The 72,089-nt window shown below is 43.3% G+C and overlaps 1 protein-coding gene across 2 annotated transcripts; it reads left to right on the top strand.

Annotated features, from left to right (window-relative positions):
* The first annotated feature begins 14,292 nt into the window (after window positions 1-14,292).
* Window positions 14,293-57,461, top strand: LOC103824904 (creatine kinase S-type, mitochondrial). Of its 2 annotated transcripts, none has more exons than XM_050986407.1 (10): window positions 14,293-14,338; window positions 34,513-34,703; window positions 38,133-38,331; window positions 39,704-39,799; window positions 43,075-43,296; window positions 45,304-45,389; window positions 49,594-49,717; window positions 53,861-53,995; window positions 54,333-54,458; window positions 57,233-57,461. In XM_050986407.1, exons 2-10 carry the CDS (start codon window positions 34,552-34,554, stop codon window positions 57,350-57,352), a joined length of 1,260 nt encoding a protein of 419 aa, XP_050842364.1. In that variant the 5' UTR covers window positions 14,293-14,338; window positions 34,513-34,551; the 3' UTR covers window positions 57,353-57,461. The 2 variants fall into 2 exon arrangements, with proteins under 2 accessions (XP_050842364.1, XP_009098456.1); XM_009100208.4 differs by having other exon boundaries at window positions 14,294-14,338; window positions 34,530-34,703.
* The last annotated feature ends 14,628 nt before the right edge of the window (window positions 57,462-72,089 follow it).

Below are 72,089 nucleotides of genomic sequence, written 5' to 3'. Positions count from 1 at the left end.
TCCCAAACAACTTTACGAATTTCAGCAGGGAATAGGCCTTCTTCCCTGTCCCTAATGATTGAGGCCGCCACTGCTTGCATCCATAATTGCGCCTGTGTACACCCAAAAGCCAAAGAAATGCTCCCAGTAGCTGTGCCTAAAGTATGAATTATCAATTGAGGATCTCGCTCTTCTATATTTTCCCATTCTGGTAATATTTTGGACAATTTCCACTGGCTGGTACCTAATGCCAACAAGGAAGATTGTAAGGGTTGCTGCAATTTAACCATATCACCACCAAGTGCTGTCAATTTGCTCATTATTACTTCTGAATCCATTGTATTTAGAACCCCTAGTTCCATTCCCAATAATCCAGTAAGGTCTTTCTTCTGTCTGGACATATAAGGCATACACTTGTGCAGCCAGGTGGTCCAGTCCATAAAAGAGGTCCTTAAAAATGGAGCACACTTGGGCCAAATGGCAGAGACATTCACTTGCATTGCCATCTCTACCCGTTTTAATGACCACTTCAGATTAATTAGCAGTTTTTGAATTACAGTCTTCTTAACAGCATATGGTCCAATGTTGGTAATTATGGGAACTATGGGTTCTAAAGTGATTTGACTAGCCGTGGTTTCTCTCAGTGTTGGTGCTGGTTGAGTTATTTTAACCTTATCCATTCGGCAAACAGTACAAAATTGAATTATAGTATAATCAGTCTTAAAATCCTTGATTGCACAACCTTCTATTTTGAGTCTAAACTCTGGACAACTGGCTAAGCATTTGTCACAGCATTCAGGACCAATTCAAATAAGTTTCATGGGTTTTTGATAAAATTTATGAAACCCATCCTGGACAAACATATATTCACATCCCCGAACATTTCTTCTTTCCCACACAGTGGCATTTGTAACTTTTAGCATCTGATCCAGAGACTTATGGGAGTTCGAGTCATAAGCTTTCCCTTGACACTTATATATACCAATTATATTAAATGTAAGCGGTACTGCATTAGCTGTGGCTATAGTGATAATCACAACTGCCACAATTCTCCAGGCTACACCTACTTGATTATCCATTATAACTACAAACTTTTCTATTCTTATTCTACGCTTATCATTTCACCCACACCCTGTTTATTTTCCCGAAAAAGTTTTAATTTCAGTTTGTTGTTACCTGTTATAATTTTCCAGAGTCCCTCAGGAGCCTTCTTCTCTCGGGAATGATGGATCCAGGAACTTTGTTCCTTAATCTTGATTGCAGTAAAAGTGGTGAAGAGCACTTGGAATGGTCCCTCCCACTGCAGTTCCAGAGTCTTCTCTGCAAAAGACTTAACATATACATAAACCCCAGGCTGTGCATCATGCACTGGTCCATCTAATTCTTTGCTTTGAGCCCCAGCCACACGTTTCTCAATTTCTCTAAGTTGTTTGTTTAGGGCCACCACATATTTGTGTAGGGTTTCTTCCCCTATTTGAGTGGGTATTGTCCCTTCTTGAATTCTATATGGCCTTCCATACAGTATTTCAAAGGGGCTAAATTTTTCCTTTACTCTTGGTTTTGTCCGGATTCGTAATAATGCTAATGGAAGAGCCTGAGGCCAAGGTAACGTCGCCTCTTGTCCCAGTCTTATTATTTGCTGCTTAATCAAGCAGTTCATTTTCTCCACTTGGCCACCTGTCTGAGGATGATATGAAGTTCCCAGTCTATGCCTAAATGGTGGCTAATTTGCTGCACAATTTTTGAAATAAAATGTGGCCCTCCATCTGAAGACATTGTGGCTGGGACTCCAAAACACAGTATTATTTCTTGTAACAATGCTTTGGTTACCTCCTGCGCTTTGGCAGTTCTCATAGGGAAAGCTTATGGCCACCCTGAAAAGGTATCTGTTAACACCAATAGGTATCGGTACCCCCGTTTCCTGGGTAGTTCTGAAAAATCAATTTGCCATTGCTGCCCAGGTCCATATCCTTTTCCAATTTGCCTAAGTTTTGGTTTAGGAATATTTTTGGGATTAGTTTGGAGGCAAAGGCTACATTGGCGAGTCACCTGAATCACTGCACTTGGCAAGTTTCTGGCTAGGATTCTGTTTTTCAAGTGATTATACAAGGCATCTATTCCCCAATGTGTTTACTCATATTCATCTTTCACTAATGAGCAGAGCATATAAGAGAGGATCACAAGCCTTCCTTTCCCTTCACCTGCAACAGCCCGCCCCTCTTGATTATAACTTCTATTTTCTTTCTCAATAAGGCTTGTTTTCTTTTTACTGTACTTTGGCTTCCTTTCCATAGAAATTTGTCCATCTGGGATTGGGGCTGCCTCAACTGTCTCAACAATTACCTCAACTGTAGCTGTTTCTTTGTCCTCTCTTTCTGCCCGCTCATTCCTTTCCTCCAATTCAGATCTCACTTTTTGGTGTGCCTTGATGTGCATGATGGTTACCTTTTCAGGCAGCTGGATTGTCTCCAACAGTTTTATTATCTCTTGTGGATGTTTAATACTTTTTCCTTGTGAGTTCAACAGTCCTCTTTCCTTCCAGATAGCTCCATGTGCATGGACTACCCCAAATGCATACCTTGAGTCTGTATAAATATTGATTTTGTTTCCTTTTGCCAGCTCTAAAGCCTGGGTTAAGGCAATTATTTCAGCCTTCCTGTGCTAAGGTTTTGGTTGGTAATGATCCAGACTCTCTTACCTCTCGTCTTGTGGTAACTGCATACCCAGCATGCCTTTTTCTGCTGATGACATAGCTGCTTCCATCAGTGAACCAGGTCTCAGTGTCCTCGAGAAGGGTGTCCTTCAGATCTGGGTGACTGGAATAGGTAGCTTTGATAGTCTCCAGGCAACCATGGATCACCGGTTCTCCCATACTACCAATGAGGAAAGAAGCTGGGTTCACAATGTTAGTTACCACAATTTCTACATCATCTTGTTCCACCATTATGGCTTGGTATTTCAAGAATCTCTGTGGGGAGAGCCAATGTCCCCCCCTTTACTTCCAGCACTGCAGACACTGTGTGGGACACTAGCACAGTCATCTTCTGGCCCAGGGTGAACTTGCATGCTTCTTGGATGTTCACAGACACTGCTGCAACATCTCTGAGGCATCCTGGCCATCCCTTAGCCACTGCATCCAGCTGCTTAGAGAGGTAGGGGACTGCCCTGCGGTACGGGCTCAGATCTTGCGCTAGTATTCCCAAAGCAATTCCCTGCTATTCGTGAGAAAAAAAGAAGAATGGTTTATTCACATCTGGAAGTCCCAGGGCTCGAGCTGACATGAGGGTATTCTTCAGTTGGCCGAAGGCTCATGTTGCTTCTTTTGTCCATTAAAGATCTCTGTTTCCTTCTGTAACCAAGGCATATAGGGGTTTGACTAGCAGTCCATAATTATAAACCCACAGCCTGCACCACCCAGTCATTCCTAAAAAGGTTCTCAGTTCTTTTACTATCTGGGGCTTTGGGGTCTGGCATATTGCTTCCTTGTGATCCCGTCCTAAAGTTCTTTGTCCAGCACTAACCTCGTACCCCAAATAAACAACTGTTTGCTTCACCATTTGGGCTTTCTTCTGGGATACTCTTTTTGGGCCTCTGTAGGCCCAAAAAAGTTTGAGGCCTACTGTCCACTCCACACATGCCTCTTGAGTTTTGGTAGCTACCAGGAGGTCGTCCACATGCTGTAACAGCTGTCCTTCTTCTGATGGAGCTTCCCAGGATTCCAGATCTTTTGCTAGTTGTTCTCCAAATATCGTAGGGGAGTTCTTGAATCTTTGAGGCAGAACTGACCACGTGAGATGGGTTTTGCGGCCAGTTTTGGGGTTTTCCCACTCAAATGCAAAAAATTTCTGGCTGGCCTCATGGAGAGGAAGGCATAAGAAAGCATCCTTCAAATCCAAAACAGTAAACCATGTTAGTTCAGATGTTAAACGAGTTAACAGAGTGTAGGGGTTGGCAACCACTGGGTATAAATCCTCAGTTATTAACAGCTCTTAAATCTTGTACTATTCAGTATGATCCATCAGGCTTTTTAAGAGGTAAAATAACAGTACTGAACTCAGAATGACACTCTTTTAATAGCCCTATCTGTAAAAAGTGTTTGATTACTGGGCTAATCCCTTCTCTGTCTTCCTTTCTCAAAGGGTACTGCTTGACCCTAACTGGTTGTTTTCCTTCTTTAAGCCTAATTTGCACTGGGGGTGCATTCTTCACTCTCCCTGGTATGTTAGAAGCCCACACCCCAGGAAATACCTGATCCAGTATTTTCCTGTGAATCTCATCTTCACTTTCAACTTTAGCCTCATTGGTTATTAACATCAGGCTTAACAATTCCACATATTGCTGGTCTTTAACCTCCAAAGTAATCTCTCCATTTTTGAATATTATTTTTGCTTCTAATTGTTCTAATAAATCTCTCCCCAAAAATGCTGCTAGAGCATTTGGCATATATAAAAACTTATGAATTCCCCATTGTTTCCCAAGTTTATATTTCCATGGCCTACAAAAATAAGCTCTTTCAGATTGTCCAGTTGCCCCCTTTACCATGACATAGTCATCTGTTATTGGTATTAAAGCTTTACTTAACACCAAATATGTTGCCCCTGTGTCTATCAAAAATTCAATTTCCTTTTCTTTGTTCCCTAGTTTCATTATAACCAGAGGGTCTCCTAGGGTAAGATCATCCAGTCCACATCAGTCTTCCTTAACATGGGCAACCACCGCCCCCCCTTTTTGATTTCTTCTTCTTTGTTCATCACCTCTTCTTTGTTCTGGGCACTGGTTCTTCCAGTGTCCAACTCTCTTGCAGACTGCACATTGATGTGTTCTTAGACGAGTTGGTCCCTGCCTTAGTGGCCCTTGTCCACATTTGCCTTTTTCTTCTTCCCTTACTACTGCTAATAATTTTTTCATCCCTTCTTTGCACTTTTTTCCTGGTTATTAAATGTTATAGATACATATTATAATATTCGCTTTTCGCAAATATTGAAATGGATTTTATATGTGTGATGTTAAACTAACTCTGTTATAAAAATATAGTTTGGATTTCTACTGGTAATTAAGCTTAGACATAGTATATTAATTGAGCATATTAATTGAATTTATTATTGACAAAATCAGAGCAGGATAATGAGAAGTAATGTAAGACCTTCAAAACACCTTCCCCCTACCTCTCCTTCCTTCCCAGCTCTACCTTCTCTCCCAGCAGCACAGGGAGACAGGGAACAGGAATTATGGTCAGTTCATCACCTGTGGTTTTTCCCACTGCTCAGGGAGAGGAGTCCTTCCCCTGCTGCACCATGGGGTCCCTTCCACAGGAGACAGTTCTCTATGAACTTCTCCTGCATTAATCCATCCTGTGGGCAACAGTCCTTCCCACACTGCTGCAAGGTGGGTCACTCTCCTATGGGGTGCAGTCCTTCAAGGACAGGCTGCTCCAGCATGGGCTCCTCTCTCCACAGGTCTCCCATGGGTTCACAGACTCTTTCAGGCATCCACCTGCTCCAGCAGGGGTCTCCTCCACGGGCTGCAGGTGGATCTCTGCACCCCCGTGGTCCTCCATGGGCTGCACCTGCTTCACCATGGTCTTCCCAATGGGTTGCAGGGGAGTCTCAGCTCTAGTGCTGATGCCTTGCGAAGGCTGACCTAGAACAGAGACTAGATGGAGCTAAAGAATAAAGTACATATTTATTAGAAGGCCTCAATGGATACACCTTGGGCAGCAAAAGAGCCCAGCCAGGGCTACACCCAAGATGAACCCAAAATGGTCACAAAAATGGAAGACCGGACACGGGGTCTCACACTTTTATTAGTTTTCGTCCATTAGCATATTGGAGTTAATTGTCCAATTACAGCTCCAGCCCATGAAGCCCCGTCCTTCTTTTTTTTCTCTCTTCAGTCCACCATTGTTTGCGCTCTTGGGCCTGGGATTTAGATCATTTGTCCCCAGCTAGAGAAGTAATTGTTTTGTCTCCCTGCTCTGTGAAGAGAGCTTACCATCCCCCAGTATGAAGTCCAGAAGTACACACTAAAGCAGTACAGAATCTAAAAAAATATAAAAGGCTAAAACCTGAGCCATCAGTGCCTGGAGCACCTCCTCCCCCTCCCTCTCCACTGACCTTGGTTTCTGCAGAGTTGTGTGAGAAATGATACTCACTTTCAAATATTTAAAAGGTTTATTAAAAACTTATCGAAAATACAACAGATGACTGAATAGAGAAAATATTATGGTGCCAGGAGCAAAGGATTTTTTCCCACCATGTGCTCATCCACACAATGGAGGTTTTGCCTTTTAACCCTTTAGCCCCTCCCAAAATTCTGTCCATTGACTCCTTTGCTGTCCAGTGGTGGAGTTTACTTCCTTAAATCTTGACTGGAGGTCAGATGTTGCCATAGTAACAAGCTGACCCCCCCCCCCCCCCCCAAATGTCCTGAACCCAGGCCACCCCCTGATAACAACGCAAGGGGGGGTAAAACATAGCTATAAGTCTATAAAACTTCTCTTAACAATATGTTATCACAGAGGTGTTACCACCATTTCTAATTGGCTTAGCCTTGGCCAGCAACACATCAGTCTTTGGAGCCATCTCTGCTGGACATGGAAGAAGCTTCCGGCAGCTTCTTACAGAAGCCACCCCTATAGCTGCTACCCCTGCCTCTCCCCAAAACTTGTCCATGCAAACCCAATACATTAACTCACAGGTTGTCTCACTTGTACTCTTTCAGTTCTCTCCCCTATCCCACCCTGGGGGAAGTGAGTGAGCAGCTGTGGGCTGTTTAGTTGCCAGCTGAAGTTGATTCACAACACTCCCTCATTAATTTGAAGTCATAAACACTTTAGGGGTGGCCTCGGGTGATGTTAGGGTGCTTGTATCCCCATTCATGAGTGCTGTTTATTCTGGATATTATGTTCTGTGCCTTCAAGACTGGCTCTGAAGAGTGAAAATTTTGTTTTGGCTTCTTATCAGCCGCTCCCCCACAGCCGGAGGGACATACAGTCAGTACAGTACATAGTGCTGCCTTTGCTTTTTGCCCTGCTTTTTGCTTTGCTCTTGCTTCTGCTTTGCTTCTGCTTGCTCTTGCTTTTTGCTTCTTCTGCTTGTTAGTTTTGCTAAACAGTCCAAATTTCTTCCTGGACTGTTTCTCCTTCCCTGTTTGGACCTACTCGAACCTGCTCCGGACTGGGACCTGGAAAACACCAAGAGTTTGCACCCTGTGGCCTGCAGCAGCTGCCCCAGCACTGGAGGGACTGATAACAGAGTGACCACCCCCAAGAGAGACTTTCTGAATTTGTCGTCTTTTTCAAAATGGTGAAAGAGTGGTGTCATCTGGTATTGTTTATTTTGTGTGCTAGGGGGTGCTGTGCCTGTTAAATAAACAGGTTCTTTCCACTTCTCTCTGAGGAATTCTTCCCAAACCGGTTGGGGGGAGGGGCCGTGTGGGTTTGCTTTCTGGAGGGGGCCCCCCTTTGGGGATTCTCTCCCAAATTTGCCCTAAACCAGGACAAGGGGAGAGATACATATATTTTATATTATAAAGTTTTGCAAAGCTGAGATTTGGGTTAGGAAATTGCCAAGTGTAATTCAAGAAGTATTAAATGCAAAAAGGAAAAAAGTATTTTAAAGTCTTGGATTTTTTCGAAAGCTGTTCACCATTGGCCTCTGTTGCTCTGTCAACCTTCATAAATGTTCAGCTTCAGTGGGGGCAGCGTTTTATGAATAAAAAGGCATTTTTTTTCTTTGCGCGTTCACCCATCATGTATTATTACTTCTAGTACACTACCACTACACAGCTACAGTAAGTCTGAGTTGAAGGCTTCATATATCCTTAACAGTTGTTTTCTGTCATCACATTTTAGATTTCATGTTTCTGGACTTCTCTGCCAGAAATCTGTCAAATTTACAGTGAAATAAAAAGTAGTAAAAAGCCATATAGGCCCACTATGATTTCACCTCATTCTCCTGACAACTTAAGTCCAGTTTCCTGCTCTGACCAGCTTCCATTTGGGGTGTCACAGGTGGATTTCTCCTGCTCTTATGTGTATCTAAGGAGTAGTTTGGGCAGGCAAGGCAAACCAGCACAGAAGCTGCTCATGACCTTTCTCCTTTCCCTGTTGCCAAATAGGCCCTTGGGGTAAAGCAGTGGAGAGGCATCTCATTGCAGTTAAGCATCTGGACAATCATTTACTTATGTAATGTCTTTCCCCTTGAGAGGTCTTTAAAAGATGATGTTGCTATTACCCAGCTGTACCAAAACTGGAGGAAACAAGCACTAATGGAATCCTTCAATCTGCTTCACAAGGTGTTTGCTACAGTGAACCACGCTTGAAATGTTTCTATACCAATGAATGCAGCATGAGGAACAAACAAGAGGAGCTCAAGGCTTTGGCCCATTGTCCTGGTTTTGCATGGGAGACATTTATGGAAGTGATGCAAAGCTTTTAGCCAACAGAATGCTGTACATGCCTCTGTGAAAAAGACATGTTAAAGATGAAAGAAACCCGGGAACTTCCTTTTTCTCTTCTGGCCGGCAAAGAGGTAGCATGCCCCAGCCTCCCTGTCTCAGCCAGGCCGGGCCCCTTCCCCCAGGGCGCCCGCCAGCCCCCCCATTGGCTACCAGGCAGGCCATGGCTGCAATTTCTAACATCTTGCTGCTAGCCCGTGGCTAAGCCGAGTCCACTGGCCCCCATGAGCAGCCCCAGGTCGAGTCAGCTTAGCCAAGATTCGGCCACCGCAACCACCGGGCAGACTGGGCAGGGGGAAGGACAAGCCACACACACACACACACACACACACACACACACACACACACACACACACCCCCTCACCCCTCCTGGCGTGCTGCTGCTGAGTTCTGGCCTGGCTGATTAGATTCTAGCCACCCCCCCAGCCAAAGTTCCAAGTTCCCGCTGGCTGTCTGTAGCACCCAGCCCATCTGGGGTCAGGTTGACTATATGCAGGCCCTGGCTGAGATATTAACTCTTTCAGTGCTTCAATCCTCCCTCGAGAGAGAGAAAGGAACAAGATGCAAGCATGTAAAGGAGCAACATGAAGACACCAAGGTCAGTGAAGAAGAAGTCAAGTCCCAGATCGGAGGGATGAGGAGATGCCTTGATCTTGGGGCTGAAATCCTTTTGTAGAGCTGTGGAGAAAGACTCTGTTTCCCTGTAACACATGAAAGCCATGGAGAGATGAAGGGTTCAATTTGATATCGAGCAAAGGCCTCCATGCCAAAGTAATCACATGTTAAAGTAGCTGTGATTCTATGAGAAGTTTGAACAGAGAAGGAGAGAAGAGTGGTCCTGTGCCCCCAGGAGAAGACCACCTCTGTTCCCAGAGATTAAGATGATTTTAGAGATAGATAATGAGAACTTTTGCCTTTCAACAGCTCATCTTTAAACCAGTACACCATAAGTTGATGTGGCCCATAAACACAGCTGTGGGAAAAGCTTGTGGAAAATGGGAGGGACTTCACTATTGCAGATTTCCCTGGGTGGCTGTTATTCGTGACAAATTGAGAGCCACAAGAGAACTATTTTTTTCCTCGTGGAGAAGTCTCCATAACATTGCCAAGAGGGACTTCTCTCCCTAAGTGAACTGAAGAAAGACTGTTCTAGAGGTGGTAAACTGACTGAAATTTTAAGTTTTGTTTCTTTACATTGTCAGTGGGAAAGAAAAGGTTGTGGGGGGAGGAGAAGTGTTCTGAAGGTTTTGTTCTGATTCTTATTATTCTTTCTTTTAGTTACTGTTAATAAATTTTTCTTTATACCCTTTTAAAGTTTTGAGCCTGCTTTGCCTTTCTCCTAATCCTATCTCACAGCAGGAAGTGAGTGCATTGGTGATTGGCCAGCACTGAACCTGCCACACTCTTTGGTGCGTTGGCCAGGAAATCTCAAATTGGCGAACCAAAACCACTACAACCAGTCAAAGAGATTTAACATAATTGGCATAAGTGGAACCTGGTGGGATGAGTCCTGCCACTGGAGTGCCCTGCTGAATGGTTACAGGCTCTTCAGGAGGGATTGGCAGGGCAGAAGAGGCAGAGGGGTGGCACTGTATGTAATAGAAGTGTTAGAATATATGGAGCTCACAGTTGGCAGTGGTGCAGTTGAGACCCTCTGGATAAGAATCAAGAGGCAAAGAAATAATGCAGATGTTATCATAGGAGTCTACTATAGACCTTCTAGCCAGGATGATGAGGATGACAATGAATTATTCTTTGAGGAACTAAGGGATGCTTCCAAGTCAACTCCCTTTGTCCTTATGGGAGACTTCCAACTTGCTAGAAATTAACTGGGAGCATCACAAAGCTGGTACAACCCAGACCAGAAGATTCCTAAAAAACCTGGCTGACAACTTAATGGAACAGGTCCTAAGGAAGCCAACCCGGAAAGATGCCCTCCTCGATCTACTGCTTGTCAACAGAGCGGATCTCGTGAGCGAAGTGGAGATTGGTGGCTATCTTGGCCACAGTGACCATGAAGCGACTGAGTTTAAAATCTTTGTTTACAGGAAGAAAAGCGCCAGCAAAACCTCAACTCTGGACACGAGGAGAGCAGACTTCAGACTGCTCCAGTAACTAGCGAGTTAGGTCCCAATGGGAAATGTTTTTGCAGGTGCTGGGGTCCATCAGTGCTGATCACTTTTTAAACCTCACTTTCTAAGGGCACAGGAGCAGGCAATTCCTAAATATCAGAAGTCAAGCAGGCAGCATAGAAGGCCTACTTGGCTGAACAGGAATCTTCTCTTAGAAATAGGGCAAAAAAGGGAGGTGTGTGCCCAGTGGAAACAAGGTCAGGTTGATAGCGGGGCCCTGGAAAAATGCTAAGATAAACTCTGAAATGTTAAGCCTCATGTTTTACCTGCGTAAGTAGTAGTAATTAAAATAATTATTGTATAATCATAAGAAGAACAATGAGAAACTGTATGTTCCTAGTCTAAGGTGGCTATGCTTGGCTGAAATCTATGTATACTATAGAACAATGTAAGTTTAATAATTAACATGAAAGTTATATAACTATAGAATATAAAAGCATATCCATCCCGAACCTATGTCGGAGTCAGATTTGGGTTTGTACCCCCGATGCCCAGAGCTCTTCAATAAAAGCACCTGCATATAATCATTTCTCGTGATTATGTGTTCCTGAACACTAACAAGGTGACATGGGAAGAATAGAAACATTGCTTGCCATGATGGGGAGAAAATTCGTGTGGCCATGGTTCAACTGGAGTTGAAGCTGGCTGGAACTGTGGGGGACAATAAAAAGTCTTTTCTAAAATATGTTAATGGCAATACACAGTGTAAAAATAACATGAGCCCATCACAGGATGAGGATGGTCACCTCACAAAAAGGGACAGAGACAAGGCAGAGATGTTTAATGCATTCTTTGCCTCTGTCTTCAATATGGATGACAGACCAAGGGGGTCTCAGTGCCCTGAGGTGGAGGACCATGACTGTGAGAATGATCAACTCCCAGTCAACCTGGAAATTGTGTGGGATCTGCTGCTCCAGCTGGATCCCTACAAATCTATGAGGCCTGATAAGATTAATCCAAGAATCTTGAAGGAACTGGCTGATGTCATCAGAAAACCTCTTTCAATGATTTTTGAGCAGTCTTGGGAATCCAGGAAGGTCCCAGATGACTGGAAGTTGGTGAATGTTGTCCTGATTTTCAAGAAGGGCAAGACAGAGGACCCTGGAAACTACAGGCCTGTTAGTCTCACTTCAGCGCCTATTTAAGTTATGGAGAAGATTATTCTGGGAGGTATTGAAAAACACCTGAAGGACAATGCAGTCACTGGTCACAGACAGCATGGCTTCATGAGAGGAAAGTCCTGCTTATCAAACCTGATTTCCTTTTATGACAATGCAATCCACCTGGTCCATCAAGGGAAACCAGTTGATGTCATCTTTTTGGATTTCAGTAAAGCTTTTGATACTGTCTCTCTCAGGATCCTTCTAGACAAAATGTCCAGCCCCCAGGTGGATAAACACATCATGCGGTGGGTGAGCAACTGGCTCACGGGTGGGGCACAAAGGGTTATAGTGAATGGGGTGACATCAGACTGGCGGCCTGTCACTAGTGGGGTTCCACAGGGCTCTATCCTTGGCCCTGTGCTCTTCAACATCTTCATTAACGACCTGGACACAGGACTGGAAAGGATACTAAGCAAGTTCGCAGATGATACAAAACTGTGAGGAGCTATCAACTCCCTCAAAGGTGGGGAGGCTCTGCAGAGAGACGTCAACAATTTAGAGAGTTGGGCAATCACCAACCATATGAAGTTCAACATAGGGAAGTGCTGGACTCTGCACCTGGGACAGGGCAACCTTGAATGTACAGACAGACTAGGGACTGAGATGCTGGAAAGCACTGCCAGGGAAAGGGACCTGGGGGTCCTGGTCAACAGAAAATTGATTATGTGCCAGCAGTGTGCCCCTGCAGCTAGGAGGGTCACCCCTGTCCTGGGGTGCATTAGGCACAGCATTGCCAGCTGGTCAGGGGAGGGTGTATTGGTTTGGCATCGCCGGGTTTTTGGTAGCAGGGGGGCCACAGAGGTAGCTTCTGTGAGAAGCTGCTAGAAGCTTCCACCATGTCCAACCAAGAAAATCCTTGATGGTTCTGAAGATGGACATGCTGCTGGCCAAAACTGGGCCAATGAAAGAGGCTGGTAATGCCTCTGTGATGACATATTGAAGAAGAAAATCAAAACAAAGTCACACAGTTATTTTCTTCTAGTCAGAGGAGGAGGTGAAAACATGTGAGGGAAAACAACATGGCAACACCAAGGTCAGTGGTGAAGGAGGCGGAGGAGGTGCTCCAGGTGCTGGAGCTGAGATTCCTCTGCAGGCCGTAGTGAAGACCATGGTGAAACAGGTTGTCTCCCTGCAGCCCATGGGTCCACAGGGGATGCAGAGATCCACTCAGAGCCGGCTCACACCAAAGCAGGTGGATGCCTGGAGGAGGCTGTGATCCAGTGGGAGACCCAGTGGACAGAGGGACCCCCCACTTCCAGGCTGGAGCAGCCTGTCCCTGGAGGACTGCAGCCCATGGAGAGACCCATGTCAGAGCAGTTTTGGAAGGACTGTTTTCCCATGGGAGGGAATTCACATGGCAGCAGGTGTGGTAAGACTGATGCTTGTGTGAGTGGGCCCACACTGGAGAAGTTCACGTAGGACTGTCTCCCGTGGGAGGGACCCCATGGTCTCACAGGGGAAGGACTCCTTTCCCAGAGCAGCAGAAGAAAATCTCGGGTGATAAACTGACTCCAAAAAAAACCCTATGACCTTTCTCCCTGCACTGTTGGTGGGAAGGAGGGAGGAGATGGGGGGAAAAAGTTGTTTTAAGGGCTTATTTTACTTCTCATATTCCTCCTCTGATTCTGTTAGTAATAAATTCACTTTGTACCTTTAAGCTGAGCCTGTTTTGCCCTTGGAGTGCTTTCTTCCGATCCTTATCTCAACTCATGAACCCTTCGTTATTTTTTTTCTCTCCTCTACCCAGCTGTGGCAGGGGAGTGTGAGCAAGCAACTCTCATAGGTGCCCCGCATTTGACCAGTGTCAAACCATGACAGAAGGGATTGTCCTGCTCTGCTCTGCACTGGTGCAGCCTCACCTTGAATATTGTGTGCAGTTTTGGGCACCACAATATAATAAAGACATTAAGCTATTAGAGACCATCCAAAGGAGGGCAAAGAAGATGGTGAAGGGCCTTGAGGGGAAGCCTTAGGAGGAACAGCTGAGGTCGCTTGGTCTGTTCAGCCTGGAGAAGAAGAGACTGAGGAAAGACCTAATTGCACTCTATGACTTCCTCATGAGGGGAAGAGGAGGGGCAGACACTGATCTCTTCTCTGTGGTGCTTAGTGACAGGACCCAGGGGAATAACCTGAAGTTGTGTCAGGAGAGGTTTAGGTTGGATATTAGATAAAGGTTCTTCACCCAGAGGAGTGTTAGGCACTGGAACAGGCACCCCAGGGAGGTGGTCATGGCACCAAACCTGTCAGAGTTCAAGAAGTATTTGGACAATACTCTCAGGCACATGGTGTGACTCTTGGGGATGATCCTGTGCACAGCCAGGCATTGGACTCGATGATCCTTGTGGATCCCTTCCAACTCAGCATATTCTGTGATTCTCTTCAATGGTCCCCTTTTGCCGCATGCTATTTATGTCCTCAAGGGCACCCTTGTATGAGCAATGTCATTGACATAACTGAGGATTGGCCACTGCAGCAATTACTTTCCCTTCTGTCTCCTCCTTTCCAGTTCTCATATTACCTGGAATCCCATGAGCACACAAACTTGTTATTCCTTTTACACTCTGGGCTCACTGCATCTAGCAGGACGTGTCTACCTTCAGCTTCAAGGTCAGTTTAACTAACTCCATTTCTTATCTTATTTGAGGTAACTCAAATGGTGGTATTTCAAATACAAGGCTTAGTAAAAATTAATTGAAAGCACCACAGGATGTGGTGTAAATTTGTTATAATTTATTGATTTGGATAACTACTTAGTGTAGAAAAACCTCAGCCCACTGTGAAGCGGTTTCAAATGTCAACCCTTAAATAACAATTTAAATAAGGGGAAATATAAGTTCCTTTGCAGAGGTTCAGAGAAAGCATCTTTATTTTGGGAAGTTATTGGAGAGCTTATAACTATCAGCACTGTTAGGATTAGGTTTTTACATTGTAAAATAGTGGTTGACTTATTCAATAAGGCAAGCACTACCAACACCTTTCACTGGATTCAGCAAGAGAACTTGGGGTTCTAAATCTCACCAGGTCAAATTTAATAGACTAGATCTTTATCTGGTAGAAATCAAAAAGAGTGTTGTGACTGAAGAGTAGTTGTGTGACCTTTTAGGAATCACAGTCTTTTCCTTCTCTCCTTCTTTCATAGTAAGGAATTTTGAATTTTTTAGTTGATTCTTTTAAAAAAGAGGCTTTGATTTTTATACTGGTTCACTTACCTCTGGAATTACAAGGAGAAAAGAAAACTGAATTTTAGTTTATTTTTCCTAGAGGCATTCCATGCTATGATTAAGACATACTTAGCATGATGTCTGCTCTAACATTATTTATGCACTGTGGAGATTTTTAAATTAAACAGAGATCAGTCAGAAAGGGTCACTTCTTGCTCGGGCTGAGCTATGAGAAACTGAAAAAAACCCCACCAATATTGTTTTATGAGATTTAATGTTTTGATTTAGATCTTCTCCTCTGACCTTGTAGAGTGATATAGCAGACCAAGAGCAATGTAAACTGGTTTATAGGCATCTAAAAATGACATATCAGGCATTTAGTCATTTATGACATTTCTTGCAGATGTTTCTAAGATGCCCACAACTGCTGTAGAAGGGCAGAGAAAAATTTGCACTGGGTTCTGTGGATTCTGGATCAAGCTGAGGATGACTCAAAGGAATTATTTCTCAAATATAAAAGACCAGTGTCTTCTTACTCATTTCTCCACCACATGGAAAGTTCTGCTCAGTACAGTATCACCATTAGACAGCTAAATAGTTTAAAATTTGCAGATATGTTGTTTATGTGTCTCTGTGAACTTCAGGCATGACTCTGCTATTCCTCTAAAATGTCACTCAGGATCACATGGTGTGGTACTAAATATACCCATGACATGATTCAAATATTTAAACTAGTTCTATTTCTAGAAATGTCACCAGTCAGTCTGTAACCCTTGTACATTCTTTCCATCCTTGGCTAAAGTAACATGTGCAGTCTAATATAAAATAAAGAATAATCATCATTTATGTTCAACTACATTAATATCCACCTAAGAAAACAGAGCTGACAACTTTTTCTTTAAAATAAGTTCAAGAAAGGAAAGGGTTAATTGCAAAAAAAGTTTGTTTATATTAAAAGTAGTAGTTCTGCAAGTTCCTTAAAGGGTAAAGTAGTTGTTTGTGCATTTATGATGATTCAGTCTCTGAAATGGATGGAATGGTTTCACCTCTGTGCAGAGCACAGGATCACTGTGCAATATGACACTGCTGAAACAGTTTGAACAAGGCTGTAGGCATGAATCAAATGTCCTGAAGCTCAGTTGGTTAAAGCATGATGCTAATAACACCAAGGTCATGGGTTTGATCCCTGTATGGGTGTCAGCGTTTGAGCCTGGCGTAATGCCAGTGCCCCCACGAGATCACCTCCTTCCCTGGCACCCACTGTGAGATGTGATCAGAGACAGAGCAAAGCAGGCTCCAACTTAAGGTTAAAAGGGAAAAAACATTTATTAACCTACAATTACAAAGGAAGACACACAAAACACATAGAACACAAGATGAAAACCTTCCAAATTCTTCCTCTTCCCCCCACCAAATTTCCAATTCCATTGCCACCCTTTAGATAATCGATTCTCAGTTCCTCGAGAAGAGAGGAGTCCCTCTTGCGCCACATTCTTTCCATGTCCAGTGCTCTCACCACTGCACATGGACCAGAGCTGCTTCTAGGGTTTTTCATTTTAAGGATACTTTGTCCAGTTCCAAAGAGAGCACAGTCCTTCTCCTTTTGGGACACCTGTCCCCCCCAAATTTCACCCCCTGGGGCCGAGGGGTCTCTTGAACAGAGATCATCTTCTTCTTCTCTCTCCTTCAAAGTGGAGGGCACCACCACCACCCTCCTCACCCGTCGTCTCTGTTCACACTCCTCCACATCACTGCACTCTCCTGGCTTTGAGCCATCGCCTCCCCCTAGAATGCAGTCTCTGTGTCACAGGAACACCAGTGGTTCTGCTGTGGCTATACAAGAAAAGTCCAGCCCAAAGCCACTCCATCATCTCCTCCCACCTAGAATTCTTCTCAACATCCTCATCTCAACACTTCTCAATCTCATCAACTTCAGGAGGATCAGCATTAGCAAGGTTCCATCTTCCTCAGAGGGGTTAAAAGTCCCAGGCTCTCTGCCGGTTTACTTCAAGGACTCCTACGCTTGGCTGCCCTGCTGGGCACCCCCCCCCTTCTCCTTCACGCCGGGCCACTATCACAGGCACTGGCTCGGTCTCTCTCTCCCTCTCTCCTGGGGGGGGGGGGGGGGAATGGAGGATGGATGCCCGAAGCCCTTGGGATGTTCTCCTCCACCCTTGGGCCCAGGCCTGGCCTACCTCTCTCCGGCCACATGGCTCCCCTCCCCCCCCCTGCACAGCTCGGCCGGGCAGGGGGGTCTGCTCAGTCTCAAGCGGAACTCCCAAGAGGAAGTTCCTTTGGGAGATCACAGCTTTTAACCCCTGTGTTCTCAGAGGCGTATCCATGTCCTCAGTGGACAAACCAGGTGCCAATATTAAATCTGAACACCGATTGGCTTGCCCACACCATCACAAAAAACTTCATTTCCTCTTAAACCACGACATTGGGCTATTCCCTTAAGCCTCAAACTTGATGATCCTTGTGGGTCCCTTCTAACTCAGAATATTCTGAATGGCAAGGGGAGTTTTGGTTCAATAGAATTTTTATAAGTTATTAATCTAAAAAAGGCATCTTTTTTGAGCTGGTATGGGACCTGATCTAAAAAAAAATTATTTCTTTTGAAGCCTATATTTGCTTTAACAAAGTCTGTAATCTAGATGCATTGTGAAGACGGAAAAGTGGTTCAATGCTCTAACAGAAGCATATTTTTTTTTTCTCCCATCCTGTGATTCAGCAGCTCCACCTTAAATGATATTTGGAATCCTTTGGTTTGTTTATCAGCTAGTCCAACAATTTCTGCAGTGACATTTACTCAGTCTTGGGGCTGGATTTTGTCTCCACATTCTATGTATGGTAGGTTTTGGATATATAAATAGAATTTTAAAACATAATACACTCCTGACAGAATATTAATGCTCTAAAGGCTGGTTACAGGTAGCTGAACAAATCCTGGGGAGAGAAAAAAGGCTATGACCTCCAAGATCATGACCTTTCAGACTGCTTTTGCTAATTCACTCAAAATCATAGATTCCTGAATATTGCTCTAGAAAAGGCAAATCCAATTTGGCTCTGAATTTGCTTACTCTTTATAGTGCTGATGTGGTGGGAGATCAGTAATAAGTGTGTTCAGCTAATTTGGACTCCTGCTGGGTGCAGATTTGCCCCCGAGCAGGCTGCACGGGCCAGATAGCTCAATTCTTTAGGCAACAGACTGCCTGGATCCCCAAGCAGCTCTCAGCCGCTGGCAACCTTAGCAAGTTTAAGGGATATCAGCTCTTTTAGTGATTATCAGCTCTTTGTGATTCCAGCTCTTAGCTTGCTAAGTGCCTAGGCAGGCCGGCAGACACAAGGTGAAAGAGGAGAAGGCTGTTCTGGCGTTCTGTAGCGATGTCTTTATTGGATGTTCTGTGAAGTTCCAGCGGCGACTCTTCTACAGTACCAGGCTAAAACAGCCCATTATATAGGGTATGGGGGGATCAGAAATTGTCCAGTAGCAGCGGTTAAGGGGAAGTGACCTATGGGCTTACAGAGAGATAAGCAGGGGTCCGAAAGGCGGAAGAGAGGGGCTTCTAGCTATTCACCATGACTTGGCATTTCCTATCTTTAGGCCTCTGCCCTCCACGGGGCCCTAGTAGGCCCATGGCCTGCTGCGTTCAGCTATGAAGAAAACTTGGTTTTTGCAGACACTTAATGCTATATGTTGTATGGCTTAGTGACTTGAAGTCACCATAGCATTTAATCCCCTCATAATTAATCATTTCACACATGAAATGAACACTCTCTATAAACTTTATTCACAAGATAGCTTTTAAGGAATTAATCAAAATTGTTCACCATAGGAGTAAACCTGTTGCATGGAAATTACATAGGAGCTGTTACTGAGCCAATTGTTCTCTATTTCTTCATTCTGTAGAACAATATTTCTGCTTTCTTCAAGTTATAATGCAAGTACAAATGTCCTTTGAAATAAAACTTTAAAGGACTTATTACCAGTGACAAATTCCACTCTCAGAACTATTGAGCTGTGCTTGAGCCAAAGGAATGCATAGTCCTGGAGGGATACAAAAGATGTAGTAACTAGTTATCATGAGGCAAATCCAGTAGCCAAATTGTGAGCAGAATGACATAATAAAGGCAAAATGTATAAGGCTAGTTGTCCAAGCATTTTATAAAACTGTAAGTTAGATTCAAATCCCAGGAGTCATCAAAATGTCTTGCATCACACTTGGCCAACATGAGAATAATCCCTTCATCTGACCCACAGGAAAACCACCTGGTGCTGGATACCAGCTGATACATGTATATCTTACCCTCCACATTCAGCAATTAACAGATACACAATTGTGGGTACTGCTGAAGCTTGTATCTGCCATCTGCAATGGAAAGAAAAACAGAAATATTATAGGCTCTGGGTGACAACAGAGCACAACTGTGTGGGGTATGGGACAATCACTCCAGGCAGTGGTAAGGAAAAGCAGAATATCTAATGACTTGATTAAGACCATCACATTATGACTGGTATTCTTGCAAGCCACTTGTATTGGACAGTTGGCAAGCCAAACCCAACAGTGATGCCATGTGCAGTAAACACAGGTGTACTCTCCCAGTTGCAGCACAGACTGGTATAGCAGTGCACAAAGTACGTTTTTTTGTATCTCTGTGACCTGCTATGGTATTTGAAAAGCTCCTGCTTCTTTCTAGCTGGCATTCTCTTTCTGCTATTCTTCTCATCAGCCTGCAATAACATCAATGATGTCTTAATCTTTGGATCTGAGTTAGCATTCCAATTTATATTTCCACACTGTGAAACACCAGTTCTCATTTATTTACTCTGGACTGTTGTGTTTCCTGATGTGTTAACTTTTGCTTATCTGCATATAGAATATATACAGTGCTCTAGATTCAAGTCTTACACTGAAACAGTTCATTTTAGATAATTTCCCTGAATATTTCTAATACAGTGTGCAAAGTAGGTTAGGTGCTGAAATCCCTGACATCATACAATTAATTAAAAAAAAGCTGCGTGTAATGCTTGGGAAAAACACTCATTACTATGGGAGTATCATCTGAGTGACATACAGTTGTGGTCTCTTGCTACAATCCTAAATGTGTCCATCAAATATATAAAATAAAATTACTAAACTTTATACTTAGTAAAGATGCAGTTCAGTCCTATATGTTTTAAATAAAGTGCAAACATCTATGTAGCTTGTGGTGCATTGAAAGAACTCATTTCTACAGACTGATGCAGTTATAAACCAATTAGCAGACTGGTGGGTTAACCCTGGCCAGCAGCTAAGCACCACACAGCAGCTCATTCACTCTCCCAGACCACTGGGACAGAGGAAGGAACAGGAAGAGGAAAATGAGAAAATTAATGGGTTGAGGGTTGAGATAAAGATAGTTTAATAAGCAAAGGAAAGAGGAGGGAAAAAAAAGAGTGATGCAAAGGCAATCACTCACCCCTTTTCACAAGTAGACATGCCCAGCTAGTCTTCAGGCAATGGCTACCTTCCAAATCTCTCCTCCCCTCAGTTTTTATTGCTGAGCATGATGTTGTATGGCATGGAATATCCCTTTGGTCAGTCTTTGTCAGCTGTTCAGGTCCATATCTTTCCCATCCAGTTCTCTACATGTACTACAGGGACCTTATGTCCTTCTACAGCACATAGGAGTTTTGTTTGGGCAGGGCCAGGTCAGTTATTTGATTCTCTGGTATTAACCAGCCAAGTGGCTTCTGATAAATTTGCATCCCAATGCTTCTATGTTCCAGCACTTATTGCTTTCAGTACAGTCTTTACTAGTCCATTGTATCCTTCAGTGTTTTCAGAACCTGGTTCATGAGAGGGAATGTAGTACATACAATCCTGTTTGGCAAAATACTGGAACAGGTTGCCCAGAGAGGTGGTAGATGCCCTATCCCTGGAAAAACTCAAGGTCAGGTCAGACAGGGCTCTTAGCAACCTGATCTAGTTGAAGATGTCCTTTCCCAGTGCAGGGGGGTTGGACAAGATGACCTTTCAAGGTCCCTTCCAACCCAAACTATTCTATGAAACTATGATCATTCCCATGTTTCTTGGCCAGGTGCTCATGAAGTTGTTTTGGAAATGAGACCTCTTGTCTGACTTGATTCCTTCTGGGATGCTGTGCTGTCACAGAACGTGCTTTACAAGGATCAGGATGGTGTTTCAAGCAGTGATATTAGTTACAGAGTGTTTTGAACCCTCCTCTGATCGCCTCCACCATGGTAATCATGCAGTGCTTGCCTTGGTGGATTCATGGCAGTGTGATATAATTGATCTTCCATGGCCTCCCCATACTGATATTGTAGCCACCGTTCCCTATACCAGAGAGACTTTACTTGGCTTGCTTGATTATGGTGCATGTTTTGCTTTCATGGAAAACCTGTGTGATGTCTTCAGTGTTCATGCCCATCCCTGGATGTGTATGTTGCATTTCTTCCTAGATGTGCAGATATTGCATGGACCCACTGAACTACAAATGACTCATCCTTATACTCCCAGTCCAGGTCCATCTGAGCCACTTCAATTTTACAACCTTTTCTACCTGTTTGTTGTGTCGATGTTCTTCAGTAGCTCAGTTCTTAGGCACATGAGCATCTATACATGACGTACCTTTAAAGCAAGTTTCTCTACCTGGACAGCAATGTACTACTACAATGCATCAGCCCAGATGGGTTTGCGTCTGTGCTGCCAATTGGTCATCTTCTACTGCTGTAACCAACCTCATAGTACATTTCCTACCATCCATGAGTTAGGAGAGAGAATACTCTCCACTTTTGTTCAGTAATCTCTAGGGCCAGTTGAATGGTTTTCACTTCTGCTAACTGACTCAACTCACCTTCTCCTTTGATGGCCATTACTGAAACTTGGTGGGATGAATACCATGACTGGTGTGCTATTGCCAACTACCAATGGTGACAGGCTTTCCAGAAGGGACAGGCAAGGAAGGAGGGGTAGAGGCGTTGTCCTCTATGTCAAAAAATTGATAGATTGTGTGGAAGAGCCGAAATGAGGGATTTGGGACTCCAGGCAGCTCTCCAAAATGCAGTTTATTCCATCCACGAGGTTACAGCAGTCCAGGGTCATGGGCGACAGAGCCTGTGCCTACAGCTGTCAGCTCCAGCTGCAGGCAGGCCTGGAGACCCTTTGGTTTTGGTTACAATGCATTATATACTTTTCTTTACTTAGCATCTTAATACAGTAGAATCAATCTATACCTTAACTATTATCTATAGCCTATCATAACTACTTTAATTACCATATTCATGTTACTATTCTCCAAACACTATAAGTTAGTACATTACAGTTTAAGCTAGAAGTTGTTTTTCAGTTTTCTTGCAGTGGAAAATTCTGAGACCTTTTTTCTACTTGCCACATCAGCAGGCTTGTTTGCCTGTGCTATCTTCTTGCTTGGTAAAAACATCTTCTTGTTTGGGGTGGGTTTATCCTTTGCTATAAGTCATAAAAACCCCTTCTAACTAACCATTTGCCTCCTTGGTTATCCAGTAAGACTGGCTCAGCAATTCTTTTCTTCTATATCAAAACTTGCTTCCAACTCTATTCCTTCATCAGACTCCACATTTAAAAATCTTTCTGCTAAGCATACATATCTGTGAGACTTTCTTGTCAAACTTTCATCCTTCCCAACAATTGTGAAAAGCTCTCTTTGAAGAATAGCCATGGGCAAATTGAAAGCTTATGGGTAAGAATTAGAGACCAAAGCAACAAAGGGAACCCTATGGTTGGTGTTTACTACAGACCACCCCATCAAGGGGAGCCTATTAATGAAGCCTTCTTGCTCCAGCTACAGGAGGCATTGTGTTTGCAGGCTCTTGTCCTCCTGGGGGATTTCAACCACCCCAACATCTGTCAGAGAAGTATCACACCGAGCTGAAAGCAATCCAGGAGACTCCTGGAGTATATCAAGGATCACTTTGTAAGCCAGGTAATAGACAGACTTACCAGAGGGGATGAAATACTGGGCTTGATGGTCACCAACAAAAGTGAGCTAATTGGTAACATCAGGATTGGAGGCAGCCTGGGCTACAGTGATCATGTGCTGTTAGAGTTCGCAGTCCTGAGGTATATGGGTTAGGCAAAGAGTAAAGTCAAGACCCTTAATTTCAGGAAAGCAAACTTCCAGCTGTTCAAAGAGTTAGTCAATAGGACCTGCTGTGAAACTGTGCACACACAGAGGCATTCCAAGCATCACAAAATGTCACGACATCTTTGCCAGTCTCTGACAGCTGGTCAAACTAAAGAGCAAGAAAGAAATGCACAGGCAGTGGAAGCAGGGACAGGTATCCTTGGAAGAGTATGGGAGCTTTTCCCAGTTGTATAGGGATGGGGTCAGGATGGTCAAGGAGCAGCTGAAATTGTCAAGGGACACAAAGAATAATAAGGGCTTCTACAGGTATATCAGCCAGAAAAGGAAGGCCAAAGAAAGTGTACCCCCTCTGACAAACATGGCTTGCAAACTGGTAACAACGGACAAGGAAAAGGCTGAGGTACTCAATAAATTTTTGCCTCAGCCTTCAATGGTAATCTCTCTTCCCATACCTCTCAAGTGAATGCATCTCAAGGCAGAGACTGGGGGAATGAAGTCCCTCCAACTGTAAGAGAAGATCAAGTTTGAGACCACCTGAGAAACTTGAACACACACAAGTCCATGGCCCTCAACAAGATGCTTCCCAGAGTTCTGAGGGAACTGGCAGATGTAGTTGCAAAGACACTCTCCATGATATTTGAAAAGTCCTGGCAGTCAGGGGAAGTCCCAGGTGACTGGAAAAAGAGAAACATTTCACCCATTTTTAAAAAGGTTAAAAAAGAGGACTGGGAACTACAGACCTGTCAGCCTCACCTCTGTGCCTGGGAACATAATGCAGCAGATCTTCCTGGAAGTTAGGCTGAAGCTGTATGGAAGTCAGGAAAGTGATTAGAGACAGCCAACATAGCTTCACCATGGGCAAATCATGACTGACTCTTCTAGTACCCTTATATGATGGAGTGACTGCACCAGCAGACAAGGGAAGAGATACAGATATCAAATATCTGGACATCTGTATGGCCTTTGACACAGTCTCCTATCACATTCTTGCCTCTAAATTGGAGAGAGATGAATTTGAGGGACAGACAGATGGATTGGGGTTTAACCCCAGTAGGCAGCTAAGCTTCCTAGTGCACCTCCTCAAGTTATGTCTCTGAGGAGAAAAAGGGTAAAGGTGTAGTTGGTGACTGTGAAAAACAAGGTTCACTCTCCTGGTAAAATTTAAAAGTTTAATAAAGGACAATAGAAGACAAAGACAATAAAGCAAAGCTTTTAATGGCTGGGTGCTTGGCATTCTGCCAAGAGCACACCTGCTATTTTGGAAGCACCATTTATATACCATTTCTATTGCATCAGCCTGTTGCATATTCATAAACAATTATGCATATTTAAAGTTTTCCACAAACTAGTTTGCATGTTCCAAGAACTGTTTAGCATGGCTCCTCCTTGGTCTGCCTTTTCAGAGCATGCGTATTTCTTGGCTGTAGTTTTAGTCCATTCTTATCATCACCTTCAGTTTTGGGCTTTGGTCCATACTTTCAACTGATGGTAAGTGTTGATAGTTGGCATATCAGTAGCAGGAGTCCTCATCATATGTTAATTGGATATTATCCCAAACAAGCAGACAGTTCAATTGCCACAAGCATAACTATATCAGCTATTTCACTACTATGTCTATTTAATAACATAAATAAAAATGATACCTTTATAGCAAAGTTACTTTAACATTACACATATAGCATCCATTTTAATATTTGTGAAAAGCCAATATTATAATATGTATCTATAATGACTGTCTTCATGAGATGGTGCTTGGAGTACTGAGACAACAGTAATGTAGGACCCAAATATCAGATGAGCATAATGTCCTAGGTAACCCAAAATGTTATTGTATTCCATATCTATCTGTGTCCAAGAACTGTTACTGTTTAAGGCCCAGTGGCTCGGCCAGAACCAGAATTGTGGGGCAGCCGGGCAATGCCGGTCCCTTTAAAAGGTCAGGGCACCCAAGCTGACTTCCTCCTTTGCCTGGTGGCTTTTGAAGCCAGAGGCTCTGTCTCAGAGGGGGTTGTTTCAGGCGGGCTTCTGGGTTTGCAACAGTAGCAACTCAGAAAAACTGCATTTTGCAATGAGAAACTGTTTCAGAGTGAATTTTGCAAACCCTATTGACAGTGCAAAGCTTGAGCCAGTCCCTGGGGCCAGGCCACCCTGTGTCGGTCCCGACAGACCAGTTCTTCTCCCCCCAACACACCCCTAGCGTGTATGACAGCAGCACCAACACCGGTGCAGTCCAGCAGGTGGCAGGAGGAAGCAGCGAGAGGCAGAGCTTACCCCACATGCGCAGGCAATTCTTCATCTGCCAGTAGAACTGCTCTGTAAGGTCCTATCTTCCCGGGAGGGTGTTGTTTTATTTGTCCACCATCTTTTTCCCTTTGTCTCCCGGACCATGCGGTGGACTGCAGCCCACCATCTTGAGGGAGACAGCTGATGCCATTTTCCTGATGCTGTTTTGCTTGCTAGTAAACTGTTATGTTTTCCCTCATATCTACTTGCATTTTGTTTTTCCTTATTAGTGGAAAATTATTGGTTTCAACTTGAAACTAAGGGGAGGTACCTCATTTTATTGTCCAGCTCTTTAAATTATCTTAAACCAAGACGCATAGTTAACACTATAGCTTAACACTGCAAGATGGAACCTGGGCAGAATGGGGGAAGACTACAGAGCCCTGGGGGTGCAAGCAAAAGGTATTGGTGCCCAAGTTATCTTTTCCTCCATTTTAGGATTACAGCCAGAAATAGATGTAGAAGTAAAATCAACTTCTAGCCTTGTGGTTGGTGGCGTTGTGAAAAACAGAGTTCACTCTTTGGAATTTTTAAAAGTTTAATAAAGTATAAAAGAAGGACAAATAAGTAATCCAGCACTGGGGTGCTTTTGGCGAACGGCCAAAGAGCACAGAGGTAGCTTAAAAATCATGTTCTCTATATATAGAGAATATAGCAAATATTATATGGCCATTTTTAACACCCTTGTGAAGGTTTTGACTTTTATGATGGGACACTCTTCAATGACTATAGCCTATTTGGGAGGAATGGGATCCATCTGTCTAGCTGCCTCCCAAGATGAGAACCAGACGACCAACCACCTCCAATGTATGTATACCAATGCATGTAGCCTGGGGAACAAACAGGAGGAACTGGAGCTCTGCATCCCGTTAGAAAGTTACAATATCATAAGAATAATTGAAACATGGTGGGACGACTCACATGACTGGAGGGTCACAATGGATGGGTATAGGCTGTTTCATAAAACAGGCAGGGAAGTAGAGGAGGAGTCTTGCTCAATATCAGGGAGAACCTTGAATGTATAAAAGTAAACTACATCTGTGGAAGACTTATGGAATGCCTCTGAGTCAAGATGAGAAGAGTTGTTTCTGTAGGGGGATCTTACACTAGACATCTACTACTGACCTCCAAACCAAGATTCTAAGACCAACAGAGCAATATTTGGGTCACTTCAGCAAGCTTTGGCCCAACAGAACCTGTTTTTTATGGATGATTTCAGCTATCCTGACATTTCTTGGAAAAACAATACAGCAACTCACATGCCATCTGATGTATGGGTCTCCTTGAGCCAGATCTTATAAGCTCTTAGAGATCTACATCACACCCGAGATAGCTCAGTCACCTCAGATGGCATAAAATCAGCAGGATGGCTTCTGTGGTAGTGTTGGAAACACAAGAGTTTTAATAAAAGGCAAAATAACAAAGCTCTTTACAGAGAAAAACCGAGCCGGGACAAGATACTTTTGCTCCTGGTAAAAGACCTCACAAAAGCAATCAGTTCCTTTGTTGTCTTCTTTTTCTAGTTAATTGCTTAGGCGGGACTTTTTGGCTTCTGTCCAATTAGCTATCCTTAAGTTTGAAGTGACGTCCCCAAGGTCCTATGAGATGTCTTTTTACCTAATTGAGGAGAGAAACTTCTGGGAGACAAAGGATAATTTTGCTACTCCGTCAACAGGGGGCACATTCCTACAGCCATGCATCAAATTCCTGGAATGCATAAAGAACTGCTTCCTCATAGAAATGTTAGATGTGCCAACCAGGAATGAAGTGATAGCCTTGGCTGTAGTGATCACAGTATTATGGAGTTTGGGATCCAGCTGAGCATGCTGAAAGTTAGTACTAAGACAAAGGTTTTAGATTTTAGAAAAGCAGTCTTCAGCTCACTCAGAGCTCATTTGGGAGGGATTCTGTGGGAAGCTTCCATGGAGGATAAAGGAGCCAGCAAGTGCTCAGAGTTTTTCAGGAACGGTCTCCTGGAAGCACAAAGACAGTTAATCCCCTGTAAAGGTAAGGGAAGTAGGTGGAGCAAGAGACTCTCTTAGCTTAACTGTAAGCTTCTGAGTCTGCTCAAAACCAAAAGTGAAGGATACCAGAGATGGAAAAGCAGGCACATACACACTGAGAATTACAAGAGCATTGCCAGGGTGAGTAGAGATGCAGTTAGAATTAAAATCAGCCAGATATGTCAAAAAAACACAAGAAAGGGTTCTTCAGGTACATAACCAACAAGCAGAAACAGATGGAAAATATTGGTCCACTGTTAAAGAGATGTGAATTAATCACCAACAATTAAGAAAAAGCAGAGGTTCTCAAAACTTTCTTAATCTCTGTCTTTACTAGCACTGTGCTGCTCCAGGACTTGGTAAAAGAAGTCCAGGCTGATGCAAACACAGACCCACCATCAGTGAAGGAAGAGTTGGTGTGTGAACTATTACAGGAACTTGGTTGTGGATGCCATGGGACAGGGAGAGAGAAACAGCAAGTGTTTCTCACAGCAGCTTGTGAGAAATTTTAGGGAGCTGGAAAGATGTGATAACCGTTGACTATAAACAATTTGCAGGTGCTGTTTTTCTACTTTATTTTTCTGTTCCTCTCAAGGACAGTGCGTGAGAAAGATTTTTCTGTTAGTTAGCCAATAGAAGAGAATCTATCGTACCACTCTATAAAAACTGCACAGTTCTTTTGAATAAAGTCCTTCCTCGCCTTTGCTACTATCCTGCCTCTCGCCTGTTCCTGCCCCGACCCCAGCGCACTGTCGGAACTCAGGACATCCCTCTGGGAGTCTGGAGTTTCCTGGGACCCTTGCCAGGGGGCTCGGAGACCCTGGCACACAGCCCAGAACACCAGTGGGTTCGATTAGGAACCACGGAGCAAATTGTCACCTTCATAGAAAGAGATAAAAGCCACAATAGTGTAAATAGTGTAATAATAAAATAATTACAGAGTGTAAATGTAGGTTTTAGGATTTTTGGTATAGGGGTTTCTGGGGACAAAATGGAGGGATTTGGGCTTGTCTGGCCTTTCTTTTTCTTCTTCTCTACCCCCATCTTGACTGGTGATGTTGGCACTTTTAGATTGGTCTAGAGTAGAAACCCACAGTCTAATATAGATGATAGGTATTGGAAAATAACTGTAAACATTGTACACGTAGTTTGTAGTATATAAAGATAACACCTCCCTGGGGGTGGGCGGAGTGCCTCTGACTGTCCTGCCGAACAGATCTCGGATCTCGGCTGGACAGGGAGAAAGAATTTTATAGATAAGATGCAATAAACAACCTTGAGACTGAAGAAATGAAGAGCTCTGACTCCTTCAAGCGACGGGCTGAAAAAAGAAACTTTCGAACTTTTCTCGGGGTCACTCTGACCAGCTAGAGAGAGAGACCCCGACAGAGCACAAGTGACACTTGGTCCCTGCAAATCAATGAGCTCTGAAAATATCCACCCAAGGGTGTTAAAGATGTCTGATGCCATTGTGGGGCCACTCTTCATGATGTTTGAGAACTCATGGAGATCAGGGGATGTGTCATAAAACTAGAAGAAGGCTAATTTTTACGGTTTGGGGGTTTTCAGGGTCTGTCTGACCCCGGCTGCCGCAGGTGTCCAGATAGGGAAGTCCAGCTAAGCACAACCCGTCCAGGTCCCTCAGGCAGGCTCCCAGCTGCAGGCAATCTTAGCAAGCAGCTCAGCTCTTAAGTAAGATCAGCTCTTGGGTGAATTCAGCTCTTTAGTGATTTCAGCTCTTTGCTTACTAAGTGCCTCGGCAGACACAGAGATGAGAGAGTAGAAGAGCTGTATGAGGTTCCACAAATGTGTCTTTATTGGCAGCTTCTGCAAAGGGTGACAGTGACAGCTCTTCTGCTGAACAGAGCAGAAGTGGGTGTTTATATAGGGTATAGGGGTTTTGGGAAACAGTCCAATATAAGGGTAGAGGCGAATATGACCTATGGCCTTACAGAGAGATGACAAGGGTCCGAAGAGGGAAGAGGGGCTTCTTTGGTCCAGTCATCATGACTAGGCATTTCTTATCTTAGGCAACTGACCGCCAGGGAGACCTTGCAGGCCCTGTGGCTGCTACAGGTAATGTCACCCTCATCTACAAGAAGGGCTTAAAGGAGGATCTAGGAAATTATAGGCCCATCAGTCTTACTTCAGTCCCTGGAACAAATCCTGTTTGACAAACCTGATCATCTTCTACGACAAAGTAACCTGCTTGGTTGATATGGGATGAGCAATGGATGCCACCTATCTGGATTTCTCCAAGACTTTTTATACAGTTTCACATAGACTCTTTTTAGAGAAATTGATGCATTATGGTCTAGACAAATTGTTTGTATGGTGGATGGGGGACTGGCTGACAGACAACACCCAGAGGGTTGTGGCAAATAGTTCCTTTTCAAATTGGCAACCTGTCACAAGTGGGGTGCATCAGGAATGGATATTGGGCCCAATGCTGTTTAATATCTTCATAAGTGATTTGAATAATTATGGGATCAAGTGTTTGCCAATGATACCAAACTGAGTGGGGAAGTAGGCACCTCATAAGGGAGAGCCACCCTGTAGGAAGACCTGGATAGGCTGAAAGAGTGGACTGACAAGAACCTTATGAAGTTCAACAAGGACAAGTGTAAGGTCTTGCATGGGGGAAAACATAATCCAGGAGTGCAGCACAGGCTGGGATCTACCTAGCTGGAGAGCAGCTCTATGGAAAAGGACCTAAGGATCCTGGTGGACTAAAAGCTCAATATGAGTGAACAGTGTGCTGCTGTGGCAGAGAAAGTCAACAGAATTCTGGCTTGAATCAACCAGTAGAGATGACGAAGTCATTATCCCAGTCTTCTGAGTACCATGCCAGGAATACTGTGTCCAGTTTTGGTCCCTGCTACACAAAAGATGTGGACAAGACAGAGAGAGTCCACAAAAGGGACAAAAAGATGATCAAATGAGTGGGAAATCTGCCATATGAGGAAAGGCTGAGAACTGGGTTGGTTCAGCCCTGAGAAGGCTTAGGGGACACCTTATTACCATGTTCCAGTATTTAAAGGGTGGCTACAAAGAAGATGGAGACTCTTTTTACAAAGAGTCACATGTAAAAGACAAGGGGTAATGGATACAAGTTACTCCTGGAGAGATTCTGATTGGACACAAGAAGAAATTTGTACACAGTAAGAACATTCAGCTCTTGGAAGAATTTCCCCCGGGAAGTGGTGGATTCTCCAACATTGGATACTTTTACAATTTAGCTGGGCAGGGTGCTGGGCCATCTGGTCTAGACCTTGCTTTTTCCAAGAAAAGTTGGACCAGAAGATCCTTGACATACCTAGTATTATACAATTCTATGAAATCTGAAACACATCTCCTATGTTTCTCATCTGCCATATGTGACTGAAGTACAAAGTAGATATTGCTTTGCAAGTCAGATTCTGAGGAAGAAAAAAATGCATTCTCTTTTGAGGAAGAAAAAAATATGCATTCTTTTCTTCAGTCTTTTATAGAATGGGCCATTTTCTCTGTTAGACGCTGAGATCTCCTGTACTCTAGACATAATCTCAAAACCATAGCTGCACCGGGAACATACTGCTGGGAATAATTAACAGACCATGCAAATTCCTGATAAGTATCTTCCTGGATTATCTTCCCAGAGCAATGTTGCCCACCATGACTTCCTCACTCTAATCAGCTATCTCTTTTCTTCCCTAGCTCAATGAAAATACATACTACAGGAATTTTATAGGATCATGTCATGAGGCAAGCTCTACACATTTTCATCTTTAAAAGAGCCTTCCCTCCACCACCCTACTCCTCAAACTAAGAAAATTATTGAATTGCAGCAAGGCCTCTAAATTTGAAATCGTGTATGTTCATTCTTATTTTAAAGTTTTGTGCAGTACGTAGTACATGCAGTATAAATGCAAAAGAGATTCTCTCTTTGTCTTGAAGAATGAAAGATCACCATTTCTTGAGAGACAAACATAATCCTAGTTTTGTACTTCAAGACTGATTGTCATATGAAAAAGGGAGATTTCCCCAACCCTTAGTGTTGGGAGATTTACTTGATCATTAAAATTTAGTGTCTGTCTATTGTATTTGCTGGGACCCCCATGGAAGGGAGGAAGGAGTGATGAATCTGACTCCATTTTCTCTGAAGGCTAATTTATTATTTTATGATACTAAATTGTATAAAAGAATGCTATACTAAACCGTACTAATGAATACAGAAAGGATACTTCCAGAATGCTAAAAAGATAATGAAAACTCGTGACTGATTGGCCATTGGGTCAAAACACTCACACTAAAAACCCAATGAAACAGTCACCTGTGGTAAACAATCTCCAAACACATTCCACATGAGCAAAACAGAGGAGAAGCAAATGAGATAAAATTGTTTTCCTTTTTCTCTGAGGCTTCTCAGCTTCCCAGGAGAAAAATCCTGGGCAAAGGGATTTTTCAGAAAATGTGAATGTGACATCTGTCAGTGCCCCAGGAAAGCCGAGACCCTTGTGCCTGACCAGTCTGTCAGCATCCCCTTATGGGGACCCTTCACTGAGCAGTCCTGCTGGATTGGAGGGCAGTTCAACTGATTTATTCAGGGAAATATGCCAACAGGATAAGGGAGACCCCTTAGCATGTCTTCCCAATTTATGACCCTTCAGTGGGCCTTCCATTGTATTCAAGTATATTCCCTGCTGCCGGTGATTGCCAGCGCCCATGAAGGACTCACACTAACAGTTCACAGAATAACACTCTTTATTAATATAAAATTGTGACAGGTTAAGGTTCAAGGATTGCCAGTGATAGTTTCTAACTGCAAAAACATATTCAAAGCAACATACAGACAAGCTCAAATCCCCAGTAAAAGTATTCAGTGCACATAGAATATGGTTCTTACCCAACAGGCATCCTTATGGGAGAAAACACAGGTTCAGCCCATTGACTGATCCCAGCAGTTATGATGGAGTCTTCCTTAACTTCCCCCCCATTCTTGACTTACTTTTATGCTATTTCTTTGTGTTTAGGTGGAGCTTGAGTGACTCTAGTCATGCATACCTTTGTTACTGATTGGTGTAAAATTCTCACACTTCACTTTTAAAGATACAGTCAAAAAAATATAGAGCACATTTCCAGTGAGGAGTGGTTGTACCTTGGAGGTGGGTAACTTTGTGATGGAGGTGCGTTCTAACATTATAAGTAGGCTATAATTGACCAAGTTCATCTGAGGAGAACGATTTTACCACAGTTGTTGGCTTGGCAGCAAGACATCTTCTGTCTCCCTTGGTTGACAAGTGCCATGTGGTTTATCAGCTGCAAAGTATAATTGAGTTCCCCTCACTGCAAGGATTTCAATGGAGCCTGGCTGCAGTGTTTCCACTCCAGCCTCTGTTCCATCACCCTTAGCAGGTGCTATGGTTGCAGATTGTGGGTATGGGGAATTATTGTGGAATGGGTCTTGAGCATGTCAACCACATTCCACCAAGGGAGCAGCAACTGTATATTACCCTATAATTTCTGTACTACCTTCTGTTAGGATGTGAATATAGCTTCTCAGTTTCCTCTAATATTACACCCAGCCATCTTTCCACACTGATCCAGAAAATGCTACTTATAATGTGCCTCTGCTAAGTGACACCTTGTGGCTTGAAGATGTCATCTTACTTTGCTTTCTTTAGTCATATTTGTTGTTCTGAAAGATGATTGTATACTTCCTGTTTTCATGTGTCTGTTTAAAGCCCACAATGCATTTCTTCCATGTACTTGTTCAGTCTCCTGTTGAACCTATGTGAATGTCTTGCATATACGGTATCCTTTGAGAAGAGGAGAGTGTCCAAAGGAGGGCAACAAAGATGGTGAAGGGTCTTGAGGGGAAGCCTTAGGAGGAACAGCTGAGGCTGCTTGGTCTGTTCAGCCTGGAGAAGAAGAGACTGAGGAAAGATCTAACTGCACTCTATGACTTCCTCATGAGGGGAAGAGGAGGGGCAGACACTGATCTCTTCTCTGTGGTGCTTAGTGACAGGACCCAAGGAAATGGCTTGAAGTTGTGTCAGGAGAGGTTTAGGTTAGATATTAAAGGTTCTTCACCCAGAGGAGTGTTGGGCACTGGAACAGGCACCCCAGGGAGGTGGTCACAGCATCAAGTGTGACAGAGTTCAAGAAGCATTTGGGCAATGCTCTCAAGCACATGGTGTGTGACTCTTGGGGATGATCCTGTGCACAGCCAGGATTTGGAGTCGATGACCCTTGTGGGTCCCTTCCAACTCAGCATATTCTGTGATTCTGTGAGATTGCATAAAGAGTCACCTACCTTTGTTTTGAATGTTTGTCCCACTAATTGCCTTTATTGGACTGTATTCTTATATTGGAAAAGGCAATGAAGAGTTGATCTCTATCCATGTTTCCCATGCCACTCAGGATTCTTAGGTCCTTACCCCATTCCTCCTCCAAACTGTCTCTTTTTCAGGCTGATGAGTTCTGGCCTACTTCAACTTTGTTCATATGGAAAAAAAGCACAGTGTTTAACAGGTCAGGCTAGTATGAAAAGGCACGTGAGTTTCTGTAGGTGATAGCACTGAAACTTAGCACCTACCTAATGCCATATCCTGCCACATCTGACCTTTTTGACTGGACAGCCACTTAGAGTTACCTGGAAACATTTTCAATAAAAATATAGAACTCATACTTCTGACTTTGCAGGATGCCTTCCCCACTCCATGCCATAAATTCATGCAAACTACAATCAGCATTAGAAAATTGATTATATATTAAATATTCATAACCTCCATATGATTTCAACCTCCTTTGCTCTTATCCCTTTCCCCAAAATGCTCCTTCTACTTTATATATTTTTGTCTGCCATTTTTTACTCCAATATTGCACCTTTTTGGTCAGCGGAAAGACACCTCTGTGTAATACATTTTTACTATGAAGCAAGCTAAAGCATTCAATTATGGCCCTAAATCATTAACACAATTAAAATACTCTGGGTGTTGGGTTTAGAATTGTGTGCTCAATATAGCACTAAAAATCAATTGATTTCCAAGTCTACCAGAGGTATATATATATATATAGAAATACAGTAAATTCTAGCCATTTTTCTTGATGCACTGTTTCAATTCAAACCAACAATTAAAATTATTGCTTCATTTATTGGACTACATTTAAAAGTGAGGGTTTATTTTTCATTTGCATTGCATGAGGTCTTCTGTGTTGATTTCAGGTTGCCTTCTCTTTTAGAAATTGTATCCTTCCAAGACAAATGGCTAGCACATTCTGTCGTCTCCTGGCTGGCCATGCAACTGCTGCATCCTTTGCAGCAGCAGGTACAGGGATCCTAACTGCTGGGTACCTCTTCAATAAGCAAAATGTTAAAGCTACTGTTCAAGAAAAACGAAAACTCTTCCCTCCAAGGTAAGCTCTTTGGGTTTACTAGTCACCTGAGCATAGGGCCCAGCTAACTGAACTAGGCATAGCGTTTAACTCTTTGGGGAAGGAGGATCTCCATTAAAGCTGCAGAGCACCTATTCCCTCACTCAAACACACCATCTATTTGTCTGCATATGGATTGTTAACTGTCAACATAAAACCCAGCATCCTTTATTAATAACCCCAGTTTTAGATAGCACTGACAATGGCCTTCAAGGACAGAAAATAGGGATGTTAGATCATATCAACATGCTTACAAAATCATTGCCAAACAATTACAAGCCTGAAAAATGGTTCAATTTTTTGGCAAAGCACCAAATCAGTCCTTATTTTATCTTGTCAGCTCTTGAATGCTTTCAGTGTCTATTGGACTGTCTGGTTGCATAGATTCTATTAGGAAGCATAAAAGTATTTTAATTATACAAGTTGTAAAGAAATATCTTCTATAACTACTGTACTTGAAATATTCCTAATCCTGTTTAAAACCTAGTTGGTTGATATTTAGAAACTAACTACAAATATGTATGCTGACTTTGCTGGCCATATTTGTGAAAAGACAAAACACCCCAAAAAAGGACCAGGCTTTGACAGATTTTTTTTTCCCATGGCAAATAGCATCTTAGTTCAAATAAACTCTCATAAAAGTAATGGGGTTGTGCATAAAGCAAAGTGCTATCAAAACAAGGTAAATGTGTTCTGACTCACAAAAATGCTTTCTAAAAGTATATAATCTTCATTTTCTCTGCTTTATTATATTGTACAGCTTTTGGTAAATAAACCATTAAGACAACCCCAAATATTGTTAAATAGATTCCTAGCTGAAATAGATCAGACAGTTACACTGATGTCCACAAAGCTGCAAGAATATCTCAGTTCAGAATGAGAGCTCTTATTGAGTTAAACATAATTAAATTCCTACTTGAACAAAACAATGTTAGAGGGCTTTTAATTCTCAGTAAGTATCTTAGCAGAGATTTGATAGGCTTTAATACACTTTCAAGGATTCATTTGTCTGGTTGCTCCAAGTAACAGAAAACTGCTATTGTCTGTTAGTGGGGTTGCCCAGCAGTGCAGTGTGGAGTACTTTGTGTGACTTCAATATACCTCCCTTCCTATATTTCAGTGCAATGTATTGTGATGGGTTATCTTGGTCTGGCTGCCATACACCCACACAGCCACTCTCTTACTCCCCCTCGTTAGCAAGACAGGAGGAGAAAATAAGTTTAAAAACCTTGTGGGTAGAGATAAAGACAAAGAGATTGGTGGCCAATTATCATCACAGGCAAAACAGACTTGACTCGGAGAAGAATAATTTTAAAACTTGCCAATTAGTTGTAACAGAGTATGATATTGAGAAATAAAAACAAAACTAAATTCATATGTCCCCCCCACTCCCCTTCTTCCCAGGCTTGACTTCACTCCTAACTCTTCTACCTCCTCCTCCCCAAGCGGCATAGGCAGGGATGAGGAATGGGGGTTCTGATCAGCTCATAACACTTTGTCTCTGCCACTCCCTCCTCCTCACCCTGTTCCCCTGATCCAGAGTGGGTTTCCTCCCACGGGGTACAGTCCTTCATGAATGTGTTGGTTTTGCATGGCCTGTTTTTTGGTAGCAGAGGGGCCACAGAGGCAGTTTCTGTGAGAACCTGCTAGAAGCTTCCACCATGTCCGGCAGAGTCAATCCCTGATGGCTCTGAAGATGGACATGCCGCTGGCCATACCTGGGCCAATTAGAGACGCTGGTAACGCCTCTGTAATAACATATTTAAGAAGAAATTCCAAACAAAGTGGGGGCACAGTCTTTTTCCTAGCCAGAGAACATGAGGAGGTGAGAACATGTGAGGGAAAACAACATGGTGACACCAAGGTCAGTGGAGAAGGAGAGGGAAAAGGTGCTCCAGGCACCAGAGCCGAGATTCCTCTGCAGGCCATGGTGATGACCATGGTGAAGCAGGCTGTCCCCCTGCAGCCCATGGGGATTCTGGGGATTCACAGGGGATGCAGAGATCCACTCAGAGCCCGGGGGGCAGGTGCCCAGGCCAGAGTGGGAGGATGCCTAGAGGAGGCTGTGATCCAGTGGGAGACCCAGTGGAGAGGGGAGGGGGGGGGGGGCTGCTTCCAAGCTGGAGCAGCCTGTCTTTGAAGGACTGCACCTCGTGGAAGAGTGATCCACACTGCAACAGTTTTGGGAGGACTATTTGTCCTTGGAGGGACTTACGTTGCAGCAGGTGCAGTAGGACTGCTGCTTGTGAGAGTGGACCCATGCTGGAGAAGTTTATGCAGAACTGTCTCCCATGGGAGGGACCCCACAACATAGCAGGGGAAGGACTCCTTTCCCTGAGCAGTGGAAGAAAACCTCGGGTGATGAACTGACCCAAACCCATACTCCTTGTCTCCTTGCGCTGTCGGTAGGAAGGGAGGTTGGGAGAAGAAAAGGTGTTCTTAAGGGCTTATTTTACTTCTCATTATCCTCCTCTGATTTTGTTAGCAATAAATTCACTTTGCACCTCCAAGCCGAGCCTGTTTTGCCCTTGGGGTGTTTTCTCCCAGTCCTTATCTCAACTCATGAACCCTTCATTAAATTTTTTTTCTCTCCTCTGCCCAGCTGTGGCAGGGGAGGCTGAGTGAGTGACTTTCTTAGGTGCCTGGCATTTGGCCAGTTTCAAACCATGACAGTGAACTTCAGTGTGAATCCCTCCGAAGAGCAAACTGCAGTTCTTTAAGAACTGCTCCTGCATGGGTCCTCTACAGACCACAGTTCCTGCCAGAAAACCTGCTCCTGCATGGTCTACTCTCCATGGGACACAGTTCCTGCTAGGAGCCTGCTGTATCATTGGCTCACCATGGGCTGCAGCTTCCCTCATGGCACATCATTCTCCTCTGGCATGGGATCCTTCATAGGCTGCAGGGGTTTAGCTTGCCTCACCATGGTCATCACCACAGGCTGCAGGGGAATCTCTACTGTGGCACCTGAAGCACCTCCTCTCCCTCCTTCTTCACTGACCTTGATGTCTGAAGGGTTGTTTTTCTCACATTTTTTCTTACTTTTCTCTCTCACAACTACTATGCAGTGTCTTTTACCCTTTCTTAAATATATTATCACAGAAACGCCACCAGCTTCACTGATTGGCACAGCCTTGGCCAGTGGTGGGGTCCATTTTGGAGCCCACTGAAACTGTCTCTGAGCATGGAGGCAGCTCTTGATTTCTTTTCATAGAAGCCATTCCTGCAGCGCCTCCACTAGAAAAATCTTGCCACATAAACTGAATATATGTATAAACCAAGAACTAATTATATTTTTCAGCTATGCTGTGTATTCCATATTTCCCGATCGCTTAAGTAGTTTCTTAAACTAGCAAGGATTACTGTTTAAAGCTATCATATTAAGTGCTTATTATGTTTTTTTCTCTTCAGTGCAGACTATCCTGATCTCCGCAAACATAACAACTGCATGGCTGAATGCCTCACACCAGCAATTTATGCCAGGCTAAGGGACAAGATGACTCCCAATGGCTACACCCTAGACCAGTGTATCCAAACCGGGGTTGACAATCCTGGCCATCCTTTCATTAAAACTGTGGGCATGGTTGCAGGTGATGAAGAATCCTATGAGGTAAAGAATTTTCACAATACTATTGTATTTTTTTCAGTTTGTATGGTATATTTCACAAGACCTCATTATATGAACACATATTCTTAGTCAAATATGGACTTCTAAGAAAAATTATGCCCCAGAGAATATATATGTGGCAGATCATGTACATTTTCCCTACTCTTAATGAGGATTTGAATGCTATTCTACATTAGGAAAAGCAGCAAATATGAGGCATTGCTAAAGGAGCCCTCTCTACTGCAGTCCAAGTCAATAAAATAGGGTTGCTTGGGAGCAATCCTGTATTTGCCTCCAACAGCTGCTCTCTTTCCTAATACTAAACATAGTTTATGGAAAAACAGCAGGAGACATGAAAATAAAGGTAATATATAAATTACACTGTAAAACAACTGTGTCAGAACTGAAAAGAAAATGGCTTCTGTGAAGTGCTGGGCATCTTTAAGCCGTAACTAGTGGACCATGACAAAAGCCAAAGACAGTATTATTATATAAAAAAGAAGAAAATCCTTGTTTTTATTGACCTATGTGATCTGCTTCCTTCAGTCTACCATACAATAGTATATTATTATATAATCTCTTAAGAGTATCTCAAATGCTAGGCTGCTCAACATGGAAGAAGACATCTGGTATTCTGGGACTACCAGCTTCTGTGATTTGTTTTACTTATTTAGGCATAGTGACTGCCTTGAAAAGCTCTGCTAGAGTTATTGCTGCACAACAGAATGAAGGTGTGATTGTGATCAGTGTTGACATACCTGTGCTAAATGGTTCTAAGTAGCACCAGTAGTCAATGGCAGTGAAGACAGGTATTCTCAAATGACCTAAGAACAGGGCAGAAGCTGCCTGGAGACTGAACATGTATTTTAGTTGCTAATAAATCCTGAAATTTTATCTGGTTGCCATCACATATAGTAACTAGAATAAGCTTGCAACTAAAGTAAGGTACAATTTTTGTTGTGAAGGTGAGCAACCACTATAGAGCACTGTTTAGGTCAAAATGACTGAAATCCACCACCAATAATCTCCCAATTTATTGTTAGGAGACAGAGGGTGAAATTCCATGTTCTGCTTCTAAGATGTACAGGAGAAACTCAGAGCAATTGCAAAACTCATGGCAAACTACTGGCAGTTACCATCTGCTACATAAACAATAGATCTATTGAAAATTGATTTTGAGAGGTAATTTTTTCGGACACATTTTCAAAGATACAAACCACACAATTCCCTTTATATTTACCCCAGTCAGCACTTGCTGACATCCATGGCTATCATCCAGGAGCCTGTACCAGGGATTTCCCTTGGGACTGAAGTTAGTGCAATAAAGTGTTTCTATGATAGTGAAGACTTTTTGTAGATTCTCTTGACTCCATAGGTATTTGCTGAGATTTTTGATCCTGTCATTAAAGTGAGACATAATGGCTATGATCCATGCACAATGAAGCATCACACAGACCTGGATGCATCTAAGGTAGGATTTCAATAAAATAATGAGGAAATCAAAATTCAATGCTGCTGCTTAAAATGATGATATTGTTTGTAATAGTACATTTTTCCCCTAATCAAACTCCAATGAAATTGAGGAAACTGGTTAAAGAAACTGTAATGACACAAATTACTGAAATGGCACATCCCACAGGGAGTATGTCTGAATGAAGTGAGCTCTGTTTCTGTCCTTTCTTATTGCAAGCCTGTTAGTTTACAGCTTAGATTTGCTGGGGTTTTCAGCATCTGACAAGCTAGCATCTACATGGCCTTTCTTTCTCTTCCTTATTTTTTTCTTCTAATTTCCTCTCTTTACTGGACCACTTTCACCTGACTGCTTGTCATGGTTTAAGCCTGGCGCAATGCCAGTGCCCCTATGAAAATACTCTTTCCCTGGTATCTGCTGGGAGATGGGATCAGAGACAGAGCAGAGCAGGTTCCAGCTGAAGAATGAAAGGAAAAGAAACTTTATTAACCTAGAACTATGAGAGAAACACAGAGAACACAGGATGAAAACCTTCCAAATTTCCTCCTCCTCCCCCCACCAGATTCCCAACACATCACAGTAAAACAAAACCTTGGATTTTCAATTCAGTTACCACCCCTTAGATCACCCACTCTCAGTCCATCACCACCCTTCAGATAATCAATTCTCAATTCCTCGAGAAGAGAGGAGTCCCTCTTGCACCACAGACTTCCCCAGGAAACAGTCGAAACCTCTCGTGTTTTTGTGTCACATGTGGCACCGCCCGGAGAACATTTGCCATCGTGACCTCTTCTTTCCATGTCCAGTGCTCTCACCACTGCACGTGGACCAGAGCTGCTTCTAGGGCATTTCCCTTTAAGGATGCTTTGTCCAGTTCCAAAAGGAGCACAGTCTCTCTCCTTTGGGACACCTGTCCCCCCCAAATTTCACCCCCTGGGGCTGAGGGGTCTCCTGAACAGAGATCATCTTCTTCTTCTTCTCTGAAGACGGAGGGCACCACCACCACCCTCCTCACCCGTCGTCTCTGTTCAGGCACTCCTTCACATCACCGCACTCTCCTGGCTCTGAGCCATTGCCTCCCCCAAGATGCAGTCTCTGTGTCACAGGAACACAAGTAGTTCTGCCCATGGCTATACAAGAAAAGTCCAGCCAAAGGCCACTCCATCATATCCTCCCACCTAGGGTTCTTCTCAGCTTCTCTCAACATTGTTCACTTGCCCGTTTCCTGCTATCCCAAACTCTATCTCATCAACTCCAGGAGGAATCAGCATTTGCAAGGTTTCCATCATCCCAAGAAGGGTTAAAAGTCCCAGGCTCTGCCGGTCTATGAACTCCCACGGCTGGCTGCCTGCTGGGCACTCCCCCCTTCTCCTTCATGCCGGCCGTGCTATGACAGGCACAGGTTCTCTCCCTTGGGGGGGGGAGGGGGCGAAATGGGGGATGGCTGCCCGAAGCCCTCGCAGTGCTTCTCCACCCTTCGGCCCAGGCCTGGCCTACCTCCTCCGGCCACATGGCCCCCCTCCCCCGCCCAGCTCGGAGCTGGGCAGGGGAAGGTCTGTTCTCTTTCACGAACCGGAACCCAAGAGAGTTTCCCCTGGGAGTTCACAGCTTTTAACCCCCTGTGTTCTCAGTGGTGTATCCATGCCCTCAGTGGACAAACCAGGTGCCAATATTAAAATCTGAACACCTATTGGTTTGACCACACCATCACAAAAAACTCATTTCCTCTCAAACCACGACACTGCTTCATTCAATTACACCCTGACATTATGCAGAAGTGTCAGTGGTACAAGACTATGCAAAAGGAGCAAGCTAGGAGCCAGGAGTGATAGTAAGACAGGCAAAACAGCAGATCCACCAAAGGCACATTTCCACAGTACCCAAGCAAGTAGAGAACAGGTGAACAGGTCTAGTTACAGTAAACAGGTTTGATGCCTAGAGAGGCTGACCTAGAACAGAGACTAGACAGAGTTAGAAGAATAAAGTAGGTATTTATTAAAAGGCCTTATAGGATACACCTTGGGCAGTACAAGAGTCTGGCCAGGGCTACACCCAAGATGGACCCAAGATGGACGACAGTCATGAGTTTTCACACTTTTATAAGTTTTTGTCCATTTACATATCGGGGTTAATTGTCCAATTACAGCTTCAGGTTATGAAGTCCCATCCTCCTGGTTGCTTTCTTCAATTTGCCGCTGTTTATGCTTTTGCGCCTGAGGCTGTCCTTGGTTCTCAAGCTGGAAAAGGATTGTTTTGTTTAACTACCCCGTGAAGAGAACTTACTAACATTTAATATGAAGTTCAGAATAACACACTAAGGCAGTATAGAATCTGAAAAATATGAAAGCTCAAACTTAAGGCATCAGGTTCAGCCAACAGGCCAGTGACTGACAGAAAACCCCATAGTGACAAGGCAAGTCTGAGGTCAGGTCAGCGAGACAGGGTCAGGATAAACAAGGTATAAGACCAGGCACAGGCATACTTACAAAGTAGCTCAGACAAGGACTGAAAGGTGCCTTAAATTAAATGCAGCTCAAACCAAGGTGTAAAGACTGCAGATGAAACTTCTCAGAAATCTTTTTCAGACAGCTAGTTTCAAAGTTGTTGGATCCATGGTTACACAACTGTGCAATATCAGAGCTGGATAAAACTCAGTGGAGAGAGGGTGAAAGAGGTTTGAAGAGATCCTTGGTGCCCTCGTGGACCTAACAGCAAACTAGTTGCATTCTTACCTTGTTCTTAACAGAGGTATTGATCCCAGCTGGTACAAAACATTTGGGGCTTTGCCTAATGGCACTGTGAGCCTGTTCATGAGCTAAAGTTAACCATGTATTTAAGGATCAGAGTGAAAACATTCCCCTTCTCTTGCACACACAGAGTCAAGTCTTAGCCATTGCTTAGTATTTCCTTCATAGTACAATAACGGCATTGATTAGAATCATCTTAGACTTTCTTCTTTCAAAAGAACTTCCACACCCAGCCACATTTTCATGTTCATATCCATGTTTCCAAAAGCCATTCAGATCTTTTCATATTCCATGCCGGAGCTAAGAAAAATCAGCTGGTTACTTTGCCACATTCAGTCAGCAAAAGAACTTTGAAGTTTCTTAAAAAACCCTTAGTATTTGAAACAGAGAGTTTCCTAATGTTCTGTGATATTTAGAAGAGGTCATGATTCCTGGGCAGAAAGGTGACCCATTCTTTATGATGGGATTTTTAAATGGTGCTGTACAAAATGGGTGACTGTAAGTAAATTAAAAACATTTTTCCTTCAGATCACCCATGGTCAATTTGATGAGCGATATGTTCTCTCATCACGAGTACGTACTGGTCGTAGCATCCGGGGTCTCAGCCTTCCTCCAGCTTGTACCAGGGCAGAGAGAAGAGAAGTGGAAAATGTTGTAGTCACTGCTCTAGCTGGGCTGAAAGGAGACCTTTCCGGAAAGTACTATAGCTTGACAAATATGTCTGAGAAGGATCAGCAGCAGCTTATTGATGTAAGTATAACTCCATGTTACATGTCTGGCTTTTGCACGTGTCCTCCTTTACTAAATGAGATGTCTTTCATGTCTATTTTTTCTTGTGTATGGGGGTAACTGAACCAACCAGCACAGGTTGGTTCTCTGGTTAAGTGGCAGTGTCTGTCACAGGGGTTGGAGTAAGCACAGGACCTGTCACCAGGGCTCAAGTAGCCACAATGTCTATCATTTGGGTTGTAGAAGCCTCAGTGCCTGTCGTTTTGTCATCAGATCCAGAGACCTCTTCCCCCTGAGGGTACTGAGTAGTGTAGAACAGGGTTCTGTAGGCATTAGCCAGGCCCCAACAGGTTGCAGTGATTTGTATCTCTCTGGAATTGCCAGGGTGACAGGATACTTCTTCCTAATATTTTACTAGTTTTTCAGGATTCTACGCATTTTCAGGGGTTCCAAAATGTTGACGGCAGTCCCTGTCCTGGGTACTTGCCCATATTCTCACACACCCTGCCATTCATAACTATCCATCCTTGAGATAGATGCCTGGGTGATGTTCTTAAATAACTGTATAACCTTAAACAAGACCTGAACCATATTCAGCAACATGCTGGCTCCTAGCACAAGGATCAAGTTGGTTTCAAGGGTGTGCAAAGGGTATTCAAAATCTAAAGTTCTCAAATGCTACTGTAATGGAAGGAAGGAAGGAAGAAGGAAGGAAGGAAGGAAGGAAGGAAGGAAGGAAGGAAGGAAGGAAGGAAGGAAGAAGGAAGGAAGGAAGGAAGGAAGGAAGGAAGGAAGGAAGGAAGGAAGGAAGGCAGGAAGGAAGGAAGGAAGGAAGGAAGGAAGGGAAGGAAGGAAGGAAGGAATCCCCCCCATAGGTTGGCTCTCTGGGAGAGAAAATAAAAGATGTAATTATTGATAGTTCCCAGTAGATAGCTGTTTTGATGGTGGGCAGAGTCAGTACCAAAGACAGACACCAACTTAAGGATTAGTGCAATTTACTATAATACAAAACTGCAAAGAATTACAAAAGGATAAGCTAAGCAATCCAGCTAATCATTGCTACAAAAGAATGCCTATAGTAATTAAGAAAGATACATCACCAGTTACCTCAATACTTTACCACTTCATCCAGATCTGCACAAAAGCTGGGGGAAGACACTGTCACAGCAAAGGACTGAAGGACCACTCCTGGTAACTGGGAAATCTTACAGGTGCACCCACCTACAGGCAAAGAGGCTTCCAACTTCACTGTGAGAGTAGCCCAGCTTCTATGTTGTTAAATAAACAAGATACTATTATTTCTAGTATGGAAACATCTGGTTTCATTCTCCTATTGGGTTTCTCCCAAAGCCTGGCCAGGCCTCAAGGAGGAACCAAGGGAGTTGTCTTTGTTCCTACACCCCCAGACAAGGCCAGATATGGTCTTGTCTAGTTTCTAAATACGGAAACGTAAATAGATGTTTTGCCAATGAATGAATGCATATATCATATTGCTAATAATACTATTTTAATGAGTGGATACATATAATATTTGGTTGAAAGGTTCATCTAGAGGTCAATTTTGATCTAGACAAGTCTGTCGTGGTTTAACCCCAGCTGGCAAGTAAGTACCATGAAGCCACTCCTCAGCTGCTCCAACTCCCCTCAGTTTATATAATGAGCATTATATTCTATGGTATGGAATATCCCTTTGGCTAGTTCAGGTCAGCTATCTGGGTCATGGTCCCTCCTAGCTTTTTGTGCACCTCCTCATTGGCAGACCATGGGAAACTGAGAAGTCCTTGAATTAGAGTAAGCACTGCTGAGCAACACCCAAAACATGAATGTGTTATCAACATTATTCTCATACTTTGTCAGGAAAGAATCAGGTTCACAAGCCACGCTATTTCATTTAATTGCATTGACTAACTTAATATTAAATGCATAAGACAGGGTTATACTGCTTCCCTTAATAAACTTCAATTTATTTTGTATCTTTCTGTTTCTCTGTTTTTATTTCTCTTCCTGGTCTCGTTTTTGTGTTTCCAGGATCATTTTCTCTTTGATAAGCCAGTGTCCCCTTTGCTAACATGTGCTGGGATGGCACGTGACTGGCCAGATGCCAGAGGAATCTGGTATGTTGTGTGATACGTAGAAGCTTGTGTCATGTTTTAAAAAATGTATTACAAGTCTCCTTGCTTCTCCTAACCCCACAGTCACTCTGCACTGGTACTCACAGCATGTTCAGTTTGTTTTTAAATGTTTTTGTAGTGTTTTAAATTATTAATTGAAGAAAAAATAAAGACCTTTATATTTTTATAGGCAAAGACACAGAAATGATGCAAGGATTGTTGAAGTCTTAAAAACCATAGATGAGCTTGATAACAGTCACTAAGGAATTAGGGCTTCTCCCACAATAAAGGTGGAAGGATCAATACCCCAGCTGAAGTGCATCTACACCAATTCCTGCAGCATGGGCAGCAAACAGGAGGAGCTGGAAGTCATTGCACAGCTGAAAAACTATGATATAATTGCAGTCATGAAAACATGGTGGGATGACTCAGAACTGGAGTGCTTCAATGAATGGCTATAAACTCTTCAGAAGGGATAGGCAAGGAAGGAGAGGCCATGGGGTAGCCATGTATGTTATAGGGAGTGTTTTGACTTTAGAGCTTGCCAATGGTGATGAAAGGATTGCATGTTTATAAGCAAGAATCAGGGAAAAGGCTAACAAGGCAGATATCCTTGTGGTCTTCATTTAACCAGGATGAAAAGGCAGATGAAATATTCTATGAGCATCTGGGAGTAGTCTCACATTCACTAGCCCTTTTTCTCTTGGAGACTTCAACTTACCACTTGTCTGCTAGAAATACAATACAGCAGAGAGGAAACAGTCTAGAAGGTACCTGGAATGTGCGGAAGAAAACTTCCTGACACAGCTGGAGAATGAGCCAACTAGGGAAGACATGTTTGCTGGACTTTTTGTTTGTGAAAAGAGAAAGAACTGTGGTTGATATGATGTTTGGGGGCCATTTTGAGCACATTGATCATGAAATGATAAGGGTTTTCAATTCTTGGAGAAGTAAGAAATATGGTTACCAGAACTGCTACCTTGGACTTCTGGAAGGCAGACTTTGGCCTGTTTAAGGGCCTGGTTGAGAGAGTGCCTTGTGAGGCAGTCCTGAAGGGCAAAAGAGTCCAGGAAGCACAGCTAGAAGATAATATGGCAACTTCCATAAAAGGCAATAAAAATAGTTGTATAAATACATTAACAACACAAGGAGGGCTAAGGAGACTCCATCCTTTATTAGATGGGAGGGGAAAACATGGTGACAAAGAATGAGGAAAGGCTGAGGTACTTAATGCCTTCATTACCTCAATCTTTAATAGTAAGATTGATTGTTCTCAGTGCACCCAGCCCTCTGAGCTAGAAGACAGTCAGGGAGCAGAATAAAGCCCCATTATCCAAGGGGAAATGATCAGTGACCTGCAACACTATTTAGAAATACAAAACTTAATGGGGCCCAAAAGGATCCTTCCAAGAGTACTGAGGGAGTGGGAGAAAGCACTCACCAAACTACTTTCAATCATTTACCAGCAGTCCTGCCTAACTGAGGAGGTCTCATTTGACTGGAAGTTACCAAATGTGAAGTCCATCTACAAGAAGGGCCAGAAGGATGATCTGAGGAACTACAGGCCTGTCAGCATGACCTTGGTGTGCAGGAAGATTATGAAGCAGATCATCATGAGTGCCATCAAATGGCATGTACAGGACAAGCAGGGGATCAGACCCAGCCAGCATGGGCTTAGGAAAGGCTGGTCCTGCTTGACTAACCTGGTCTCCTTCTAAGACAAGGTGATCCACTTAGTAGATGAGGAAAAGGCTGCAGGTGTTGTTTAGCTGGGCTTCGGTAAAGCCTTTGACACAGTTTCACACAGCATTCTCCTGGAGAAACTAGCTGCTTATGGCTTGAAAGGGTGTACTCTCACTCTCTGCTGGGTAAAAAACTGACTGGATGGCTAGGTCCGAAGAGATGTGGTGAATGGAGTTAAAAGTAACAAGTGATGTTTCTCAGGGCTCAGTATTGGGTTCAATTCTGTTAAATATCTTTATTGATGATTTGGATGAGGGCATCGAGTGAACCCTCAATATATTTGCAGATGACACCAAGTTAGGCAGGAGTGTTGATCTGCTTGAGGGCAGGAAGGCTCTGTAGAGGGATCTGGACAGACTAGATAGATGGGCTGAGGCCAATTGCATGAGGTTCAACCAGGGTAAATGCCAGGTCCTGCACTTGGGTCACAACTACCCCATGCAACGCCACAGGCTTGGGGAAGAGTGTCTAGAAAGCTGCTCAGTAGAAAAGGACTTGGGGGTGTTAGTCAATAGCCATCTGAATATGAGCCTGAAGTGTGCCCAGGTGGCCAAGAAGGCCAATGGCATCCTGGCTTGTATCAGAAATAGTGTGGCCAGCAGGGCGAGGGAAGTGATTGTCCTGTACTTGGCACTGGTGGGGTACTGTGTTCACTTTTGGGCCCGTCACTACAAGAAAGACATTGAGGTTCTGGAGTGTGTCCAGAGAAGGGCAACAAAGCTGGTGAAAGGCCTAGACCACAAGTCAGATGAGAAGTGGCTGAGGGAACCAGGCTTGTTCAATCTGGAGAAAAGGAGACTGAGGGGAGACCTTCTCACTCTGTACAACTACCTGAGGTGGGGGGTCAGCCTCTTCTCCTGGGTAAGAAGCAATAGGATAAGAAGAAATGGCCTCAAGTTGCACGAGGGGAGGTTTAGATTTGATATTAGGAGAAATTTCTTCACCAAAAGGGTTGTGAAGCATTGGAACAGACTGCCCAGGGAAGTGATAGAGACACCATTTCTGGAGGTATTTTAAAGACATGTAGATGTGGCAGTTAAGGACATGGTTTAGTGGTGGATTTGGCAGTGTTAGGTTAATGGTTGGACTTGATGATCTTAAGTGTCTTTTCCAACCTAAAGAATCCCATTATTCTATGATTCTACATAAACAATCATTAATAACAGCAAAACAATGTAGCACCATAAACATGGGTCCTTCTATGGGTTTTTTAGTCTGTTTTTTCTATTTCAACATAAAAATTTGATTTTAGAAAGAATCTGTGAATCACCATGAAATTATTTCCACAGGCTTTTGTCAGGTTTTACAGTGCATGCTCCCTGACATAGTAGGTTTAACTTATCAGAATAATACTGGATAGGCTCATGAACATGATGCAGTATTGCCATAGAACAGATTTTTTTTTCTGTGTTCTGGTATCACTCATCATTCCTTCATGCAATGGGAAGAATAATTTAATTAAAGAAGCTTAGTCAAGACAACATCAATCTCTGGAAAATCCTACCCTGAATATTTGTACGTGACTGAAAATTAAATAATTGGATGTCTCTGTAATTATAATGTCAGGCCACAGGATGCTTGCACCTGTTCAGTTTTGCATTGTCAAAGTGTGATAAAGCAAGCTGCAGTAAAAGGCAGGTGGCAAGTTAGGCTCTCAGCGAAGTTGCAAATTTCACGTGTTTCAAACTTGGTCATATTCTACTGTTTGTGTGTACAAATCTTATCAATCACTTTCTACATTCTGTAGAAAGATTGTTGCAGAAGATAGAAAAAATTGAGAAAAGCAAGGAAAATTGACCTCAGGTTTGATCTAGCACTTTATAAACCTATTCATGACTAATCTGTCTGGAACAAGAATAGATAACTTCTCTGTAGGCATTATCTTAATTGACAAGCCAGCATCTTTAATGCAGTGTCCAGAAGCAACATGTAGCTGTTTTCCTCAGACAAATAATTTGACTGATGTGGCAATTCAGTGTTATAAAGTGATATGAAAGGCACTGAGATTTGATTTAGAAGACAATAGAATTAGGTACAGTCATGTGGCTGTGCCCTCAGGTTTTTTTTCTAACTGCACAATTTTCTAACAACAGTAAAAACCATCCCCAGGGACTGAAGATGCAGAATTTGGCTTCTCCCTTTATCTGTTCTCTTAGCAGCTGTACATCCCAACTGTGTTAATGTTTAAAGACATGTTTTTCATAGCTCAGCTTCAGGTCAGCATGATGCGATCAGAGAAAACTGCTCTTCTCACTGTGACTTGAGAAACCTGCATAATTCCATTGGCATGGGGGAATCAAGATGTGAAAGTAGCTTAACTGCATCCTTAACTGTGCAAAGCAACATTATTTTGTAGTGCTTAACCTCTTCACAGTCCTGAAAGACTGTAATGAAACTAAGAATACTGAGAGTTATTTTTCAGGGCCTATCTTGTGTTTTAAAGCTGTTTTTTTCTCTCAACCAGGCATAACAATGACAAGACATTTCTTGTCTGGATTAATGAAGAGGACCACACCAGGGTGATCTCCATGGAAAAGGGTGGCAACATGAAACGGGTGTTTGAAAGATTTTGTCATGGTTTAAAAGAGGTATTAACTCAAGTAGTTTAGTATACCTGTTTGTTTATTGTTGGGCTGTTGTCAGCATTACTTAGCATGATTAACACTGAACTGACATCTCCAGAAGAAACAAAATAAAGTAACACCAGTTCAAGTAGCAACCCACATTAATAGCAGTTAAAGAAGGAAACAAATTGTTAGCTGAGTTGTAGAAAAAATAGTTAAAATGTCATTTTAGCTTTTATATTACAGTCTTCAGCACTGAATTACTAAAGAAATGTTTTTTCTTTTTCCTTGGAACAATTGATTTATTTGTCTCACTCTGGAAAAGCAGATTTCACTCCAGCTTCTCTGGATTTCTAGACTCCCCTTTCTCAGGAGATCCCCAACTGCTATATAGCTTATACAATTGTACACTCCCACATTGCTTCAAAGCTACCAGCACAGGCCTTCACCTGAAAAAAACCCAAACAAATACCACATGGCAAAGTAGGGAAAGCAGGGAACTATAATGGCTTCTACATGTATATTAACCAGAAAAGGAAAGTCAGAGAAGGTGTACCCCTCCTGATAAACAGTGCTGGTGAACTGGTAACAATGGATGAGAAGGCTGAGGTACTCAACAATCTTTTTCCTCAGTCTTCAATGGCCATCTCTCTTCCCACACTTCTCCTGTGGATAGACAGCAGGATGGGGACAGGGGAGCAAAGTGCTTCCCACTGTAAGTAAAGATCAGGTTCATGACCACCTGAGGAACCTGAATGTATAAAAGTCTATGGGACCCAATGAGATGCAACCCAGAGTCCAGGAGGAATTGGCCGATGTAGTTTCCAAGCCCCTCTGCATGATATTTGAAAAGTCTTGGCAGTCAGGTGAAGTCCCAGGTGACTGGAAAATGAAAAACGTTGTCCCCATCTTTAAAAAGGGTAGAAAGCAGGACCCTGGGAACCACTGGCCTGTCAGCCTCACCTCTGTGCTTGGGAATATCATTGAACAGATCCTCCTAGAAGCTATGTTAGGGCACATGGAGGACGGAGAGGTGGTTCAAGGGAGCCAACACTACTGTACCAAGGGCACATCCTGCCTGACCCACCTAGTGGCCTTCTATGATGGAGTGACTACATCAGTGGACAAAGAAAGAACTACAGATATAATTTCTGTAAAGCCTTTGACATGGTCCCCCCCAACATCCTTCTCTCTGAACTGAAGAGAGATGAATTTGATGAGTGGAGTGTTAGATATATAAGAAATTAGATGGACAGTCACATCCAGAGGGTAGTGGTCAGTGGTTCAGAGTCCCAATGGACATCAGTGGTGAGTGGTGTCCCTCAGGTGTGGGAGCTCAGCACATCACTCCTGATGTCCAGAGCTACCGAGAGAACCCTTGGGGGGGGCTCGGGGGTCTTGGAATGTTGCCAAAAGCACTTGGTGGCTTGATTTTGATCCATCTAGGGATGTGCCACCGATGTATGAGGAGATGGAACCTGTGGGAATTACTCGGGTGTGAATGGTGAAGTGAAAAACATAGTTATAGGGTAAATTAGAGATTTTGGGGTTTTGGTACAGGGGGGTTGTGGAGACAAGATGGAGGAAACAAGGCATGTCACAAGACTCTTCTTTCTTCTTCTTGTCGTCCATCTTCTGGTGTGGTGTTGGCACTTGGGGATTGGTCTGGGGTGAGGGTGTATCCGGTGACGAGGGTGATAGGTATTGGGGATAAAAGGTAAATATGATATACGTAGTTTTTGTTATAAAAGATGTGCCCGCCTTGGGGGAGGTCAGAGTGCCTTTGGCTGCTGTGCTGGTCAGATCCCGGTCGGGCAGAGAAGGGACTTTATAGATAAGATATAATAAACAATTCTGAAGACCAAAAAACCCTGGAGTCCAGACTCATCTTTTGAGGCCCAGCCTGCCAGAACCATCCTAAGCATGTGTGGGAGCAGAGACGAACAGCCAAACCCCATACTCAGGGGTCTGTATTGGGGCCAGTGTTATTCATTGTCTTCATAAAGAACATAGACGAAGGGATTGAATGCACCCTCAGCAAGTTTGCAGATGACACCAAGCTGAGTGGTGCAGTTGACATGCCTGAAGGACAGGATGCCATCCAGAGGGACCTGGACAAGCTCAAGAAGTAGGACCATGGGAATTTCATGAGGTTTAATAAAACCAAGTGCAAGGTTCTGTACCTGAGTAGGGGCAACCCCTGGTATCAATACAGGCTGGGGGATGAACACATGAAAAGCAGCTCTGCTGAGAAGGCCATGGAGGTGCTGGTGGATGAGAGACTGGACATGAGCTGGCAATGTGTGCTTGCAGTCCAGAAAGCCAATTGTATCCTGAGCTGCATCAAAAGAAATGTGGCCAGCAGGTCAAGGGAGATGATGCTGCCCTTCTACTATGCGAATGTGAAACTCCACCTGGAGTGCTGCATCCAGCTCTGAGGTCCCCAGCAGAGGAAGGACATGAACCTGTTGGAGGGAATTCAGAGGAGGCCACCAAGATTATTAGAGAGATGAAACACCTCTGCTATGAGAAAAGGCTGAAAGAATTGGGTTTGTTCAGTCTGGAAAAGAGGTGGCTTTGGGGTGACCTAATTGTGGCCTTCCGGTACCTGAAGGGAGCCTACGAGAAAAATTGAGAGAGACTGTTTACAAGAGCATGTAGTGATAGGACAAAGGGGAATGGGTTCAAATTGAAAGAGAGTAGGTTTAGATTAGATATTAAGAAGAAATTCTTTACTGTGAGGGTGGTAAGGCACTGGCACAGGTTTCCCAGAGAAGTTGTGGATGCCCCATCCTTGGAAGTGTTCAAGGCCAAGTTGGATGGGGCTCTGAGCAACCTGGTTTAGTGAAAGGTGTCCCTGCCCATGGCAGGGGGTTGGAACTAGATGATCTTTAAGGTCCTTTCCAACCCAAGCCATTATATGATTCTATGATTATCTGATTGAGGAAATGGTCCCTGAAGGTAAGTTCAGAGCATCTCTAAGAAATTTTGAGTATATGGTGAGTTTGGAAACATGGAAAAACAAAAGTGCCTAGTGCATGCTTCATTGGCATCTGGGTGGTTTACTAGGATCTGGTATGCTTTTTAGGCATATCCATGAGACTGAATGATGTACAGGATTGGGGTCTAAGTGACAGCTTGTGGATGCTGTTTCCATGTTTTCTTCTGCTACTGTGCTTATCTCTTGTTCAAGAGAAGTGGACCTCTGGACATTGACATATGGTCAGATAGCTTTGGAAACTGTGACAAGAGCAAGTGTATGAGGCAGAAAATCAGATCTAGTTTCTTACAAGCAATTTCTGTGTCCTCACACAATATTTAAATGTCAGGAGAGTCCATTATTTTGTATTCTTCTGCAGAATGGAAATATTTGCCTATATTGCAGAGGACTTGTGAACTTGAACTGGCATAGGTATCTGATTATCTTCTGACAGTGGTTTTACTGAACTGAAATCGTATTTGGGTCACAGAATTAAGTCTCAGAAGTGTATTTGAGTGGACAGAATAGTGGCTTACTCAAAGGTCAATAGACTTTTGTGATATTTCTGAGGATAATGATTTCAGTCTCCTTTGTAACTGGGTTTTAGAATTACTAATGAAAATAATTATAGAGGACCTATGTCGTCTTTTCATAGTAGAAGCAGGGCTATGAATTTTAGGCATTTAAAAATCAAGTGTCCTTCACCTAGCATCATGTAATCACCTTGAAAATTATATAAAACTAGGCTTTAGCTCCTTTCGTTTGCTCCACAGTATTTGAGATGTTTGGACTCGTGCTTTGCAACCTTGCTCTAAAAGCACCTAGGCTAGAAAATCATTCATAGTATAGGTAAAAAATTATTATGTGACCATGTAGTTTCATGGGCTAAGGCCATGTGATAAAGTGCTAAAGAGCCTTCAAGTCAAGGGCAGTTAGAAAATGATGAAGAATTTTTTGTAATATTCACTGGTAAACTTGATGCCTAATGAATACAAAGGCTCATAGTAGAGCCAAACCAGACTTTACTTGAGTATATCTATATGCACCTCCATCAGTAAATTGTGAAGTTAAACATCAACATAGATACAAAGTGAAAATAATCTAATCTATAAATAACTGTCAGAAGATGAGATATATGTATGCAGTTCTTTCTTTTTCCTCTTTTTTTTTTTTTTTTGCCTTCATAGGTTGAAAGACTAATTAAAGAACGAGGCTGGGAGTTCATGTGGAATGAACGTCTTGGATACGTTCTGACTTGTCCTTCGAACCTAGGAACTGGTTTACGTGCTGGAGTCCATGTAAAGCTGCCAAAGCTTAGCAAGGTACATAAATTGTTTAAAAGGCCAGTGATATAAATCAGGTCTTCATGTGATTTATAAAGAAACAAATAAATAATAACAGTTTACAGCAATTGGATATTTGCAAGATGTGCAGCAGCTAAGTCCCAGGCATAATTCATGACTGAGCATACTTGTATTATGAAAATTATTATATTTGTTATGGAAATTATTCTACTCAGCAGACAAACACCAACACAGGCCATAATCCAAAGACAGAGGAAATTGTCTCTGCCTGTCATTCTGGAGATGGTATTAGATCATGGATAATAACAATAAGCAAGGCAAAAGACAATATGCACAAACCTATTTCTTCTGTTAGGATCCAAGGTTTCCAAAAATCCTGGATAACTTGAGGCTGCAGAAGCGTGGCACTGGTGGAGTGGACACAGCAGCTGTAGCAGACGTGTATGATATCTCCAACCTGGACCGCATGGGTCGATCAGAGGTAACTTGTTTGTTTTATTCCTTGCTTTTAAACTCAGATCTGCACTAAGACTGTTTCCCTCCATCTGAGTTCACTAAGAATTCAGTAATTTTTTGGAGTTATGGCAGTTTTTTCTCCTTGTGAATTTAATCCAATGAAAAGGCTTACCCAACAAAAAATTACTACAGTGCATGCAATGTCTGCCAAATATGACAAGTTCCTGAGCAAGTTCCATAAATGTGACTGGTTTACATCATGTGCTGAAGTATTTTGTTGAAAGCATGCAGGTACTGGAAACATTTGGTTGTGGTAACAGAATTCCCTTGGGACTATGTTTCTCAGCATCACAGCATGAATTTTTATACCTGAATACCTCCTGGACTACACAGCTATGAGATAGGTGTACAGGTTGTCTCTCCAGTGCTGGGCATGAGCTAGGTATCTAAGAATCATAGGATCATAGAATGGTTGGAAGGGACTTTAAAGATCATCTAATTCCAACCCCTCTGCCATCATATGGGATGTCACCAACTAGATCAGGTTGCCCAGGGCCCCATCAAGCTTGGCCTTGAACACTTTCAAGGATGGGGCATCCACAACTTCTCTGGGAAACCTGTGCCAGTGCCTCACCATCCTCGCAGTAAAGAATTTCTTCCTAATATTTAATCTACACCTACTCTCTTTCAATTTGAACCCATTCCCCCTTGTCCTATCACTACATGCCCTTGTAAAAAGTCCCTCTCCATTTTTCTGAATGAGGTTCACTGAAGTTGTACACTAGGAACAGAGCTACATACTGTACATTGGACAGGTATTTGCTGTACCCAGTGCAAAATGCTGAGGAAAGAAGCAGGATTTTAGGACTAACCCACACAGGGAATCAAGCACTGACATTAAGAGTGGATTAACATGCCATTTCCCTTTTAGGATTCAGTCATGCACTTTCACTGTATTGAGTTTGGCTGGGATGACATTAGTTTTCCCCTGTGCAGCCCCCCTAGTACTGTGCTTTGCATTGGTAGCCAGAAAGGTGTTGATAACACACCAGTGTTTTGGCTACTGCTGAGCAGTGCTGGTGCAGCATCAGTGCTGTCTCCAACATTATGCCCCCCTTACCAGTGGGCTGAGGGTGGGCAAGATCTTGAGAGGGGGCATAACCAGGACAGCTAACCCAAATTGACCAAAGGGATATTCCATACCATATCACATCTGTTCAGATATAAAAGCTATGAAAAGGAGGAGGAAGGAAGGGGGGGGGGGGGGCATTCGTTATTTACAGTGTTTGCCTTCCAGAGCAACCACTACACATTATGAAGCTCTGATTCCTGGGAAGAGGTCATAGATTACTTGCTAACAGGAAGTAGAGAATAAAATCTTTGGGTTTTTTTTCCATTGCTTGCATGTGTGCCACCTTTGCTTTTTCTTTAGTAAACTGCCTTTTTCTTGACCCATGAGGGTTTTTCCCTATGTTATGTTCTTGCCCTCCCCCCCCCCCTCCCCGCCCCCCACCCCTTCCATCCAGCTGAGGAAGGGAGTGATAGAGTGGCTTGGTGGGCAACTGATATCCAGCCAAGGTCAATCTACCACAGCAAGTTAGTCTCCAGAAGCTTTCAGGGCTCATGCTACTACTGGATTGGGGAAATGAGTGTCTCTTCCCCTCCTTGCACTTCCATTCCAATTAGTTTTCAGTTGACTGTTTTCTCATAGGAGAACATAATTTTTGCCTTTTCCATCCCTCAAAGAACTATATGGCTTTAAAATTAAATAGCACAAAACTATACTAGTATCTTAATATCACAGAGTAAGTTTTCGTTTCTATGGTTGATGATGTATAGATTATCCTCCACAGTTCACTAGTGTCCATTTGGATGCAGTGCATTCTTTCTTCTACAGTACTGACTGTATATTGAATAAAGCTGTTGTATTTCACAGAATATAGGTAAACAACAGTCTAAAACATCAAGAAGTAAGCACATATCTACAGATGCTCTTAGCATGCTAAACGGTAAGGGAGAGCTCTGCATGATTCTGTGAGTCATTTCAGTATTACTCATCTCATTACTATCCATCAAGAAAATACAACTATCCTACTTTCTACAGAAGAAAGAAAAGGTGCCAGTAGTCTTCACAGTCATTTACGGAATGTCAGACCAACGTTCCATAGCTCTTAAGCCCAAACACATTTGGATAAAGGTATTAATCCAAACCTCACAAGATGCTGTTGGCAAAACACCAGAACCTCTTTACTTACACTGGCATTTGTTGCTTCAGAGAGAACTGCCCAGTGTCTCTAAACATCCATGGCACTGCCTTTTCACTTTCTTTGTCCTAATATGTAAATTGTGAGAACACAGCAAATGGGAATCCATGGCTTTGACATGCTGGAGTTCTCAGCATCTTGTATTCTCCGAGTGGTAACATTTGAAATAGGTCTCTAAACTCAAGCCTAAACCTTTTATATAAGCATTTCTGTTTGTCTATTTATATAGACATATGTGTAGGAGCAGAATTTGATGGAAATTAGGGGACTATTTGAAAATTTCTACTGTTAGAATGCCAAGCTTAGCATGAACAGGAGAAGGGGTAGGGAGAAGGGAATTACTATGGGCTTCCACTTGACCAAAGCATGACCTATATTTCCTGTGTCACAGCATGTGTGATCTCTGTGTCCAGGTCATGATTCTCCTTGGGTCTGGCTTTACTTGCAGTCTTTGCCATACAAGACAATTTTTTCCTTCCTCTATTAACAGTGCTGCCTAAATCTTTTGTTCTTATTGTTTTTCTTTTTGTTGTAGGTAGAACTAGTTCAGATTGTCATTGATGGAGTCAACTATCTAGTTGACTGTGAGAAGAAACTGGAAAGAGGTCAAGACATTAAAGTACCACCACCATTACCTCAGTTTGGCAGGAAGTGATCTTGTGACTGATGTCTGTTAATGATAAAAAATATGGCTGCCATTTTGACAGAAAGGCACCTCTGTATATCTCTATTTAAATACCTTGTTTAATAAAACACTGCCTGATACCCAACATCTCTCTAGATGCCTGGTCATACTAACAGAAAATATTCTTAGTGCAGCTTTAGTAAGACAACCACTTTGTAGGGACTGCTTCCCTTTACCCTTTGTCTTCTCAGCAACCTTTATCTAGGCTTTGAGCCTTTCTTTCTTGGCTGATGATAAGGAAAGTATTACTTGAATCATGCAAAAGGCACAAATACATAACTCTAGCTTGTATGTACACTTATGGCTATATTTATGCAGACTTCTGAGCACCTGAGTTTTATTCACAGAAGCACTTGTCTTGAGTGCCTGTCCAGAGTACAAAAAAATCTCTCAGTCTGAAGGGCAGGTGCTTGCAACATGCTCATTACTTTTTCAGAATTCAACACCATGTTCAAAAGTTAACTAGAACAAGCAGCTGCAAATGGCTTCAGTCTCTGAAGTCTGCCACTTGATCTGTCATCTGGAACTCATTGGTGTCTCTGTATGGGAGATGTCTCTTCTCTGTTCAGGACTGGTTTGCAGACAAACTTATTTACTATGTCATCCCAAACCCTCGAACTTTCTTAGCCCTGGTGGAGCATTCACCAGGTCACTTTCAGGTGTTTTCCTCAGGTACCACCTCTGGCCTTAGACTGCAGCAAGCTGAACCTAAAATCAGAAGTAACAAATATCAGTTTTCTGATATTCTATATCCAACAGAAACCTGCCCAGAATTACCTTTTGCAGTCTTTTCCTGCAGCTTTCTGCTCACGGGTAATAGGGACCAGGCTCCAGCACCAGTCACCCAAGTGCCCAGGATGTACTGGAATACGGTACCCTGAGTAAAATCTTCTCAGTGCTCCTGAGCAGCTTGGAAAAACAGCAGACAGTTAGAGTCCCTTTGCTTATCTTTTACATATGAAATGTATTCAGTGTTTCACAGTAACCTTTCAAAACATGCTCTGGTGAATGTGCTATCTGTGTTGACATTGAGCTGGGAGTAGTATTTGTAAGGCTATGTAGAAGAGGAGGGTACCTGCTCATGTACTGAGTTTGCATGGCAAGGTTTTGGTAGTGTGGGGAGCTACAGGGATAGCTTCTTTAAGATGTCAGAAACTTCCCCCATGTCACTGTTGAGTAAGAAACGACACTGACACACCAGAAGGCTGGTTTGCACAGCATCTTGCTTTACTTCAAAAATCTCTCCTTTATACACTGTTCCAATACAGCTAGACCAGATTTGTCAATTAATCAATACATTTCACCTGATTGACTAAATACAAAAACACCTTTCTTATAAACAGTCTTTGAGAAAGACAGGAAAACAGAGAGTAGGAAAACACCACCTGCAGGTTGTTTATAATAACAAGCTATCATTGTTTCTCTGCAACTCCCTAAAGTCTCACAAGCCGATCCTGGGAAAACTTATCTAGTTTTCTCACTCTCTGACCAGGCTGTCACATCCACACCCCCATGTCTGACAGTCAGTTGTAGCCAGCTTCAAGACAGACTTGCCACTGGCCAAAGCTAAGCCAATCAGCCCTGGTGGTAGCACCCCTGTGGTAACATTTAAGAAGGGGGAAAAGGTTCTGTGCAACAGCAGCCAGAAGAGAGGAGTGAGAATATGTGAGACAAACAACTCTGCAGATACCAAGGTCAGTGAAGAAAGAGGGGGAGGAGGTGCTCCAGGCTCCCCCATTCCCTGTCCCTGTATACTGCTTGGAGGGAGGAGGTAGAGAATTCAGGAAACAAACTGAGGTCAGGAAGAAAAGGGGGGGGGGAAGGTGTTTTAAGATTTTTTTTAAATTATCATTTCCTATTATCATACTCTGACCTATGACTGGCAATAAATTTAAATTAATTTCCCCAAATCGAGTCTGTTTTGCCTCTTATGGTAATTGCTGAGTGATCTTCCTGTCCTTATCTTGACCCACAAGTCTTTTGTCATATTTTTTTTTCTGCCCCTGCCCATTTGAGGAAGGGGAGTGATAGAATGGCTTGGTGGGCACCTGGTATCCAGACAAGGTCAATCCACCACAGCTCCCTTAAGGATATCCAGTCAAGGATCTTTGTAATGCAAAAGGGGATAAAAAGAAAGGAGGGAAGCAAGGAGCAACACATAGAAGATACAAACCTGACGAACAGACAATAAGCGAGGCAATAGCAAGAACCAAACCTAGTCAGTTAAACTAATTGATAAGAGGATGAGGAAGGTGTGAACACTTATTTCAGTAAGATTATCTGATCAAGAACTTTGTCAAAATGGGATAAGGAAATGGGTGAGGCAATAAGCAAAACATCTAGACCTGACAAACAAACAAGTGGCCATGACTGAAGGAAAGTCCAAAGGAAAGTCTGGAGGCTGAGACTGAGCTGTACGGGGGGTTTTTCAACATCAGGGACATCCGAGCAGCAGCCCCCAGCCTCATCAGGACCTGTAAGCTCTCGGCAGCCAACCAGGTGGAGAGGGGGCGGTGCCGGGAGCAACCAAGGGAGATTTAAATGGTTCCAAGGAGCTCAGCATGTCTATGAGGGCATGGCATGGCAGTTCACGCGGAAGGGTGAGCAGGTAGAGCTCATCTCTGAGCAGCCAATAGAGGCAGCAAACAGACTCAGCAGCTGATAAGGAAGAGCAAAGAGAGCCTTTTAGCCCCAGTCTTGTTAGCGTACTAGTTCAAGCTTCCTCAGTTATGGTGTTGCCATGCAGTAAAGCTCAATCCCATGTAGCTACAGGAGTCACTGAACCAGCCATGTCAGTCTTCCAGCCACCTGGACCTGCTAATGGTAGATGCAGCTCTTCAGGTGACAGATTGTCAGGATTGCCTGATGCCTCTTTGCGAGGCTGGGGCTGACAAACTGTCCTTTTGCAGAAGGTGTGCTGTGGTTGAGGAGCTGTGTTGCCAGATGTCTTGGTTTAAAGGACAGATGTCGGCCAAGGAAGGGGGGAACCTCCTTTGGAATAGAAAATATGACCTCCTTCCCTCCAAATTATTATAATTTTGAAATTACGGGGCTTTCAGGCAAAGATATGGGAAAAGGAATAACAGTTCTTTACTAGAATCTATATAATAATAAGACAAACAAACAACAACAACGGCAGCAACAACAAACAAAACCAGATACCCAATAACAGCCTTCTTTCAGCTGTCAAGCACTTTCCCCTTTTGTGTAGTTATGGTCACAGCCAGCAGAGGAGCTGTTTGCTCCAGGCTGGGCAGGGCAGGGGCAATGATTCTCCTGCGGTTGCAGGGGGCACCGTGGCACCAGCTCAGCCGCATCTCTACACAGTAATGGCAGGTGAGCTGGTGGGAGAGATAGAAAAGGAGCTTCCTTTACAAACCTACAGGGGCAGCCAGTCTCAGTGCCCCGCTGGATGGCAAAATGGGCTGTAGCAGGAACCTCAGAGTAGCAGGCTGGAACAGCAGTGGCAGGCACACCTGGGGGTGGTGTTATAGATGCATATTATAATATTGGCTTCTCGCAAATATTAAAATGGATTTTATATGCGTGATGTTCAAGTAACTTTGCTATAAAGATATAGTTTGTATTTCTGCTGTTAATTAAGCTTAGACATAGTAAAGAAATAGCTGATATAAGTATGCTTGTGTTAAAATGCCTGCTTGGATGGAATAACATCCAATGAACATAGGATGAGGACACCTGCTACAGATATGCCAACTATCAGAACTCATTGTTTGAAGACAGTGTGGACCAAGGCCCAAAAACTAGAAGTGATAAAGAGAAGGAGCCAAAACCACAGCCAAGAAACATGCATGCTCTAAAAAGGCGGATCCCAAGCAGGGGCCATGTAAAATAGTTTCTGGGATATGTAAACTAGTTTATGGATATGCATAAGGGTCTATGGATATGCAACAAGCTGATGTAACGGAAAAGGTATTTAAGGGGTATCCCCGAAGAGAACGGTGTGCTCTTGGCTGAGTGCCAAGACACATCCTGCTGTAATAACCTTTGCTCTATGGTCCTTGTCTCCTATTGTCCTTTATTAAACTGCTTAAATTTTCACAGGAGAGTGAATGTGTTTTTCACAGTGGCAAACAAAATGCAGCAGAAACTCCGGGGCTGTGCCAGAAGCTGCAGGGTGTCTGGGTGTTGGGTTAAAGTGTAGCAAGAAGCCCTGAAACAGTGGCAGAGAACATCGGGGCTGGGCAGGGAATTGCTCCCCTGGATAGCTCATCGGGGATGACTGGTCCCGGGGGTTGGGCTGCGCAGATTGAGTGGCCCTGGTGGGAGCAGGGGACAAGGCGGGGGCAGTGACCATTTCTGGACACCAAACAAAAAACAAAAAAATGGATATGGGATAAAAACCATTCCCAAGACACCAGGTGAAGGAGCTACAGGAAGAAGTGAACAGGCTATGTAGTATTCAAGTGAATGAGCAGGAGATTGATTATTTTAAGAGATGCTACAGTCTCAAGACTCTTGGGAGTCTCAAACCTCCATTGTAGTGAAGAAGCAGGTGGACTCAGAATGCTGCAGGGTAATTGTGGGGTTCGGCTGTTTGTCTCTGTCCCCACACACGCTTAGGATGGTTCTGGCAGGCTGTGTCTCAAAAGATGAGTCTGGACTCCAGGGTTTTTCGGTCTTCAGAATTGTTTATTATATCTTATCTTTAAAGTCCCTTCTCTGCCCGACTGGGATCTGACCAGCACGGCAGCCAAAGGCACTCTGGCCACCCCCAAGGCGGGCACATCTTTTATAACAAAAACTACGTATATCATATTTACCTTTTATCCCCAATACCTATCACCCTCGTCACAGGATACACTCTCGTCCCAGACCAATCCCCAAGTGCCAACACCACAGCAGAAGATGGATGACAAGAAGAAGAAAGAAGAGTCTTGTGACCTGCCCTGTTTCCTCCATCTTGTCTCCATAACCCCCCTGTACAAAAACCCCAAAATCTGTAATTTACCCTATAACTACGTTTTTCACTTCACCATTCACACCCGGGTAATTCCCACAGGTTCCATCTCCTCATACTTCGGTGGCACATCCCTAGATGGATCAAAATCAAGCCACCAAATGCTTTTGGCAACATTCCAAGACTCCTGAGGCCCCCCCCAAGGGTTCTCTCGGTAGCTCTGGACATCAGGAGTGATGTGCTGGGTTCCCACAGGTAATTAGGGAACAGTTAGTCAAGGGTCTGTTAAAGATGAAGGCTGGAAACAGGCCACTGCACATACCAGAAAGAAGATTCCTCCTCCTTCTCAGATGATGACAAGTAGGACTGGTACCTTCTGCAACAGGTATGAGGCTCTGGAACTACTGAGGTTGGCAAAGGTCCTTCTGGGACCTCCTAAAACAACACTACCTGTACCCTGCATCAAGACCTCCTCTGTTAAGAAGAACAGTTGTAATAAGAGACTCCCTTCTAAGGGGAACAGAGACCCCAGTATGCAGACCAAACCCAACTCACAGGGAAGTCTGCTGTCTCCCAGGGGCACAGATAAGCGACTGTGAGAAACACGTTCACTGTCCTGTGAAAATTTTAAAAGTTTAATAAAGGACAATAGGAGGCAAGGACCATAGAGCAAAGGTTATTATGGCTGGGTGCATAGAGGAGGGAAATTTTATAACCAGCTGTGAAAAATGCATATTTTATGATTGGCTTTTCACAAATATTAAAATGAATATTATATGTGTTATGTTAGAAAGTTATGCTGTAATAATTTTCTTAAGTAGTGAGTTAAATATAGTTTTAGGTTATAACATAATGTTAAAATAGAAACTATGCTATGTAAGATACCTTTTTTAAGAGAGGACATGCACCGAGATAGCAGGCACAGGACATCTAAATCTTCCAGAGAAAAAGAATTTATTGCTCCCTTATCAGAAGAAACAGACTTCCTTCCTCCTCGCTCAGTCCTGAGGATGCCATTAGGATTCAGAGGAAGAAGTTGACACTGACCAGACTGAATCCTTTGTTTGAATGGAATTTATGCATCATGTATGAGGTGTATGACTAAGCAACAGGCTATTGCTTTTAAGGATTAATCCTCTGTTAATGTGTGTCCTTTTTCGGGCTTATTTTGCCCAGAAAGAGGTACCCAGACTGTCTGTAACTCTTTGTTTTTATTGTCTCATATTGTCCTAATCTCAATTGCTCAAATTTTTATTACTCTAATTATATTACTATATTACTATTAAACTTTTAAAATTCTAAAAACAAGTGATTGGTGTTTTTCACAATTATGGTAGCAGAGAATGGTTCCTAACACCTCGCTGCTGGTGCTTTAGGAGAGTCAGAGTGAGGAAGGCGCACCCTGCCCGATTAGGCAGCGGTGCTGTTTCCCCTAGTGTGACCGACAGACGCAGGTTACAATCAATGGACAAAAGGAGGCAATAAAAGAAAGAAAAGGGAAAAAGGCTCACTAAAACTGTGGTAATTGGCCCCTTAAGACTAGTAGTGCGCACGAAGAACCCAGAAAGGAGAAAAGGATTGGTAAGTATTTCTCGGGGGGGGGGGGGGGGGGGGGGGGGAGGAAGAAACGGGGGGATGAATATGTGTGTGGCTAAGAGGCGGGCTGGTTATCCCAGACCTGCCATCTGTCTGAGGAGTCTCCCATGCTGCGTTTCCATCTTTTCTTGAGAAAAATGGCCAGTAAAGAGACAAAGTGAGAGATAAAAGGAGTGAGAGAATGTCACCAACGTGTTTTATGAAAAATCCTTTCCTTAGGATTTTTCCTTCTGAGAAGCTGAGGCCTCAGGAACAAAATGTAAACAATGATTATCTGCTGCTGTGGAATGCAACAGGTGGATCTGTGACTGATCTCATGTGGTTGTTTCTAATTAATGGCCAATCACAGTCCACCTGTCTTGGACTGTCTCGGTCAGTCCGAGCCTGTTACTCATTCCTTTTCTATTCTTAGCTAGCCTTCTGATGAAATCCTTTCTTCTATTCTTTTAGTATTGTAGGCAAGACGGGGGGGGTAGCACAGTCGGGATGGACGGAGATGAGAGATCTCTGAAGCCAGGTTGTGGAACTTGCAGTTTATTGCAAAGGGCGTGGGTACAGGGCCCTGCTGGGAACTGCCAGGTGCAGCTCGGAGCAGGCCCGAGAGCAGAGAGGGGTAGAGAGGATGAGAGGGTAATAATGTAAAAGGCAAGAGCTAAGAGCATACAAAAGTAAGTAAGAGTAAGAGAGCAAGAGTAAGAGCCAAGTTCCCATTACCATACAGTAAATCATCTTCTGTGTTGAATATTCTGATTCTCACTAACCAATCTAGTAGAGCATACAAATCCTATAGCATTTACATACAGCCTATAAGAATCACTACATTACCATACTGTGCTATATTTTAAACCCTAAAAACTACTCTTCGGACCCCTTCTGCCAAGCTGGCAGGGTCTGCTTGGACCCTTGGACCTGCCTGCTTGCAGAGGGTCTTGTATCATCAAAAGGGGATTACCTTCAGCCTGCCACACCATTGTTTTCCCGTTGTTCAGTAACTAAGGGATCTCAAAGCTTGCTCTCATTTCAATCTCGCTTATAGTTTCTATATTCTCAAAATCTTTTGCCAGGCAATCATATTTTTAAGGCTTTCCTGTTTCATCTTCCCCAACAAGTATAGTTTTAATATAATATATATCATAAAATAATAAATCAAGCCTTCTGAAACATGGAGTCAGATTCTTGTCTCTTCCCTTGTCCTGGGACCCCTGCGAACACCGTCACAAGAGAATCCCCCAGGGTAACTGGGATTGGGTCTCAGGGAGGGGTTGGACCCCTCAGAGGAAGGGAGCACAGGAGTTTCCTAGCCCAATCCACTAGGAAATGGGACAAAACGAAGGGGCCCCTAAAAATTCTGCTGGATTGAGGGATAAGAGTGCCCAAGAGCATCCAGAATTAAAACCTGCTGGGGTGAGGGATTAACATTCTAAGAGCATCCAGGGTTGAGCAAAATCCTGCCGGATTGAGGATAAACCCAAGAGCGTCTAGGGTTATGAAATAAACAGGGCAGGAGATTCTCCTCCTTTTAATGCCTTTATTAAAGTGATCAGCTCGAGAATGGGGGTTTTGGCAGATCCGCAGAGTTCTGCCGACACTTCCAGCAGTGAATCAGAAGAGGAGGATTTACAGCTCTGTCCCCAAGGGGGCAGAGCCGGGAGTCCTGTCCTCGCAAGGCAGTGGGGTATACCCAGGGTTTCTCCGTTAGAGTTGTCAGTTCTGCGGGTCCTGGGTCTGACTGGCATCGTTTGTAGTTGGGGCGAGGAGTGACCGAGGTTTTCAAGCGTCTCTGCCGGCTTTGGACCTCGGCCCTGCTGTCCAGACACCACTCTGACCTTTTAATTCTGCTTCAGCTCGTCTCTTTTGGGGTATTTTCTAGGATTTGGTAAAGGTCCTGTCCCAAGGTAGTCTGGGTTTGGGGGAAATTTGCATGTCTCCTGAGATGCAAATATACCCCTCTCCCCACCGTCCGAGGGGGGTTGTCATCCTCCTGGCAACGTACTAGGGTGGTGCTGGAAAACAAGAATCCTCCACAATAGAGAGTCAAATGGCGATACTTAAGGATACTTAACTGGCGGTTACAACGTTTCACTAACAAAGAACTCTTGGCCAACGGTCAACTCTCAGATCAACTCAAAAACTCCTCTGCTGCTCCTTCTCTTAAAAAAAACGGTAACCTTTTTTTGTTCATAACAGGTTAGACAACACAGCTAGATTGAGGGATAAAAATGCCCAAGAGCATCCGGGGTTGGACAACACAGCTGGATTGAGGGATATCCAAGAGCACCGGGACTGGCCAGTAACACCTAAAATTGTAGTAGGTGATTTGAAAGTAAAAGGTACCTTATTGTTGTCTTGTTGTGTGTGTGAGAGTGAGACACACACAAAATCAGCCTCAGCTTCCAGGGCAGGTGGGAAGGAGGGAGCTGTGGCATAAGGTGTAGGTGACCTGCAAACAGGCCATTGTTCTCCCGGGTGTGTGGAGAAGGCCGTGGCTAAAGAGTGTGAGTGACACGCAGACAGGCTCACAGGCGAACTGGCACCAGAGGCGACCAGAGTCAGGGCCCTTCCTGGAGGCCCGGCGACACTGAAACCCAGAGACCAACCCCAAGGTGAGGGAAGGGCCACAGGGACCTGCGATTCTCTGGCGACAGGGATCCACTTCATGTCCTGAGGGTGTGAAAGAATGTGTGGAAGTAAATGAGAAATAAAAGTGAGTGAATGTAGCTGAATGAAAGTATATGTAATGTAGATTGTGTATTTTAAGCTTTATTGTATCTCCTTGGAGGGAGGTCTATTGTATTGAAAAGTAGTGTGAGAAAAAGGGGTTTTTTATTTTTTGTGTGTGTAGTTGAAAGAAAGTGGTATTCAGGTTGCTAGTGAAAGTGAGAAACAGAGGGAGGGGATGAATAAATAAGATCTTGAAAAATGGGACAGAAAACCAGTAAGTGGGATGCAGGAAAGAAAAAAGGGGGAATAAAAGTGTACTAGAAGAGATACCCCAAAATAGCCCTTTGAGAATTATGTTAGCTAACAGAGATACAACTCCTTGCAAAAGGAGAAAATACAGGGTATGCAGTAGTTGATGGGAAAAACATGCAAACTATTGAAAAAGGGAAATAAACCTTAAGCTGCTAAGATGAAACTTGAGGATTATATTCTCTAAAAAGAACACTGGACTATTTAGCACATAAGAAAGGGACTATATATCCTGACTCAAAATATGCCTCTGGAGTAGAACATACCTTTAAAAAATTTGGAAAGGAAAAAGATTACTTAATTCAAGAGGAGAGGGATTAGTACATGAGGGACTTATTTTAAAGGTTTTAGAGGCATTAAAATTACCTAAAAGAGATAGCTATAGTACATATTAAGAGACACCAAAAGGGAAAGACCCCAGAAATAAGAGGAAATAATTTGGCAGATCAGGAAGCTAAGGAGATGCAGCAGAAAATGGGGCCAAAAGAGTTATGTTACTATTAACTCCAAATGAGGAAAAATTGGAAATTCCAAAGTTTAGTGAAGCAGAGAAAAAAGAATTCAACTAGATAGGAGGTGAACAAGATGAATCAGGGAAATGGAAACTTCCTGATGGAAAGCAATTACTTAATAAAATGCTTACTAGGGAAATATTAGAAGACATGCATCAGAAAACCCTTTGGGGTACTCAGGCTTTGTGTGATCATTTTTTTAAGGAACTATAGGTATTGGGACTTTTAGATTAGCAAAACAAATAACTGAAAGATGTATAACTTGTCAAAAGATAAAAAGGTGATGAGAAAAACAAGATGAGGAGATTGTGAGTTAGCTCGTCGACCATTTCAAAGTATGCAAGCAGAAGTTTGGATTTGTTAGGCTCTGGATTTATTTGTAAAAACCTGTATAACCCAGAAGAAAAAGAATATGCCGCATGCTAGGGTGGGCATCGTAAGAAAAAAACATTTTTAAAATATCAAAAACCCCCGAGACAAAGTGCGAAAAATGCGTATTTTATGATTGGCTTTTTGCAAATATTAAAATGAATATTATATGTGTTGTGTTAGAAAGTAACGCTGTTTTAATTCTCTTCAGTAGCGTGTTAAATATAGTTTTAGGTTACAAAAATTGTTAAAATAGAGACTATGCTATGTAGGATACTTTTTTTAAAGAAAGGACTTGCAGCGAGATAGCAGCCACAGGACACCTAAATCTTTCAGAGAAAAAGAATTTATTGCTCCCTTATCAGAAGAAACGAACTTCTTCCCGCCTCGAAGGCGCTGTTAGGATTAGGCGGAAGAAGTTTACGATGACCAGGCCGAATCTGGTGTTTGAGTGGAATTTATGCATCATGTATGAAGTGTATGAATATGCAACAGGCTGTTGTTTTTAAGGGTTAATCCTTTGTTAACAGGTGTCCTTTTTCGGGCTTGTGCTGCCCAGAAAAAAGTACCCGGACGTCCGTAACTCTTTGTTTTTATTGTCTCATATTGTCTTAATTCAAATTGTCTAAATTATTGTTACTCTAATTGTATTATTATTTTTATAACTATTTATTACTATTAAATCTTTAAAATTTTAAAAAACAAGTGATGGGTGTTTTTCACACAAAGCAACAAAAGTAAAAAGGGTGAAAGAAAAGGGCTGGGAACAGGAGATTACGTCCTCCGTTCCCGCTTGTTCCCCCACCCGTTCGCGGCTGCACTCCCCCGCCCCCCAGTCCCCGTCCCTGGCTCCGGTCTCGCTGCTCGAGGCTACACCACTCAATCCAGCCCCTGTGCCGGCTCTGGCCCTGCCGGTGAGATCGTCTGCCCCGGTCCCAGCCACCTGGCCTGCAGCCGCTCCGCTGGCCATGCCGGGGATGGAAGGATGGGGGGGGAGTCGGGTCTGTCCTGCCACGTGGTCTGTGGTCACCGCGCTGACCGCACCGAGAGAGGGGTGTTTATTTCAGGGGGGTACCCTCTGTCCCAACCGTCCCATCCCCGGCTGCCCTACCCGTGCCTCCGGTGCTGGGCGCCGCTGCTGCTGCCGGGGTCTTCCGCCTGCTTTGTCTCTGCCGGGAGCCCGGGAGCTGCCGGATCAGCCTCCATAAACCATGTGGGGACTACCCACGCTTCGGCTCGGTCTCCACCGTAAGATCCCCCTCTGGTGGTTCCGGCAGCAGATCCCGCCTGCTCCTTGGAGGACTAAGGCACGGCACGGATCCCTCCCCTCACCCCCCTTCCTCCGACACTAAGGGAAAACCAGCAGGTCCCCCCAGGAGATTAGGAAAAGCCAATGGCACCTACTGATTGGGGTCAGAATGATGAGGAGGGGAGGAAACACATGAATAATTATCGTAATTTCATAATCAAGGGAATAAATGAGGCAGCATATTGAAGGTGAAATGCAAGAAAAAAAAAAAAGGGCTTATAAGGGACAGCTTTTAAGAGAGAAAGAAGAAACTCCAACTGAATAGTTGAATAGTTAGGCAGACTTAGGACATTATAGGAGAAATTGCACTAACCAGGTAAAAGATCTAAACATCTTCGGAGAGATGGGTGAAATAAACAGGGCAGGAGATTCTCCTCCTTTTAATGCCTTTATTAAAGTGATCAGCTCAAGAATGGGGGTTTTGGCAGATCCGCAGAGTTCTGCCGACACTTCCAGCAGTGAATCAGAAGAGGAGGATTTGCAGCTCTGTCCCCAAGGGGGCAGAGCCGGGTAGTCCTGTCCTCGCAAGGCAATGGGGTATACCCAGGGTTTCTCCGTTAGAGTTGTCAGTTCTGCGGGTCCTGGGTCTGACTGGCATCGTTTGTAGTTGGGGCGAGGAGTGACCGAGGTTTTCAAGCGTCTCTGCCGGCTTTGGACCTCGGCCCTGCTGTCCAGACACCACTCTGACCTTTTAATTCTGCTTCAGCTCGTCTCTTTTGGGGTATTTTCCAGGATTTGGTAAAGGTCTTGTCCCAAGGTAGTCTGGGTTTGGGGGAAATTTGCATGTCTCCTGAGATGCAAATATCCCCCTCTCCCCACCGTCCGAGGGGGGGTTGTCATCCTCTTGGCAACAGACTAGGGTGTTGTTGGAAAACAAGAATCCTCCACAATAGAGAGTCAAATGGCGATACTTAAGGATACTTAACTGGCGGTTACAATATTTCACTAACAAAGAACTCTAGGCCAACGGTCAACTCTCAGATCAACTCAAAAACTCCTCTGCTGCTCCTTCTCTTAGAAAAAAAAAAGGTAACCTTTTTCTTGTTCATAACAGTCCCCCCTTTTTTTCTTTGATCGAGCTTAAACCTAAGCTCGCATCAACCTTAATTTTTTTCTGTATTGATTATAAATTTCTTGAGCACTTTGGTAATCACAGTTACTTAACTTTGTTATTCTCCTCGGTTTCTTCAGGTTGGCCTGAACGGCAGGTACCACTATTTTAAAGAAGCAGGGACATATGCACAGCAAAGAAAGCAATCCCCCAAGTATACACACAGTGGGGAAAGTCACTTTTTCCTATAAATCTTTTGTGAAAGTCCATAGGTTATCTCACCAACTGGAATCAATTGTAGGAGTCTGTTCTTGGTTGTTTACATGTGCTAGTTTTTTTATCTCATTTGAGATGTTTCTAATGATTGCATTCTTTATCTCTAATACTGCTTGGAGCCTGATGATTCTATTTAACATAGATATCGGGGTCTGAACTTGGCCCTTACAATTTTGACTTCTCTCAATTTTTATTGTACTTTGCTTCTTCTGTTTGGTTTCTCTTAAATCTTTGTATATATGAACTCCTAAACTTGATCCAGATTCTTTGTGTAATAAAGAGAAATCTGGTGTTATCATTCCAGTAGTGCAACTACTAGACCAATCTCCTGACAATTTAGTGTATGCTGTAATACCAAAGATCAAACCCAGGGGTTTAGGGCTTTCCCAACATTTACACACTTCTTTCATTTTCCTAAAGGGGTTTTTCTCTTTTTCAGTACACTCATATGCTTCATAGTAAATACTCTTGTCCCTTTCTTTTTCTTAACAGACAAAACTGCTAAATACCTTTTACAAACCATTTTTCTTACCACTTTTACCATCTCTTGTCTTTTTACCAGATCTATCAAGCTTGCTTCATAACATTACGTTTGAAGCTCAAACCGGCTTCTCCTACAGGGCACTCTCCCAGGAGTTGCTGCATCAAAGTGGCAGTATTCTGGGCCATCCATCTTTTCTCATCCTTTTCACAAAAGACCAATTGGGAGAGGTTAACACAAATAGGGTTGGAACTTGTATGGACTCTCGACAAAGAGTTTATTTCTCCCTCCTGGAGGGGTTGGTAGCATTCACAACACGGCTCTCCTGGGCTCCCCAGAGCACCAGCAATTAAAGCCATCATTACTACCCTTCCCAAGAGTCCGGTATGGGTCATCTTACACAGCCTGCCCCCACCCGGTCTTGCCTCTTGAGGATTTCAGGTTTTTTAGCCCTTTAAGAGTCTTTTCTTTCTTATCCGCCTCTCTGGTTACCTCTCTTGGTCTGTCTCTACTAATTTTTATTTCTCCTAGGGAGGGTACTCTGTTGAAGATTAACTTGGAATATTTGATTTTGAGTTGGGGGAGTTTACCCAGAATTTTTTCTAGAATTACTTTAACAGTTTTTTTCTTTTCTCTTAACGTTTTACAAACCTCATTTAAACACAAAACTGTTTTACAACATTCAAAACTGTCTTACAACACTTCAAAACTGTCTTACAACACTTTTAGATATGTTATGATTCTGATACCAAACTCTTTCTATACAGTTCAGTCTTTTTGACTCTTTCTTCTGAGAGTCAATTTTAAGTCACTTGGTCCTTTTACCACAGTATACTCAGATGAATCAACTGGTGATGTAGTTGAATCTCGTGCAGTGCCCGGGGGTGAGACTGGCCCTTTTATCCTGGTAATGTGAGTCCAGCCTTTTTCTCTGGTCCGCACAGCTGAATTAGTGACGAGGAGTACCTGGAAGGGGCCTTCAAATTTAGGCATTAATGGTCCAGTATTCCATGACTTTATCAGAACCCAGTCTCCTGGGTTAATATTATGAACCTTTGCTTCAAGAGGGGAAGTTTGGGGGAGGTATCCTTTTTTTCTAAGTCCTTCTAGGGTCCTTCCAATGATTTCTAAATACTTTCTGGTAGCCTCTTCTCCTTCCAGATAGTCTCCTGTACTATAGGGTGTTAACAGGAATGGCAGTCCAAACATCATTTCATAGGGT

This window comes from Serinus canaria, chromosome W (assembly GCF_022539315.1).
Source record: "Serinus canaria isolate serCan28SL12 chromosome W, serCan2020, whole genome shotgun sequence".
NCBI classification, from domain to species: Eukaryota; Metazoa; Chordata; class Aves; order Passeriformes; family Fringillidae; genus Serinus; species Serinus canaria.
The sequence above is the reverse complement of the archived record's forward strand: the minus strand, read 5'-3'. Positions and strand labels throughout refer to the sequence as shown.

Coding starts and splice junctions, on each gene's coding strand:
- LOC103824904 (XM_050986407.1), top strand. CDS start 34,552: ATGGCTAGCACATTCTGTCGTCTCCTGGCTGGCCATGCAACTGCTGCA. Junction 53,996..54,332: donor AGCTGCCAAAGCTTAGCAAG/GTACATAAATTG, acceptor TTCTTCTGTTAG/GATCCAAGGTTTCCAAAAAT. Junction 54,459..57,232: donor ACCGCATGGGTCGATCAGAG/GTAACTTGTTTG, acceptor TTTTTGTTGTAG/GTAGAACTAGTTCAGATTGT.